At 35.7% G+C, this 72,089-nt stretch overlaps 2 protein-coding genes, 2 long non-coding RNA genes and 1 pseudogene across 4 annotated transcripts in view; 3 read left to right on the top strand and 2 right to left on the bottom strand.

The window, feature by feature from the left end:
• Positions 1-1,146, top strand: part of LOC103440678 (probable 2-oxoglutarate-dependent dioxygenase AOP1) — a 1,711-nt gene extending 565 nt beyond the window's left edge. The window contains exons 2-3 of the mRNA XM_008379368.4: positions 99-420; positions 700-1,146. Of these exons, the coding sequence (XP_008377590.2) occupies positions 99-420; positions 700-942 (565 nt within the window). The 3' untranslated portion in view covers positions 943-1,146. The remainder of the gene's footprint in view (positions 1-98; positions 421-699) is intronic.
• Positions 1,147-19,198: 18,052 nt separating this feature from the next.
• LOC103440836 (probable 2-oxoglutarate-dependent dioxygenase AOP1) lies at positions 19,199-26,691 on the top strand (annotated as a pseudogene).
• A 10,068-nt stretch (positions 26,692-36,759) lies between these two features.
• LOC139193848 (uncharacterized) lies at positions 36,760-37,886 on the bottom strand. The gene is made up of 2 exons (XR_011578359.1): positions 37,717-37,886; positions 36,760-37,636 (listed from the first exon to the last, which is right to left on the bottom strand). It is a non-coding gene; the product is annotated as an uncharacterized lncRNA (long non-coding RNA).
• Positions 37,887-40,107: 2,221 nt separating this feature from the next.
• Positions 40,108-41,848, bottom strand: LOC114822605 (uncharacterized). The gene is made up of 2 exons (XR_003770736.2): positions 41,539-41,848; positions 40,108-41,207 (listed from the first exon to the last, which is right to left on the bottom strand). It is a non-coding gene; the product is annotated as an uncharacterized lncRNA (long non-coding RNA).
• A 9,279-nt stretch (positions 41,849-51,127) lies between these two features.
• Positions 51,128-52,645, top strand: LOC103440677 (probable 2-oxoglutarate-dependent dioxygenase AOP1). The gene is made up of 3 exons (XM_008379366.4): positions 51,128-51,578; positions 51,855-52,179; positions 52,271-52,645. The coding sequence occupies exons 1-3, from the start codon at positions 51,205-51,207 to the stop codon at positions 52,538-52,540; spliced, it is 969 nt and encodes a 322-aa protein (XP_008377588.3). The 5' UTR covers positions 51,128-51,204; the 3' UTR covers positions 52,541-52,645.
• The last annotated feature ends 19,444 nt before the right edge of the window (positions 52,646-72,089 follow it).

The following is a 72,089-nucleotide window of genomic DNA, read 5'->3' as shown; positions in this document are numbered from 1 at the left end:
GTTGACTCGGATTGGGAGGAGAATAATCCTGCATACATATATTTTTCTATAATATATATTATGCCTAATATGGTTTAATTCTGTATTCTTTTGATTAGTGAAACTGCTCATTCCTTCTCAAAGCTGGTAGCAGAATTGAGTCAAATGGTGACAAGAATGGTTTTTGATATGTACGGTGTGCAGAGGCTTTATGACTCTCACATGGAATTAACTACATACCAGCTTAGATGGTATAAGTACAGAACACAACAAGCGAATGAAACCAATGTGGGAATGCTTCCTCACACAGACAAGTCCTTCATATCCATACTGAATCAAGATCAGGTGAATGGTTTGCAGATTGGAACAAAGGATAGTCAGTGGATTGATGTGAAGCCTTCACCTTCATCTTTTCTAATCTTGGCAGGTGATGCATTCATGGTAGGTCACTTTCTTAATTTCAAGCAGTTAAAGTGTGATTGATAAAGGTTTTACTTTTTGTTTGTTGGCTTGATTTATGAATTGGAAAATGATATATTAGTACATATATAAATTTTACAACGAGTCATACATAATTAGGTATTGAACTCGTCATCCAAGAAAGTAAAACATGAGACAAGTGGGAAGAAATAACATTAGAACGTAGTACAAATATATATCTTTTCAATCCCAAATATATGCCTCAATGCACTTTTCCATTCTCTGGTTTTCACTTGGCAGGCATGGAGCAATGATAGAGTACCCTCTTGTGAACATCAAGTCACCATGAGAGAGAACAAAACCAGATACTCCCTAGGTCTGTTCTCATTCAAAAGTGGGATTATACAAGTACCTGAAGAGCTAATTGATGAGAAACATCCCTTATTGTATAAGCCATTTGATCATTTCAGTTTCCTTGACTTCGGTCGAACACCAGAGGCAAGGAATTTGTTGCGTTCTATCAAAGCCTACTGTGGTGTGTGAGATCTCTTTTGATCTAGAGGGATTGCCATCTTACTTTGCATAATAACTCTCTGAAACGTTGGCTTTTATAATCTATTGTGTATCTAAGTGTGGGTTTGTTGCTGCTTTTCTTGTGAACGTAATATAACTTGTGAGGGTTGTTATTCTTAATTCCTTCTTGGATTCTACTAAATAAAAAAGTTATTATGGTGTGATTTTTAATAATCTTTTTCTTTTCTTTGATTAAAATATTGTCCGTTAGATTTAAACTCATGACGCTACTCAAGTATAAAGTGGACGAACATTGCCATTAGACCAAATTATTGGGTCATGTGTTTTTGATCCATATGAAGACGAAATTTTTTAACCATATAATACCAAAAAATTGTACCTAGACGTTCAGTCCCTCTTATCTGGCTCGGTTTTTTGGATGAACATATAACTAAAAATACTTTAGAACGAAATTACTATGGTTTTTCATATGTAAGCCCATGATAATATCATACTTCGGAAAAAGTACGTCAAACTCAATGCTTTAAAGAAAAACTCAATTTACTTTGTAACACCTTGCAGTGTTTGTTGTTATTAAAGATAGACTGCTTGTGATATGAATCAGACAGATCTTCTTACAACACATATTCACAAATGGCATCATGGAGAGCAAGTAGTTTATGAGTAATCAGAGTATGTAACAACTAATGTTTGTTATGTTAAGCGCCATGAGATCTTCAAGAACCACCTCAAGTTTCCCCTAAAACCCAACAGAATCTTGAGAATCTCGCCGCCCCATGCTAGTTTGGTCTCTCTTTAACCTTAATTCCAGTTATGCACGGCCAATTGATTTCTACAAAAAATCCAGCACAATAACCCCTAAAAATAAGATATTTTCAAAATCATTTTATTTACGAAAAAGAAAATTCAATACGCTCCGACCCGTCCAATAACAGCAATCACTTCACAACTACACTAATGAATTATTCATGGATTCTAACATAAATTTACTTGTGAGAGTGAAAACACTTATTTACGGCACCACCCTTTAAAACTCAATTTCAATATTCCCAATTTGCTCCATGAAACTTACACTTTAACAATTTGAAAATCAAATCTTGTCTCACTTGGCTCCCATAACTCCATCAGTTTCATTAAAATTGACTCCCATAACGTCATTTCATTAAAGTACTGATGTGGCATGAAATGGAACCCACTTATTGCTAAAATATTCCACGTGAATAAAAAAAAAATAAGTACGATTTTTTTTCCTCCTAATCCCTCTCTCCTTCCCGCCCTTCCTATTTAAACGGTTAAGATTAGTTAAGTCAATATCTTGTTTTGAATTTTTTATATAGAGAAAAAGACAAAAAAGAAAGAGTGAGAGGAAGGGAGGGAATGGAATAGTAACATGAGATGAGAGAATCCTACTAAAAAATTTAGAGATAAAATTTGCAAACTAAATGATGTGTTACCAATAGGAATGAGCACGTTTATCAGCGTTTTAAGTAATAAACCAATCATCAAAACTTCCTATTGAAGTATCCCACATCGACTGTATCTCTGAGAAAAAAAGAGTTTAAATATCATAATCCCACTCCAACTAATACCGCGGCCTTTTGTGATAAAATTTCACACCTGACGGATTGTGCAGGTGGTAACTACTAAGTTAGGGACAATATCGATGTTGTTGGAAGTTGGCCTTCGGCCCGTCTCTTTGATAATTTTACATGGTATCAGAGCTAGGGAGCGACCCCCGTACTTCCACGTGATGGGTGGGTCCCCTTGGCTCCGCGCGATGATGGTAGGTCCTTTGGGCCTGCATGTAAGGTAAGTCTCCTTGGCTCCACGTGGTTGTTGATATGTGGATCTCCCATGTGTTACCCATTAATTGGGTCTTACGTGAGGGGGCATGTTGAAATATCTCACATCGACCATATCTCTGAGAGAAAGAGAGTTTAAATATCATAATCCCACTCCAACTAATACAAAGGCATTTTGTGATAAAACCCACATCTGACAGATTGTGCATGTGGTAATTACCAAGTTGGAGACAATATCAATATTGTTGGAAGTGGGCCTTCGGCCTGTCTCTCTGATAATTCTACACTTCATTTAGTTTCCAAAATTTTGTCTACAAATCTTCCCAGCATTACCCAAAAAAAGGGTAATGCTAGGAAGACTAAACTTGAAAACAAAATTTGCAAACTAAATAATGTGTTACCGATAGAAATGAGAACGTTTATTAACGCTTATGTAATAAACCAATCATCAACTTTCATGTCTTTTTTTTTCTTTCCTTCTAGTTGATTCGCACCACCACCGGCCCGCTCCCCATATCTGCCCAGATTTCCCCTTCTAACTGCCCCACCAACCATATCAAGGTGTAATTAAAGCCATATATTGATCAAGAAGAAAATCCATCGATTGATTTAATTCTCTGGATTATAATAATTTGAAAAAGAAGGGGATTTAACAAGTAGGTGGGTTTACTTGGCAAATGATTGAAATATCTATTTTTTGTTTTTAGGGTTCAATTCTCTGTGGCCTTTCTTGACTGAGAATAACGTGGGTAATTGATACCTGTTGGAAGTTTGGAACTTATGGGATCTTTAGCCCCACGTTGGCCAGCAACTTAAGTGAAAGAACCATTATAAGTGAGTTTTTCTCACTTATTGTTATACAAGAATTGGGCTCAACCCATGGACCAAAGCACTTGTGTTCATATTAACCTGTTAAAGATTGACCTTCGGGTTCGGAAATTTAACAGTTGGTTTTACGTTTTTGTTGTTCGAGTCAGTTTTTTTCCATAAGAATTAAGATTGTTTTCGAAGGGATAAGACCGATTCAAATAGGTGTGACTGTTTAAAAGTCACAATTGCATCTAACAGTTGCAACTGTTGGGTTAAGCCATTATATATAATATAAACATAATCATCAATTGAAAACTTTCCTTTCCTGTTCTTTCACTGAAAAACACACTTCATTTCACTAAGAATCCAAGTTCGAGTGTAAGAATTTGGATTAGGTAGTTGTATCATGCAAGGTAGATGTCCACGGACTACTGCACTAGTGCAGAGGCGTACTTCTATCTTAGGAAATTGCTGCTACAAGTCTCTATCTTCGAAGAAACAAGTTAGTAATACATGTTATGATTCTATTTATAACTTCATTTAAATATACAGTTTGATTTAGTTATAATCAGTTCCATATCTATGTAAACTGTACAATGTGTATATATAGATATGGAACTGCATCGAACTTTAAGGGAATGGATTCCCATTTTTTATTATAAAAATGGGAATTAGTTGTGGGGTCCATACTACATTGAACTTTAATGATCCGAACCATCTATTTTTCAAGTTGCTCCTCATAGATCATCCTTGCAAAATATTTGCCAACTTGAAAATGTTGAAGATATCTAGTTGGGTTCAAAGAAATTAACGAATACTTTGTTATATAAGAAATAACGAAATTTTATCTTGATAATTAAATAGGCACATGGTTTTGGATTGAATTAAATTTTTGCAAGGATAATCTATGAATCAAGACTTACAAAATAGACATATCAGATCATTGAAGTTTGATGTGGAGTGAACTTCACACCAAATCCCTATTTTTTGAAAAATGGGGATCCTTTTGCATAAAGCTATATATAATACATAAGCCTGTCAATTACTAGCACAACCCTTTAACTTGACACGAAATGACATGAAATTAATAGGTTTTTGGGTCGACATGATAATGAATTGGATCGTTATTAGGTAATCTGATAAGCACCTGATTAAGATAACGAGTTGGTCTAGGTATACACATGCGTAAACCATTACACGAAAAGAAAAATATTAATTATTATACCACTAAAAAAAATACTATAATTAACAGCAGTATGATTAAATCTCACTTTTTGTGAGATTAATCTCACTTTTATATTTAACTATATATAGTACTATAAAAAGTGTTGATATTATATTTGAAATTGGCATGATGCATGATTCTTATTATATTTTTGTTATTATTTTTTATGATGTAGGATTTTGACAATAATTACAATGGTCCAAATTTGTTTGAAAAAAGTGAATTGTAGAAGTATTTGGAAGATAAAAGAATAGATAGAAATGTGGACATAGATGTTCTTTCTTGGTGACAAATGGAGCGTTTTCATTATCCGATACTTTCTCAGTTAGCCCGAGTTGTGTTAACAATTCTCATCTCAACTGTTGCGTCAAAATCTGCATTTAGTATTGGGAGTAGAGTACTAGATCAATATTGTAGTTCATTGTTGCCAGAAACAGTTTAAGCTTTGTTGTGCACACAAGATTGGCTCTTTGAAAACTGAGGTAACATATTTTTATATGGTATAGTACTATTGTTTTATTTATTTTCATAATTATTTTTGGTAAGCTTCTCATAATTTAAATGGTTTATAATGTTTGGTTTTTCTATACTTAGCTTATGCGGAAGAGAGTTCTGATGTGAAAAGCCTTAATGCGAAGTCTAGACGTATATGTTTGGCTTTCATTGGCAATATTGTAATTGTACCACATTTGCTCTAACTAGTTTTTAGAATTCACTTAAGTTGCTAGAGACAAGTGTTCTAGGTTGTGGCACATCATCTCAATTAAGGTTTGGTCATACATATGCATTTCACGTCTAAATATTCCTGTTTCATTCTGACTAGTATTGTTGTCTCGTCAAAATTGTTTGCTTCTTTCCAGCTAGCTAGGCACACTAACTAACACCTTTTTGCCGAATGTTTTTTTTTCTCACCCTTGATCTTTTCAAATCGTTTTGAAGTCCGACATGTGTCCCTTATTGGTTGAAAAACAAATGAAAGCTTTTGGGGTTAAGGTCCCTAGTTGGTTCTTTTTTTTCTTTTTTTTGGCTGTTTTCAAATTCATTTTTCTAGAGAGAGAGAAAGCATAAAAGCTTCAACTTCCTCCTTCCTCTTCATTTAAGAAACCCTAGTTGTAAAAATCATCTTCATGCATTTAAACACCCAATCATTGCATAATAGGGATACATCACCTTCATGGTTTTGCATTAAATTCGTGGTCAAGTTCTTCAAGTTTCAAATCTGTTTATTAACCTTTTTCTTTATCATCATCATAATATCATTTGCATTGATTGAGTTGGTTTTAGTGCCACAATCATTGCACCCCCGATGTATCCTTTCTGCAGAAGATGACTTGACAAACACTCATACTAAGTCTGAGGAGCCTGTTTCAGTCCGTACAAAGCCTTTTTTAGTCTATACACGTGGTCAGGGTGGAAAGGATCTTTGAAGCCTGTGGGTTGTTCAACATATACTTCCTCTCTAAGGAAGCCATTAAGAAATGCACTCTTGACATCCATTTGATACAACTTGAACTTAAGGTAACATGCCACAGCTAGCAGTAATCTCACTGATTCTAAACGCGTCACCAGAGCAAATGTTTCATCAAAATCAAGCCCTTCAACTTGAGTGTAGCCTTGTGCAATGAGCCTTGCTTTGTTTCTGACTACATTCATTTTCTCATATATCTTATTTCTAAAGTTCCATTTGGTACCAATTATATTGGTGTTTTTTGGACAAGGAACAAGGTACCAAACATCGTTACGAGTGAATTGATTAAGTTCCTCTTACATGGCATTTATCCAATCATTATCCACAACTACTTCCTTGACATTTTTGGGTTCAAGTAAAGACACATAGCACACAAAACTGATCTCTTCAGCCACTTGTCGCCTAGTCTTTAGCTTGTCATCCAAAGAACCAATGATGTCAGTGGACTTATGATCTCTTTGAACTTGTTTTGCACCAGTTTGGAGTGATTGAGATGAAGTGTGATGAACATCATTAAGAGTTGCATCAACTGATTCTCTTGTATGAGTTGAATCATAATTAGGCCTATCATCTTCATCAACCTGCAAACCATCATTCACCCTTGTGTCCTGCACACAAGAGTCATTAATCACAACATTTATGAATTCCATAACACCCTTTGTACATGAATTGTAAACTCTATATGCCTTACTTGTTAGAGAATAACCAAGGAAAATTCCAATATCACTTCGTGCATCAAATTTTGCCAAATTCTCCTTATCCTTATAGATGTAACAAGTGCTACCAAACACACGTAAGTGACTCACATTTGGTTTCTTACCTTTCCAAAGATCATATGGTGTACATTTAGTTCCAGGTCGAAGAAAAACTCTGTTGGCTGTATAGCATGCTGTGCTGATTGCCTTAGCCCAGAAATACTTAGCCATCTTTGATGCGTTAATCATAACTCATGCTATGTCTAATAACACTATTCTTCCTTTCAACCACCCCATTTTGTTGGGGGGTGATAAGGGCAGAGTATTCATGCTGAATTCCATGTTTTTCACAAAAATTAGAGAATGATGCATTGTCAACCTCAGTTCTGTGGTCTGTTCTAATTCTAATGACAACATCATTTCTTTCAGTTTGAATCTTAATGCACAAAATATGGAATGATTTGAATGCTTCAGACTTATCATGAAAAAATGCAACCCAAGTGTAATGAGAGAAATCATCGACTAAAACAAGTATGTACTTTTTACCTCCCAAACTCTCTGTTTGCACAGGACCTACCAAATCCATGTGCATCAATTGAAGTGGCTGTGAGGTCGAAATGAAATTCTTTGGGCTATGTGCACTTTTGGTTTGCTTACCAATCTGACATGCACCACACACACCTTCTTGTTTACCTTTTAGAGATGGTAGACCTCGTACATATTTCTTTTTGGATATTTTCAACAAATCCTTGTAATTCATGTCCTAGCCATTGATGCCACAAATCCAAGATATTGTTGCTTGCCCTGAAACACACATTAATTTGATTAGCATTAGCACAATAGCAATTGTTTTCAGATCTAGGTCCACACAACACTTTTTCACCGGTTTCTTTGCTACCAACACATTTAGCTGAATCAAAATTTACATTCCCAATGTCATCACATAGTTGACTAATGCTCATCAAGTTAGCAGTAAGCTTATCAACCAACAACACATTATGCAATTCAGGTAGTCCAATGGTTTTGACAGTACCCTTACCAATTATCGGTTCTTTCTTACCATCACCAAAGGTTACAGAACCACTTACCTTTTCTTCTGTAAGAGTATCAAACCATTTACGATTACCTATCATATGCCTTGAACATCCACTATCAAAATACCAAGTGTCAGAATCACATGAAGATAAAGCAATAAAGGCAACCAAACACTTGATGTTTGATTCGTCAGACTCAATGACTCGAGTAAGCAAACAACAATGATTTTCTTTTCTTCTCCAAATTTGGTTAGTTGAAGTTGATTTAGCTCTCCAAATACGTTTCATTTTAGGCATGTAAGTATTAGGAATTCTAACTAACTTAGAGAGTCTGCCAACTTCTTTTAAGAGATTTGCAAATTGAGAATGCAGGTTACGTGATGTCGACTTACCATAACTCATATTCCTTTTGTCACACAAAGGTCATATGTGACCTTTCTCACCACATGCATGAAAAGTTAGATAAGCTTTGGAACCTGCGATATTTGTGTTAGTACCCTTCACAAACTTTGTTACTGAAGAAGAAGAATCAGGATTAGATACATATCCTAAACTAGATTTATCACCACTTGGTTTACACATATTAAGCATTTTGTCTATTTTCATTGCACCAATGGTTAATATGTGAATTTTGCTTTGTGACTCATGAAGCTGATATTTAAGTGTGTCACGTTCGGTAGATAGTGAAGTGATTAACTTGTTCTGATCGCTTATTCTATCCCTTAGTTGTTGCAGTTTTTGAACCATACCATCAAGTTGTTTTTCCAATTCAGTTACATGAGACTGAAAGTCGCTTTCAGTCTTTGTCTTCTCAAATTCTAGAATTTTTGCCTTCTCTTTTAGCACATCATTTTGCTTCTTGATCTTCAGAGAGGCTTGATACAACTCTTGGTACTTTTCAATAACTGTTTCGTCATCCTAGTCCTTGGTTTCATCTAGTCCTGCATCAACATGAGCAACAAAAGCAATAATATTAGATTCTTCATCAGATTCACTTTCCGACTCACTCCAAGAAGCTAGCATTGCTTTGTTTTTTTCAGTCTTCATCCTCTTTAGAGTGTTTGCACACTTCGTAGCTTCATGACCATATCCTGAACATTCATAACATTTTCTCTTGTCAGTAGTATTTTCAATTTTATCAACCTTAGAATTTTTTCCAAATGAAAAGTTAGGCTTAACATTTTTCGATGTCGAACCAGATTTTCCTCTAAAATTTTTTGTCTTTAAAAACTTTTGAAATTGCTTAGTCAATAAGGCAAATTCTTCCTCACTAACCCCCTCACCCTGATCATAATCTTCCTTCACCGCATGTAAAGCAATGCTTTTTCTTTTCTTAGGTTAAGGTGGCAATTCCATTTCACAAGTCTTTAAAGCACCAACCAATTTAGAAAGCTTTAAGGTTTTTAGATTTCTTACCTCTGTGGTGGCAGTTTTCTTTCGTTGAAATCTATGAGGTAAGGATCTTAATACCTTTTTGACTATTTGAGACTCAGGAATTGTGTCACCAAGACTATAACAATTGTTGACAATTTCACACAGCTTTGCATAGAAATCAGGAAAGGTCTCATCTTCTTCCATCTTAATTCTCTCAAATTGTGAAGTGAACACTTCAAGCTTTGCCTCTTTCTCTGTTTCTGTTCCTTCATATGTATCCTGCAAAATGTCCCATGCTTCCTTGGAAGTTTCACAGTTACGTATGAAAATAAATTGATTAGGAGAAACAACAGTAAATAAAGCATTCAACCCTCTTTGATTATTAGTGGAATGTGTGACCTCAGTAGTAGTCCACTCTTCCCTAGGTGTAGGAACAACAACTTCACTAACATCATCTACTACATCTTTGCTATTAGAAGACTTCTTTTTGTTATTAATTTGAACAATTTTTGTCGGCAAAGTATACCCATGGACCACTGTACTCCAAACCCTATCATCTAAAGCCTATAAAAAAGACTTCATCTTTGCTTTCCAATCTCCATAATTCTCCCCATTGAAGTATGGAAGGTGAGAGACAGAACCAATAGCCCGGTCCATCCCACGTTCCCTGAGATCCACTATAAGTGTATCTAGAGATCTGCTCTGGTACCAATTGAAAGTGTAAAGTAAAACCAAGAATTCAAACTAAAAGATTGAATATCAATTTTAAACCCAGTCTATGCAAAGAACTTTTAAAGACAAAGCAAAATCACAAGAAAGTACCAAACACACAAGAATTAGCTTTACAAGGGGAAAATCCTCAGAGAGGAAAAACTCTTGGGCAAGATTGCTAACAAATAATCGACTAAGATGTTGATGAAGACTTTACAAGATTCATACGAGACCCAGGTACACAACCTATTGAGCCTTGTCCTCTCAATCTTGAACGTCTGATGCACACAGCATGATTGCACACAGCTGGATTTGAACACAGTGCAGAACAGCTTCCTTTGCTCACTCAAATGTAATATGAATAATTTGCATTGCGAAAGCGTGTCTTCCTTTGAGTGTGAAAGACCTATTAAATAGGTGACCTTACCCCCTTTTCTCGGACTAGCAATCCCTTTATTTTCTCCAGCAATCAGTTGATGTGATTGCCATTATCTTTGACCGGCCAATCTAATCCAAAAGGATTGGACTAATAAAACTACTTGACATAAGATCTTGTATGATAATTACAAGATCAATTACATACTTGATTAAATATAAATTACGATTTGTCTAGAAAATAAGCCAAATTAAATCACATTTACAACATAATTCTTTGTTCTTATTGCATGGTTCTTTTATTTCATGGAGAACAATTAGGACTGTAACCAGATGCAATATTTGGAAGAGTTGTGAAGTTTAGATAAGCATGGTAAAGTGAAATCCAACAGTCGTGAAGTTCATCAGTCGTTTGGTTACAACATTTTTTGTTTCAAAATCCTATTGGTGTCCAAAGAAAATTATTATTTTTCTTAAGAAATCACCAAGCCCTTACCCTACGTACTCTTGTATTCTCCTTGTTCTTGCTCTTACATTCATATAAAGTGGATAATAAAAAAGTAATTTATTGTACTAACTCTTCATTTTTGTTCAAATATTGTACTAACTCTTAAATATTGAATTTATACATGCCAGGCATCACCACTAGGTCTGGCAAACAGGTCATGTCTGTCGTTTTCGTGTAAAACCTGTTATCTTAACGGGTCATGTCGTGTCACACCCGTTATGACCCGTTAAGAAGTTTTTTTTTCTTAAAGTTGCACATACCACACATTGCCACATAAATATTACTTCAAAACATTAAAACACATTTGTCGTTTAAGTACTACATATACACTTGAAAATAAGAGCCTAATAAACAAACATCCATACACTACTAGTCTATTACAAAATATTAAATGTGCAAGGATATGCAAAATGAAAGAGTATATGTTTTCAAGATTGTGAAGTCTTTCTCAAAAGTTTAACCCTTGCCAATGGAACTCAAAGTTTGCATGTTATTCCTTTTACAAAATCCTCAATTCTCATCGATTATCATGACATAAGACTTTGTGGTATCCACTAATGTAAATATTTTAAATTGAAGATCAAATTCATTCATTGTATTCATATAGGGTCAAGGAGTGTAACTGTAAAAAATCATCAAAATTAGAGTTAAAATAACCGTTAAATCGTGATTTTTTGTTGATATCCGTCGAAAGTTTTGTCCAGTTACTTGATCTCTGAATGTTTATTTTTTGCGATTTTTAGCGTATGCGATCTTGAAACATATACAAACAAGTTTGACAGTTGGATCTTTGAAATTAGTTTTGTAGAATGCGTATCCCATCAGAACGATAGATTCACTTGCACTTAGAGTTTATTTATACTTTCATTAAGTATAACATAAGATTTTGTGGTAACCACTAGTGTAAATATTTTAAATTGAAGATCAAATTCATTCATTATATTCAGATAGGGTCAAGGAGTGTAACTGTAAAAAAATAATCAAAATTGGAGTTAAAATAACCGTTAAATCGTGATTTTTCGTTGATAACCGTCAAAAAGTTTTGTCCTGTTACTTGATCTTTGAATGTTTGTTTTTTGCAATTTTTAGCATATGTGATCTCGAAGTATATACAAACAAGTTTGGCGGTTAGATCGTTGAAACTAGTTTCGTAGAATGCGTATCCTATCAAAATGAGAGATTCACTAACACTTAAGAGTTTATTTATAATAGTGTAAATATTTTAAATTGTAGATCGATCATTCATTGTATTTGTATAGGGTCAAGGAGTATAGCTGTAAAAAATCATCAAAATCGGAGTTAAAATAACCGTTAAATCGTGATTTTTCGTTGATAACCATCGAAAAGTTTTGTTCCATTACTTGATCTTTGAATGTTTGTTTTTTGCAATTTTTGGCATATGCGATCTCGAAGTATATACAAACAAGTGTGGCGGTTGGATCGTTGAAACTATTTTCGTAAGATGCGTATCCTATCAAAACAATAGATTCACTAACACTTAAGAGTTTATTCATACTTTCATTAAGTATAACATAAGATTTTGTGGTATCTACTAGTGTAAATATTTTAAATTTAAGATCATGTTCATTCATTGTATTCATACAGGGGTCAAGGAGTGTAGCTGTAAAATATAATCAAAATCGGAGTTAAAATAACAGTTAAATCGTAATTTTTCGTTGATAACTGTCGAAATTTTTTATCCCATTACTTGATCTTTGAATGTTTGTATTTTGCGATTTTTTGCTGATGCGATCTTGAAGCATATACCAACAAATTTGATTGTTGGATCGTTGAAATTAGTTTCGTAGAATTCGTATCCCATCAAGTAGATTTAAATTTATTTATTGTGTACGTATAACACTTAAGAAATTGAATGGTATGTATATTTAAGCCGATCCAATGGTCACCAATTTTTTATATTTTATTTAAATATATATATATAATTATTATAGTTTTAGAGGTATAAAATTGTTAAATTAATATGTATAATTATTATAGTATTTTTTACGGTTATAAAATTATAAAATTATTATTTTGCTTATTGTGTATTGTGTTACCCATGTGTATACTCGAGCCAACTCGTTATCTTAATTGGTGCTTATCGAGTTACCCGATAATGACCCGATTTGTTATCGTGTTGACCCAAGCACCTGTTAATTTCATGTCGTATCGTATCAGGTTATCAGGTCATGTTAGAAATTGCCAGGCCTAATCACCACTTCTGATAATTCCCTTCATTAGCTACGTAATTTTATTTTAGACTTTTTTAAAGATTTTTTTATGCAATGACATATACTCTACTCTAACGAGAGGGTAGATTAAATTAGGTCACACAATGAGTTAGTTACTAATTAGGTATCAAATTCACCGCAAATTTAATTCTCGTTATCTCTAAGACTTTTTAATTATAAGTGAAAAGAAATAGTATTGCTTGTAGTACTAGTCGGTTGCTTTTGTAGTTATATACTAGTTGAAATTAACAAATTGCTGTCCAACCTCATGCGTCATGTATGGATCATCAATATTCTAGACATGGTCTTCGTCTGAGAAGATTGTATCTGAATTATCTTCTCGTTTTTAATTCCACTGTTGCCAATTGTATAAGAAAATGTTATATGATTAGTACGGCTTTAACATTTAACAATGCGTCCTTCATTCTCTTTTTGTGATTAATACTACTGAAACTGAAACTCTTGTATTCTGCACCCTAGAAAAGAACCTAACTTCTGTTTAATTGGGCAAAAAGATTAACAGTAATGTTAGGTAAATCAATTTTTTAAATCATATTTGCAAACCAAGTAATGCGGTTGACCAATCTTTTAGATTAAATTTGTAAACCATGTGATGTCTCACTAATAAAAAATAAGCACGTTAGTCAAAACTTAATTAATAATCAAATCTTCACAAAGAAATCATATGATTTACAAAATTCAGTCTAAACAGTTAGTATCTCTAGCATTACCCAATAAAAAATAAATACGTTAATTAACACTTAAATAATAACTTAATAATCAACAACCACCTCATATAGGTTATCAAATATAGTTTAAATAGATGATCTCCTAACATTATCCATTATTTAAATACACATAACAAATAGAAAATAATTGACAGCGAGGAGCACAAATTGAATTGTTCTCACAAACAAACAAACTGAATAAATGGATATTTTGTTATATATTTGTGTAGTTTATTTTGTCCTACAGTACTATTTGTGAAAAAAAAAATGCGTATTTTCTAGTTTAAGTGTGATTGTGTAGTTTATTTTGTTCTACAATATTATTTTGTCCTATATATGTGTGTGTGTGTGTGTTGTAAACTTTCTAGTTTAAGTGTGATTGTGTAAATCCTAAATTAGATTTGATTCTAGTTATTCTTTCTTATATGGACTTGTATTCTTTGGAGGAGAGGATTTCTTCTCTCTCTTATTACTATAAAAAAAGGCACTACGTAGTGGGAAATAACACACACATTCTTCTACACAATTCTACAAACACATCTCTCTATTCTCTCTCTTTGCAGCCAGCCCCCTTCCCCTGTCAATTAAATATAGGCCACAACATGTTATCAGCATGCTCATCCCACTGCACCTAGGAATCTGACGTGGAAGTTTTCTGCATCAAACCAGTTCATCCATATCACGCAATCAGATTCTTCCAAAACAATGGTTTTTATCTCGATATTTTTACCTCCTTGATAGCATGAACATTCATCATAATACATGACCCAACTTTATGTTTTTTTCGAACTTTAGATTCTACATAAATTGTGTCACATCCCAGACCGGCTCCGTCGTAGCACAATATTGTCTACTTTGGGCCCTGGCCATGCCCTCACGATTTTGTTTTTGGGAACTCACACGAGAACTTCCCAGTGGGTCACCCATTCTAGGATCGCTCTCATCCAAACTCACTTAACTTCAGAGTTCCGATGGAATTCGAAGCCAGTGAGTTCCCAAAGGCCCTCGTGCTATATGGAGGTGGGCATGTACATATAAGGCACATCACCCCATCTCCGTTGGTCGATGTGGGATGTTACAAATTGTGTATGCATTATATTGATAGGAGCATATTTATGCGCCTTAGTTAGCTAGTTCTTATGCATCTTTGTTATGTTTTCTTCGTTAAAGTAGTCTTTTAAGCTACTTTCTTGTGTTTTCAGGTTTAGCGGACGTATTACATGAAATGATGCAATTTGGAGCTTTTGGAGCAAAAAGTGAGCTTGAATTGAAAAGGACATGCTTGGAACGCAAGGTTGGGATGGAATTGAAGAGTTGAAGATTTGAGGTTTCCTACTTGAAGTAGGAAAGCTAAGCCTAAAAGTTTCCATTTTGGGTCGATCTTTCCTAAATCGGAATTGGCAACCAAAGTTTCTAAAAGTTGGAAGTTTCTATTCTTGGAGGTTTCCATTTTCGAGAGTTTCTATTCTTGGCGTTGGGCTTTTAGATGACCTAAACCCAAATTTCCTTGTGGACCTTCAACCCATGCCGAACCCTAGGGCCTAATCATCTAAAATATGCCATGTTAAACCCTAGTCCATTCCTCCTAAACCCAAGCCGCACCTTTCCACCTAGAAGCCCTATTTTACAAACCCTAAACCCTAGTCCACTTAAGTGCCGCACCTAACCCTAGCCCATTATTAAAAATCTGATTTCATTAGGGTTTCTAAGTGCCTATATATACCACCCTTACACCCTAGCCGCACACTCTCTCCCTCTCCATATTCAGAAATTCGTCAAAACCCTATTCCCCACTTTGCCGCAGCCTTCATCCATTCCAGCCACCATTCTCCACCTCTATACACCATCCTACACCTCCATACACCACCCACACACCTTGCCGCACCCCCATACCATCCTAATTCCCTTCCTACATCAAAAATCACATCCAAAAACCCCCAAAACCATCTCTGCCGCAGCAAGGAGAAGAAGAAAGAGGAGCTTTCTGTGCAGATTTCAAAGTGGACTTCTTTGGCATTTTAGGTGTAATCTTTCTTATGTCTTCGATGTTTCAATTCAATAAACTTTGTGTTGTGAGTATGAGGAACTAAACCCCCTTAGTTGGGGGGTGATTCGAAACCATGTACATGCTTGCAATTTGATTCGATTACATTCAGTTGTTATTTCATGAGTTATGGATTCAATTCGTTCATCTATTTGATTGATAACTTATTTGTGTATGTTGATTGAGAGTGCACGCTTAGTTTTCATGCATGAATATGATGCTAGATTATGAGGGAGTTTCACCTAATAGTTACAATCTTATAATCACAAGTAGTGAAGATCGCTTGAAAACGATCGCGTTGAATGAATTCTTAGCATAAGTTTCATGCAATTCATAGTAACAAATGCTTCGTCAATGCTTATGTTTTTCATAGAACGTAATGATTCTTGCTTGTATCTCTATTATGCAATTCATGTAGGGAACTTGTAGGGAATGTTTTGGGTTGTCGTATGCAATCATCCAACTTAATAACTTGTGGAAAAACTGAGGGTTAATTAGTGCAATTCACGGTTAACTTGGGGCGTTGAGTATTCATAGTTTATCGGAAGAACAACTGAAAATCGTTTTGTTTGCAAGTGTGACATGTGTGGAGAAGAACCTCCTAACTAGCCTTTTAACCATCTTTTTCACCAAAATCGTTTTTACAATCTGTGTTAATCAAAGTTTCTGTTTTGTTTTCAATTTCTGTCCAAAACAAATCCCCCTTTAATTTGAAGTCTTAGATTAGTTAGAAAGTGTTTTGATTTGTGTTTCTAAGTGTTTTGATTCAAGTTTTCAACCAATTTCGTCCAGATTAGTGTAAGTGCTCAAAACTGCCCAGAAAGTGGTTTTTAGGCAGTTTTGAGTCTTCTAGTTGCTGTTTTGGTTTTTAGGTTTGTTTAAGTGTTTTAACTTTTAGTTTTGCATTCTTTGAGTCTAGTTTAGTGTTTTTAACTTTGTTTTTTTAGTGTTTAAGTCAGTTTCCAAGCGTTTAGCAATCCCTCCTAATCCCCGGTCTAGAACGATCCCTACTTACATCTTTGCTACAATTTGACAAAAAGAGGGTTTAATTTGTGTGCTTAATATATTTCGCATCAAATTTTTGGCATTATATCCATAATTGTTGAATTATGTGAATTTGATATTTGCCATGAATTGCATCAAATATATGTTCATTCATTAAAATTATTTGTCAATATGCATTGAATTATAATATGAAAAAATAAAGAAAAAATCGAAAACTCTTAGGGTACTTCGAACCCATGACTTGTGATGCACACCTAAGCTCAAGCGAGCCACTCTAGGTCGCGATGCACTGGAGCTGAATCCATGCTCCATTTGAGACGAAGTAGTTTTTGGCATCAAACCCATGATCCAGTGCCGCCCATAGTCGACCATGGCCTCACTGCCGTTTTCCCTGGGAAATCACAACCTACAATCGTGCTTGGGACCAAACCATTTGCGACAACGATGAGTTTTTCTCCAAAAAAATCGATGAAAATTAGTGAATTTTTCAAAGGATTCTTCGAATCCTCAGAGGTTTCTTAGACCCCTAACGTTGAAACTTGATTTTCCATCCAAACCTAGGGTTCCCAATTGAACCCCCATGCATCGCCGTGCCGTGACCACCCGAGGAAAGTCGCCTAAAGCGATGCCAAAGTTTTTTCCAATTCGAATCCGACACTCAGCACCCTTGGGTTATCCTAGGTTTCTTGACCCGAGCTCTAGTAGGCATCGGACCTTCAGGCCTGCATTGCAAGTACCATTTTGGGCTTGTTGTTTGCTTTTGCTGCCACATCCCATTTCCAATAAGCCAATTGGGCTTCTATTGAAGTCCTAGCTCGCGTAACACCAGATCCTAGCCTATGCACTGGTGTATCCGTGTACACATCACACCGGATCAGAGCCCTTCATGGGCCTACGTTTTTGGGCTTGCGCCTGCAGTTCATTAATTTTGTGATGCTGGGCCAGTCTGTTTGTTAGGCCTGAGCCTATTCCAGCCCAATTTTTGGCCTGGGCTGCAAGGCTTAAATTTGCACAACCCACCGTGGGCTTTGGCCCATTATTTTGGGCCCTGAGTTTAAATGCCTATTTTTTTAGGCCTTATGGGTTTTATAATTTTTTTACCCACACTTTAAATTTGGCCCGAAGTCCAAATAATTAATTCAATTATAATTATAGACCTGAAGTTCTATTTGCATATTTTCTTGTTACATATTTCTGTATATATATTTGCGTTTGTCTGTAGGAACTTGTGAACCTAAAGTTCATAAATATTTTGAAACCTCAAGTTTCTAAAAACATGCCTTGTTTGAAATTGTTTGAAAACCTGAAGTTTTCCTTAAAAACATCATCCATGAAAACCCGAAGCTTTTTCATGCGAATTTAAACCAATACATGTCTCTTAGAACCTGAATGTTCTACTCATATGTGAATGGATTGATAATTCTTCTCCCTTACACTAACCACATCTTGTCCATCTATTTTATGATAGGAACATGTCGAATTTGAACAAACTCGAATTTACTGCATTGGAGGTCTTTGGATAGAACTACCTCAAGTGGGTCCAAGATGTGAAGCTTCACCTCACTGTAAAGAATTTGCGTCCCGCCATTAAAGATGAGATAGATAACTAGGTTGGCGAAGCTGAGAAAGCCACTGCCACGATCTTCATCAGAAGACATATTCATGACACATTGCAAATCAAGTACCTTGCTAAGGAGGATCCACGAGCACTATGGGTCGTTTTGGCTGATTGCTTTGATCACTAAAAGAACATCTTCTTGCCTGAAGCAAGACATGACTGGCACCATTTGCGCTTCCAACACTTTAAGCCTATGAATGAATATAATTCTGAAGTTTGTCGAATTTGATCACTTCTCAAGTTTTATAACGAGACTTTTACTGAAGAGGATTTCCTGGAGAAGACCTATTCAACCTTCTCTGCTACTAATATTGTCATACAAAAAAAATATAAAGCTCAAAAGTTCACTAAGTTTTTGGATTTGATCTCTATTTTACTTCTTGCTGAAAAGCAGAATCAGCTATTGATGAAGAATCATTAAGCTTGACCTATTGGGGCGACTGATGTGCCTGAAGCACACTATAGCACAAACAAGAGCCTAAAATGCTATAATAGGCATGGTAGGGGTGGCCAGAAGCCACCCCGTTAAGGTCAACAGAGTCAAGGCCCATCTAAGGGAGGAAACAAAGACTAGAAGCGTCATAACCTCGCTCCCAAGGCCCCAAATTTCAATAATAAGGGCAAACCACTTGAAACCATGGATGCAGATATATGTTATCATTGTGGTTCAAAGAACCATTGGTCTCGTGTTTGCCGAGCTCCCCAGAAGGTTGTAGGTGAATATCATTCTCCTCGTAAGAAGTTTGAATCAAACTTTGTGCAAGTGGATGAACTGGAGAGTACAAAGATGGAGGTTTTTTACTTTTAAGAGCCGTTACCCCTATGGAAGATTAGAATCATAGACATAAACTATTTTTCTAGTTAAAATTTAGACAAGGGACCGAATTCCACCTAATGGCCAAACCCCTCTTTGTGTTTTTGGTTTAATTTTGAACAATTTTCCTTTATGTTTGGATTATTTGTTGGTGATTTGTTTTTGGATATTAAGTTTTTTTTTAATTACCGTCCTTGAATACTTAAAGTTATTTTGAATGGATATTTGTTTTTAGAACTTTTATGCATGTGATCAATTCAAATTAATTTTCATTCTAGGTATGACTAGTGGGGAAGTTAGTTGTTTGACAGATAGTGCAACCGTGCACACTGTTTTGCTTGAACGCATCTATTTCACTAACTTCATACCTAAGAATACACCTTTGACAACCCTCTTAGGCCTATCCAACCTGATTAAAGGATACGATAAAGCACGTATAATGTTGTTCAATGGTACAATTTTGACCATTGATGAGGCACTTTATTCTCCTCGTTCTGAAAGAACATTGTTGAGTTTTAAGGATATTAGAGATAATAATTACCACGTTGAAACTTATGTAGAAAACGGAGTTGAATTTCTATGCATAACTTCCTACGAATATGGCCAGAAGCGTATTCTAGAGAAAATGGAGCGTATCCCGAGTGGCCTATATACTATGACCATACACCCCATAGAAAACTACTATATGGTCAGCCCTACCTCTGGGACCGCGCATAAAATTACATTTTGGCATGATTGTTTAGGACACCCTGGATGAACAGTGATGAGCCGTATCCTTAAATCAACTCATAGGCATCCACTAACCCGAAGTTTAGGTTTGATTCAAGGAATGACATGTCAAACCTTCTCCATGGGAAAACTTATTATTAAGCCTTCTTATGACAAGATTTGTTCGAATCCTCATATTTTTATACAAAGGACTCAGGGGGACATTTGTGGACCGATTCACTTTCCATGCGGACAATTTAGATATTTTATGGTTTTGGTTGACGCTTCCGCACGTTCGTCACATGTGTGCTTGTTATCCACAAGGAACGTTGCATTCTCCAAGTTGTTGGCTCAGGTTATCAAGCTCAGGGCTCACCACCCTGATTATCTGATCAAATCTATTCGATTGGATAATGCTGGAGAATTCACATCTAAAACTTTTGATAATTATTACATGTCAATTAAGGTTAAAGTTGAACATCTTGTACCCCATGTTCACACCCAGAACGGCCTGACATAGGCATTCATTAAGAGCTTACAAATGATTGCTCGACCGTTGGTCATACGTACCAAGCTCCCAATCGCTGCTTGGGGCCATGCAATATTGCACGCAACCATGTTGGTTCACCTAAGGCTTGTTACGACCCTACTATATAGCAGACTTCATTTGCTTACCGAATATGAATGCGACATATTGCATCTGCACTTTTTTTGTTTTGCGGTCTATGTGCCGATTTCACCACCTTTACGTACAAAAATGGGGCCTCAGCGAAGGATGAGAATCTATGTCAGATATGATTCTCCTTTGATTATTCGTTACTTAGAACCTTTGACAGGTGATCTATTTACCACTCATTTTGCAGATTGTCACTTCTATGATATAATCTTCTCGTTGTTAGGGAGAGATAAGAACGTCAATGTTCTTGAAGAAAGACGTGAATTATCGTGGATGACTCCCACTTTGTCTCATTTAGATTCCCATACTGCCCAGTCTGAAATTGAAGTGCAATGCATATTAGATCTTCAGAGATCCCGACACTGCCCAATATGAAATTGAAGTGCAATGCATATTAGATCTTCAAAGTATAAATCAGAGCATGCCAGATGCTTTCATCGTTCTAGCGTGAGTGACAAGATCACATATTCCAGCTACGAATGTGCCAGCAAAGATGGATGTACCAAATGTACGATGGACTTCCCTCTTGGAGGCTTAAGACGCCAACCTTGGTGATCCACATACATTAGCAACTAGCCAATCATTTACCCCTTCACATAAGCATGGAAGACCTCTTGGTTCAAATGATTCACAACCCAGAAGAGGAAACCCATGGCATAGACACCTGAAGAGCCTACCATGAATCCGACTGTCACTTACTCATTCTATCCAACGCATAAGGAAATTCTAGATTACAAAAACGTCCTTGAAAAGATGAATCCACCTCCCGAGAATCGTGAGATTTCAATCTAGTATGCTAGCTTAGATGATATTTGGTATAGAAATGAGATGATCATTGACGATGCATTAGCATATGTAGTAGCTACTAAGATCATGTTGAACGATAACATTGAACCTCGTGCGGTTGATGATTGTCAACGTAGAACCAATTGGTTAAACTGGAAACAAGCAATCCAAGTCAAACTTGATTTGCTTATGAAACGTAAGGTGCTTCGACCTGTACCTCCTACTCATCCACATGTGAAGCCCATTGGCTACAAGTGAGTTTTCGTTCGGAAGCATAATGAGAAGAACGAAATTATGCACTACAAAGCTCGTCTTATTGCGCAAGGCTTCTCATAACACCCCATGATTGACTATGATGAAACTTATTCACCCGTTATGAATGTGATGACTTTTCGCTACCTTATCAATTTGGTGGTTTCTGAAAAACTGAGTATGCAACTGATGGACGTAGTAACTACATATTTCTATGGGGATCTTGATACGAAAATTTATAAGAAAGTTCCCAAAGGACTTACATTAACTGGATCAAATATTTCCTAACCTCGGAACACGCACACAATTCAGCTGAGGCGTTCACTCTACGGTTTGAAGCAATCCGTAAGAATGTGGTATAACCGTCTGAGTGAGTATTTGACTAGTCAGGGATGTATGAACAACAAACGTGTTTGACTACAGATTTAGGCTTATTTTATCCATATGGATCTTCGAGTGATGTTGCACCCCCTTATCTCAAGTTGATTCTTGCCTTGCTGGTTATGCCGACACATGATACTTATCTAATCCGCACAAGGCGCGCTCTCAAACGAGTTATGTCTTTACCGTTGAAGGCACCACAATCTCTTGGAGGTCAACTAAACAGACCTTAGTTGCCACTTCCTCTAACCATGTTAAAATTCTCGTCTTACATGAAGCAACTTGAGAATACATTTGGTTGAGAGTAGTTGTGGGCCATATTTCGAAGCTCCTACGATATTTACCTTGTCGTTGATGTCCTGACAATGATCTATGAAGACAACGCAGCATGCATCAAATAGCTCAAGAAGGGTTACATCAAAGGAGCATCAGAAGACACATAAATTCGTTCACAAGACAATCTGGCTAACCTTTTCACCAAATCACTACCGAATGTGACGTTTCAGAAGCTTGTTCAAGGAATTGGTATGCGTAAACTTTCTGAGTTGTAACATTGCTAGTTCTCATTGGAATTGTGTCAAACTCAGGGAGAGTATCCTGAAGTATACTTGCTTGATCTCGATGTACTCTTTTTTCCTACGATTAGGAGCATTTTTCCAATTGGGTTTTTGCTACCTAGCTAGGTTTTAATGAGGCACCCACCTTGGGGTTGATCATATCCCTAATGACGTCCCGTACATGTTTCATTTGACTTTGCATTACTCATGCATTTTTCCTTAGACAATGAATTTTGTCCCTACTCGAGTTTTTGCCATAACCATAGGGTTTTTTTTTGTGAGACTTACTTCCTTATGCAAGTTCCTACCTTATTGAGAATAGCTTGTTCCCATAATCAGTGCCGACAAGTCGACTTCCTCAACCTCTACATGATGCCGAATCTACTTGAGTATTTACACATTCAAGGGGAGTGTTGTAAACTTTCTAGTTTAAGTGTGATTGTGTAAATCCTAGATTAGATTTGATTCTAGTTATTCTTTCCTATATGGACTTGTATTCCTTGGAGGAGAAGGATTTCTTCTCTCTCTTATTACTATAAATAAAGATACTATGTAGGGGGAAATAACACACACATTCCTCTACACAATTCTACAAACACATTTCTCTCTATTCTCTCTTTTTTCCGCCGGCCCCCTTCCCCTGTTAGTTAAATATAGGCCATAACAATATATATATATATATATATATATAGGTATATATAGGTATATTATAAAATATTTTCTTCTCGGAAAAATATGATATGTCAATTATAGTGAAAATAATTGAGAGGACCACACACACTTTACCTAATCATGAACTATTGATTTTCCCGCAACATAGCATATGAACTTAATTGATTATATAATGTAAATGTTATTTGTACTACATTAATTGATAAATGTAAAACTTAAATACGTTAAAGAGGTGGTCAACAATGTAACAGTAAATGTAATTCAAATAACAACACACTAATTTTATGTGGATGTGGTCCTAGAGAAAAACTTAACAACTATCACAAATGTTACACTTATTCTCTGTGAAATATAGAGAATGAACTTATGCACCTATTATGAAATTTTAATCAAAGTTTTTCTTTCCCTGAAATTGTTGAAAGATCTGTAGTACCTGTAAAATGGGGTTAAGGTTTTCGAAAGGAGGGAAGCAATATTTTGTCTGAAATTTAAGAGATACTTAGGCAATATCGACAGTTCTGGTCAATCGGCAATGGTTGGACCAGAATAACTAAACGCATGCACATGTAATTTCTTTAATGATATGTTGACTTAGGGAGAGAGCTTTTCACATTTGAAGTTTTTGTTGGATGTAAGATTATATGGTTTAAAATATGATGGTGCTATGGTGTTTCAAATAGTTTCATAACTTCATAATTTAGTCTCTAACTCCCATCAGATATTCCCTTATTATATTATACATCTTCTTTTGTCAGCGTCACTATTCTCACATTTCCCCCCTTTCACTCCATCATCTAAATTGTATAAATAGGCCCAGTCGAGATTTCAATCTTCATCTAAAACTCAACGAAGCTGCCTGTTTCCTCCTCTCCAACAACCAAATAAAACAGCATATACATACATAGTAGCATCAGAAACCCCACTCGGACTTCCCATCATAGACCTCTTCAAACCAGACCTCAACCAAGGAACCAAAGAGTGGGACTTAGTGAGAGCTCAAGTCCGTAATGGGCTCGAAGAGTATGGTTGCTTTGAGGCTTTGTTCGACAAAGTGCCTTCAGATATTTGAAAGTCGATAGTTGAAGCAATCGAAGATCTTTTCGACCTTCACAAACCAAATTGCAGAATGTTTCTAAAAAGCCCTACCATGGGTATGTTGGGCGTACCCCACGGTGCCACTATCTGAGAGCATGGGGTTTGACGATGCAAATGTGTATGAACAAGTTGAAAGCTTGACAAACACCTTGTGGCCTCAAGGAAACCCTAGATTTTGGTTCATAACATTAATCTTTTCTTCTAATTTTGAATATTTTCGCACTCAAATATGCACATAATTTCATAGTTTATATGTTATTATCTTATTAGACAATCCAACATATTATGTTGCCAAAATGTCAATCTGATCAAACAGATTTACATAAATTTGTATTTTACATTAACAATCTAGTAACATAATGACAAATCAGATATCTGGCAAGAGACGTTGTTGTCCTTTATTTCAGAATCAAATATGCGGAGTTCACAATTTTTGTTTTTTGAGGTAGCACAACCATACTGTCCTTCTCAAAGGAAGTTTAGGAGTTGGATCTGTTTGGACCCAAATTGGACATTGGGCTTGAAGCACAACCCAATCGCACGTGAAGCCCTTGGAAAGCTCCAGACCATCAAAGCAAAGAAGGCTAAAGATGGAAGCTCGGTCCAGATTTCAAGATATTGGCTGACGTGGTAAGATGGGCGGCAAATCTATGCAACGGGGCAAACATAGGGGTCATTAACGAAGAGCTTGGCAGAGGGCAAAAGCACATTTTTAGGGGTAAAACCGCATAATTTGGAGAGGTTAAGTGTGAAATCACCACTAGCCTGTCACATCAAGCCAAGGAGGTTTAACTTAGAAGGATGAAGGTCCTATAAAAGCTACAAGAGAACACAAAGAAAAGGACACTCAACTCAACTCTTAGAAAAACACTTAAAATGTCGCTTCCTATACATTCTCTGTGCACCCCGAGTCATTTATTTTTTAGTTATAGCTCTAATGCAACCTTCTCACATTATCAATTTAATTTGTAGCCATTATTGCGATCCTTTTTGTTTCCAAAAGTTGGCCCATATTTTGTAATGCAGAAGAAGTGCCTAAGAGAGGGGACCCGAGCCCAACGAGGTTTATAACGTGCCCGAACTCACTTGTTTACCTTTTAATGAATTACATACTGTCTTTATTACTTCGTATTTACTCTCGAGTTCATTTGTTACATTCTAACATGGACAGTTCTGCTCATTTATTACTTAAAAACTTCACTGTCGCTCTACATTTGGTTGTTTCCTGCCAGTTTTGATGCAACCATGGACTAAACCTGGAAATCTTGACCTAATTAAAACTTGGTAAATAACATCAACACAAGTCCTTGATCTCAAGGTAGTAAAAAGGACCTTTTATGGACTTAACCCCTCCCTTGATTGAAGAAGTCATTTTACTTGTGGTGCAATCAATCAATCTAGTCATGCCTGAATGACTAGTATGTTGGTCTTGGCTAACAGTGGCATGCTCATGATTCATCTATTGTTGATAGATAACATGGGAGCCTTTAGGCCCCGCAGAGGCATCTCTCAAAGCTAATCATCACTTTCACCATACACACAGGGGCAGTTGTGCGAAGCACATCCAAAGCCAAACAGGATCAAATAATCAGAAGGATGATTCTGGCGAGCTTGGGACTTGAAAACTACTTGGAGGAGCAAGTAGAATCAGCCAACTACCTTCTTCGAGTGATGAAATATAAAGGACCTCAAACCAAGGAAACTAAGTTGGGGATAAACGCTCACACAGACAAGAACATTGTCCCATTAATTTTGTATCAAAACCAAGTTGACGGGCTACAAGTGGAAACAAAAGCTGGCAAATGGATCAATGACAAGCCTTCATCACCGCACTCTTTCATCGCCATGATTGGCGATTCTCTTTACGTGAGTTACTTCCTACACTTTCGATTTACATACTAACGGTCGTGAAAGAATCAAAGAAATTGATATTAATTAATAATGAGCTGATGATTTTGCAGGCATGGACAAACGGTCGACTACGTTCTCCATATTATAGAGTGATGATGAGTGGAAATGAGGCTAGGTACTCAACTGGATTGTTCTCTATCCCAAAGGAAGGTTACATTACGAAAGCCCCGGAGGAGGTTGTGGATGAAGAGCACCCTTTGCTTTTTAAGCCCCTTGATCACGTTGAATTTCTAGGGTTCTACTACACGGAGGCTGGCCAGTTGGCTTTGTCTACATAGCAAGTTACGATTTCGTTAAATAAATCTATTCCTTTGTGTAAGAAGTGTGGCATAAGTAATGATATGTGTCTACTATATTCTGTATCTACATGAACTACCAGTGTAGCTAAATTAATCTATTCCTTTGTGTAAGTAGTGTGGCATTAAGGATTCCACATAAACATGTGTCAAAAAAGTGTGTCCCCTAACTCTAACTCATATATATGGGGTCGGATCCATGCCACCACCTTTTTACACAACTTTTGACACACGTTTTTGTAGGGCCAACTCTATAAGGTATTTTAATGATTCGAACCGTCTACCTTTTAGAGCATCATTCATAGATCATCCTTGTAAAAAATAAGACAAATCTAAAACCATTAAGAAATTCATTTGTAGTAAAGATAATAGACAAATACGGTCTTACAAAGAAACCATAAAACTCTTAATCAACTGGTCATATGGTTTCTGGATGATTTTTTTTTTTATATACATAACATTTGAGGGAAGACCTAAAAGATAGACAGTTCGAATCATCTTTGTGACATTGAGTATCATGCCCAACAGTAAATAAGTGATAAATAGAAACTACATAGAGGAAAGGAATGTAATCATTCATAATGAATCAAGATTACAACGTTCATTAAGGTAAAATCAAGGCCAATGGCCGATCATGTCTGGAAATGTAAAGAAAGTAGTAAGCAACCATAGATTCAAGCCATGAAGAGCATGATAATGCTAGCGAAGTCCATTGAAATCGTTATCTTCAAAATGGACTGGTTAAAAAACATTTGCCTCATAAAGGTTCTCGAGGGCGGCTGGAATTCTACATCAACAAAAAATCATACCATGTGTTGGTAGTGTTTGGGTGGGTATTTAATATTGGGCTTAGTGAGGATGAAGGCCCAAGAACACAAAAAGCAAGGAAGAGATTGGGCTCAGACAATGCCAACATCCCAAGAAGAATTAAAAACCATTTCTGCTAAGGAATAGGCAGTAAGCCTAAAGTATAAGTTATGGGCGATAGAGGGCAGCTCATCCTCAGCAAAAAGTACTTTTCAATGGCATGGATGGGTAAATAAGTGGTGACTCACCACGTTCAGGAAGACATCCCCACAAGGCAAAGCTTGGACAGTTGGGCTAGAAGGTCTATAAAAGCAGCAAGGCACGCCAAAGACAAGGACACTCAGCCAATCAATCAAAAGACATCCCACTTTGCTCTTAGACAAGCAAGAAACCAGAAGGCTTTAGTTTGTCCAGACTCTATTCTTTTAGTCGTAGATTCACCATAGAAAAGCCATCATTTGTCAAGTTTTAGAAGCTCTGCTACTTTTCCCAGTATTGTAGTATCGAATCCTTTTAGTAAACCTATTTTACTTTTCATTCTCCAAAGATTACAGCCTTTGTAAAACACAAAGAGAAGTGGCTGCAAACCTTGCCCGACAAAGTTATAATCTTCCCCAAGTCTTTTTTGTTCATGCTTACATAAATAGATCTGTTGTTTAATGCATTTTCTATTGTGTTTCAAACCATTTTCAACTACCTTTCATTCAAAGTTATGATTAACTTGGCTAAATTAATTAACCTTGCCTTTTTAGTGTTAACTATATAATCAAAGAAATGGTTAAAAGAGCCCTGAACTCCTTTTATTTGGACATACAATATCATGAGTAAAAGTCCTTCTTTACAAGGCAAGAAAAAAACTTTATACATACTTAACCCATCTGTAACAATCCATTGATAATCAATAAGTTTAAGTAACTCGTGGAGCAAGTAATCAACCCAGTTCATAACTAGAAAACAACAGTCTGTTATACAAAGATAACAGTGGCACACTCAGATTCCACGTGAGCTTTGATTGTGAGACTCAAGGCCTAACAAAGGTCCCACAAAGGTACCATTCAAACTAACAATAAACTCATATTGTAGCACCCCAAGAAGCGACCTTGCAAGACATGTAAGAACCCCGGATAGCTGTGCGAGGGACAAGGGACGGATCCAGCTCGACCATAGTTTTGGCACACCCGGTAAGACCCTTTTTGTGATATTGCATGCCAAGGAAAAAGAAGGATTGAATGTTCTAGTGGAAGGTGGAATTTGGGCAACCTCTCTGTCCAACATAAGCAAGCACAACAGATCACCCATAGAACTTTCCTTCACTACGCAGCCCCGCAATCTTAGAGAGCCCGACCTGTTCTGAGAAGTTGGGTAGAAAAGTAATTAATGAAGATTTACAAGCCACCATGGTGCAAGTATTAAAAAGTATGGAGAAAATCTCTCTGGAGACCAAAGGAGAAGTTAGCAGACTTTCCTGAATAGGAACTTTACAAAGAAAATTGGAGTTAGAGTACTCCACAATGAAAGATGGCTATACCAAGAAAAACTATCATCCAAGCAAGCACAGAAAAGGAACCAATAATTCCTTTATTCCCCTTACTTAAGGAAAAGAAGGACAAAGGGAAAAAGAAAGAAAAGGCTAAATCCAGTCGGCAAGAAGATGAAGAGTTTCAAGAAATAGGCTTACTCGATCCTCTGCCACCACCTCCAGGTGTTAGAAGGCAGGTCAGGTAAGAAGGGATGAAGGTTGGTGCATCTAACTCGATGGGAGAAGCAAGTAGAAAAGGCTTACCTACAGCTGAGGGCAAGCTTTTTCCATATAGGCCACCACCATTAGCTAATAAAGGAGAAAAAGCTAGATGGTGACAGCCAGATTTGTAGAAGAAAACTCATTCGAGCATCGATCATAGCCCGAAGTAAGGGAATGCTTATTCCCCACATAATAATATGGTTAACCAACAACTCAGGAATGAATTGACAGAATTGAGAATGATGGTAGTACAAAATACTCAGCCACAAACCTGCCCAATGTTTAGGATAACATATCAGAAACATTTCAAGATGCCTGTGTTTCTAAATTCCAATGAGGAAGACTGTAATGTGTCTTCCAGGGATCACATTTTCAAGTCTTCAAATCATTGTGTGGCATTTGAGGACAACCCCAACTACAATTTGAGACAATTTGTAAACTCCTTAAGAGGCTTGGCCGATGGTACTCTATGTTACCTCCTAATTCCATTGCCAACTGGGGACAAATAAAGATGACCTTTCATGAGTAGTTCTATAGGGTGGAACCAGAAATGACGATTAATGATTTGGTAGAAATGAAGCAATATGAACATGAATTTATAGGGGATTTTATGATGATGTTTAGGAAAACTAGGATGAGATGACAGTTCCTAGTCAACCATGCTCAACTCAAAACTATTGCTCAGAAGGCTCTGAGGCTACCCCTGAGGAAGAAGTTCTATGATGTTCAATTTAAAGAGCTTCATGACTGGTGATTGCGGCCACCAATTATGAAAAGTTGTTGGCAGAAGAACAGCAAGTGAAGCATACATCTAAAGTACCCCATTTTTATAGAAGCAAGGCGCCAATACATTAGCTAGAGTTTAAAGGCCTAGAGGTGGGGGAGAATGATGACAACCTGGGAGAAGAGATAGAATTATGTGCTGCAGAGATGATCGCTCATTTCAAACCTTTAATGGTGAAGGGATTTGTTCAGCCTATCAAAGACCAAAAGATCGTAATGAATGATGGAGGCTTTGTGCCCATGAAGCCTCCAAAGTATTAGTCATATTCCTTTGATTTAACTAAGGCTGCAGACATCTATGAAGAACTGGTGAGGGCTCGAGTTATCTTGCCTGATAGTACTAAGAAGATGCCTAAATCTGACGAACTTAGAGGGAAGAAGTATTGCAAGCTCCACTACACCTTCAACCATTCTACTGCTAATTATGTGCAATTCAGAGATTGGATCGAATACTTGATAGTCAAAAGGAAATTGTTGCTGGAGAAACCCCAAACCAACATGATGGTTGACACAGATCCATTCCCTGAAGCCCTAATCAACATGATAAATCTTAATTGGGTTAAAAGGGGGAAAAGAAAAGTTACCTTGGAAGAAAGAAAAGAAAGAATGCAAGAAGGCAGGCTTACAGAAGGGGTCAGAAGGTTGCCTAACAGGCCCCAAGTAGCTGTTGTCAAATGAGTAGTTATGTGTAGCAAATGTCGGTGTAAGTGTGAACTTGAGGTACCAGCATCAGGTGCCATCATTGACTAAAAGTTGGTCAGAATGAAAGAGATGGATGAACAAGACACTCGTAAGAGTGTTTGTCGGCTGTTGAGATAAACAAAGAGACCACTAAAAATGTGTTACAGAGATTGGGATAAGATTTAGAGCTTAAAGGTCTGTCTGAAGTGTTTAGAAAATTTGAAGCTTCTAAAGAAATAGAAGATAAAGAGGCGAGGTTGCCACGCTAGGTGGATGTTATGGCTCTCAAACTAACCAATTATAGCAGCATGAGACAAGAAAGGCGAGAAAGAACCATAAACCCGATACCACCAGTAACAAAGGTGAATTCAGCCCAACTAGGCTGAAAGTGGTATGTAGTGGTCAAAGATGGAAGACTTGTCAAAGATATGGGGGCATTCATGATAAGAAGGGTTCAGAGGAAACACAAAGCTTATATGAACTCACTATAACTACCTATTATTTCAAAGGTTTTGTGAAAATGTTAAGTTTGAGAGGTTTACCTAAGGGAGAGAAACACAACTCAGTTGGACAAGTAAAAAAGAACTAGAGAGGGCTAATAGCAAGGTTGAAGGCGTAAGGGACCATGTTCCTCAAAACCCTCATCCAGAGAAGCATAGAATATTAAGACGAGCCCAAGAAAACATGGTGATTGTGCCCACACCTAGATGGAATCTAGAGCCTATTTACTTTGGAACCATTTATTCTAAAATGGGGATACCTCCTCCACCAAAGGTGAATATTCTCTTTGGAACTCCAAGGCAGCTGTCTGATTTCAAAACAATAGAAGAAGAAGAAATGCCCGAATTGATGTTAACCAAAGATACCTAATCATGGATGGACTAATTTTTGTGCCAGATTGGAAAGAAGAAGGAAAGAACATCTGGACCTAGCAACTTTCATGTCAACATGACCTATGTCTTATCATCTATGTTTTAGGCAGAACTAAACCAACCAGCAATAATGGAAGATGATTACTTAGCACAATAGCCAATGATGGCATTGGTAAACATTGAAGAAGCGAGTAAGGTGGAGTCAAGCCTGGTAGACTTGCTTGATCCTATATGAAAGGAGTCCGAGAGAGTTTATTCTAACAAGATGGTGTTCAAAAGGCCAAGTCTAGCCTTAGCAAACCATCTGAAGCCTATGTATGTGACAGCTCATTTTGAAGAAGTTCTTTTCAAAAAGGTGCTGATAGATGAGGGGCAGCAGCTAATGTGCTCCCACTCAAATAGATAAAGAAACTTTGCAGAAGTGAAGAAAACCTTATTCCTACTGATCTCACAGTATCTAGCTTTTCATGAGCCATCACCAAAACTCATGGGATATTGTCTTTAGAAGTAGACTTAGGATTCAGGAAGATTATGTTGGCATTCTTTATAGTGGACAACAACTCTACTTATGGGGCGTTATTGGGAAGGGATTGGATCTATCAAAGTTTGTCTGTGCCATTTACCTTACATCAACAAGTTGCTGTCTATCATAAGACCACCATGGATGAACAAGGATTTTGGAAAATAGTTGAGGCCGAGTCATGGCCATTTCTCCCCACAGCTAATGTTGCAGAAGCCAATTTTTACAATCCTAATGTTAGGATCTTGCAATAACTAGGTGTTGATCAAAATGGATGCCCTACCAAAGTGATGACCTAAAATCTTTTAGAATAAGAACTTTCTCTTACTTAGGAGGAATGAGACAGGCCTCACAGTGTCCCTGCCAGCCAACATGAATGGTGACAGACCAGAAGAGAAATGACCAAATAATAGTAGTCAGGTCCTTAATTAAGAGACTGCTAGATTATGGGAAAGAACGAAAAGAGATTAAAAAGAGCTCATCCAAAGAAATAGTAGAGTGGGGAGAAGGAACTTCAGGCACCAAAGATGACCAAGGAAAGGAGATTTTGGAAGAAGAAGTAAAAACAACCATCCACATGGCAAAATGTATATATGACTTGGATTGCCTAGAAGGTAAGTTCGAGGCTCTAAAGCCAATAGAACTTTTATGTACAGAGCCTAATAAGTCAGCACCCAAGGTACAAGACCCCTTAGAAACCATTAATTTTGGAATTGAGAAGGATCCAAGGCTAATATAACTTAGTGGCCTGTTGGAAGTTGAAGATTGGGCAAAGATAGTTGATCTTTTGCATGAGTTCAAGGACTGTTTTGCATGGCACTACATAGAAATGCCTGGATTACACTCTAACTTAGTAGAGCATAGGATGCCTATTAAAGAGGGGTACAAACCTGTAAAGCAAGCGCCGAGGAGAATGTCAAAAGAAATAGAAGAAAAAGTCAAAGAAGAAATATAGTGGCTGGTAAAGACATGCTTTATTAGACCTATAAAGTATGTAGAGTGGTTGGCCAACATTATACCTGTATTAAAAGTTGTAACTAATGTCATTTGATATTGTGTTGACTATAGAAACATTCACGGAGCAACTCTGAATGATGAATACCTTATCCTTATGGTTGACCTATCTATTGATGTAGTTGCAAAACATAAAGTTTTATCTTTTATGGATGGGAATGTTAGATATAATCAGATAAAAATGGCTAAAGAAGACATAAATAAGACAACATTTAGATGCCCATGACACATATGAGCTTATGAATATGTTGTCATGCCCTTTGGGCTGAAAATTTTTGGTGCCACTTATCAAAGGGAAATGAATGCTATTTGTCATGATTTGATCGGACATAGCATGGAGGTATACATTGATGACATCATGGTGAACTCTAGATCTGAAGATCAACACTTGGAAGATCTTAGGCAAGCTTTGCTGAGAATGAGAGCCTACAAGTTGAAGATGAATTCTAGAATAAGGCTAGGGCAATACTAGAGTCACTTTCCCCCACCAACAAAGTCCACTTGTAGAGGTTGCTAAGGAAGATCAGCGTTTTGAGAAGATTTATTACTAATTTGGAGGGCAAGATCCAACCATTGACTCCTTTGTTGAGGTTAAAGAATCAAGATAAGTTTGAGTAGGGCCCTCAACCTCAAGAAGCCTTTGACAAAGTAAAGACATGTTTAGCCTATCCATCAATGCTTATGCCTTCCTAGAGGGGAAAACATTTTAAACTCTACATTTCTGCATCCGAGAAATCAATAGGGAGTTTATTGGCTTAGAATAATGAAGGGGGAAAGGAGCAAGCAATATATTACCTCAGTAGAACTCTCATTGGGGTAGAAACAAGATATACCCCAGTTGAGAAGCGATGCTTAGCTTTGTACTTCACTACCTGTAGGCTAAGGCATTACATGTTGCCTTGCCATATTTATATAATTTCCAAAACCGATGTGATCAAGTACATGTTGTCCAAGCCAATGCTGACTAGAAGAATTGGTAAATGGATCCTAGCACTATCAAAGTTCAGTTTTCAGTATGTGCCTTAGAAGGCAATAAAAGGATAAGTAATTGCAGACTTCCTGGCCGAGCACTAAGAATCCAAGGATGAACTTATCAACATCCCTAGAACTCTAGAAGTAGTTAGCCTTAGGATCCCACCTAGCAATGCTCATTCGGGCAAGGAGGAATGAATCCAACAAGAAGTAAAAAGGGTAACTAGCATATAGATCACCCTTTAGTGGTTATATTTTGATTATAAGATCCCACATAGACCAACAGAGAGGGATGATGTGCCTTATATGCACATGCTCCCCTTCTTATAGCACGAGGCCTTTTGGGAACTCACTAGCTTTGGATTCCATTGAAACTCTGAAGTTAAGTGAGTTCGGGCGAAAACAATCCTAGGATGGGTAACCTATTGGGAAGTTCTCATCTAAGTTCCTAGAAACAAAACCATGAGGGAATGGTAAGCCCAAAGCGGATAATATTGTGTTATAGTGGAGTCGAGACTGGGATGCGATATAATGGTATCAGAGCCACTCTGCCGTTTGGTGCGAGTGTGCCGACGATGACATCGAGCCCCTATGGGGGTGGATTGTAAGATCCCACATAGACCAATGGAGAGGGGGTGATGTGCTTTATATGTACATGCTCCCGTCCTTATAGCACGGGCCTTTTGGGAACTTACTAGCTTTGGATTCCATCAGAACTCCGAAATTAAGCGAGTTCGGGCGAGAGCAACCGAGGATGGGTGACCCATTGAGAAGTTCTCATCTGAGTTCCTAGAAACAAAACCGTGAGGGAATGCTAAGCCCAAAGCGGACAATATCGTGCTATGGCGGAATTGAGACTGGGATGTGACATCAGTAGATCTTACACATAGCATTATGCAGGAGTTGGAATTGTCATCATTGATCCAAAGGGAATCCAGCATTGTTATTCATTTCTCCAGGATTACAAAGATACTAGTGTTGCACCCTTAGATACTACTAACAATAAGCAGAGTATGAAGCATTGATTATAGGTTTAGAGATTTTAATAGAGTTGAGGGCAACTGATGTAGAAGTATATGGTGATTCAGAGCTGGTGGTTAATCAATTAAATGGATAGTACAAGTGCAGAAATATCACCATGGCAGGGTATTACTTGGCAGCTACTCAGTTATTAGAGTATTAGGGTAATGAAGTAACAATCAACCATATCCCCAGAGAAGCAAATTTGATTACCAATGAAATGTCACAGAAGGCTTCTGGAGCACAGGTTCAAGAAAGAGGGCTTGAGAAATCTTCCTTCTATATTTGAGAGAGGATTTGGTATGGATATAATGACTAAACAACCCAAGGTAAAGGACTGAAGATCATCTATCATTCAGTACTTAAGAGGCCTTTCTTTTCCTACCAACAAGAAGATTAGACGACAGATAACTAAGTTTGTTATATAGGATAAAACTTTGCTGAGGAAGACTCCAGTTGGACTTTTGTTAAAATGATTGGGTTTGGAAGAGCCAATAAGGGTGATGGCTAAGGTACATTAAGGCATTTGTGGAGCACACCAAATAGGGACAAATATGAGATGGTTGCTAAAAAGATGTGGCTACTTTTGGCCCGACATAGAGAAAGATTGTAAAGCTTATGCTAGAGGATGTGAAGAATGCCAAAGACATGTACCTTTCCAGCACACACCATCAGTGCCCTTAAATCCAATAGTAAAGTCATGGCCTTTCAAAAGGTGTGCAATGGACTTTATCAGGCAAATAAACCCAGCTTCCGGCAAATCACACATTTTCATAATTGTTGCAACTAATTACTTTACTAAGTAGGTTGAGGCTTCAGCTGTGAGGACTAATAATTCAACTACTGTGAAGAAGTTTATTGAAACCAAAATCCTACATAGATATGGGGTGCCTGAAACAATTGTTACAGACAGAGGGCCATCATTTATCTCAAAAGAAGTGGAGGAGTTTGCAGCTAAATTCAAGATAAAGATGATCTAGTCTAGCCCTTATTATCCCAATCTAATGGTCAAGTAGAAGCTAATAACAAGATATTAGTGAATATCATAAAAAAAAAAAAAATTGTGGCAGATAGCCCAAAAATATGGCATAAGATGTTGGGAGATACTTTTTAGGCTAATAGAGCCTTAAAAAGAGCAAGGACTAGGACCATTCCTTATGCATTGACATTCGGGCAAGATGCAGTGCTCCCTATGAAAATCAATGTGAGTTCTGTGTGGCTTCAGAACCAATTTGGCCTACATAGTGATGAGTTCAGTCATGCCATATGTCAAGGCATTGAGGATATAGATGTTACCCGAATTGAAGCTCTAAACAAAATCCAAAAAGGGAAAGAAGAAAAATTGGTATGGAAAACAGTTTTGCCCTTGGGAGCTCAAGTTAGAGGTTTTGAGAAATGGAGTGCCATTTGAGAACGCGTTTTTCCAATTACTATAGTATTAGACAGAGGAGGGTATTACTTGGCAGATTTAGAGAGAGACTTACAGAAACATCCAATCAATGCTAAGTTCCTAAAGAAGTACCACCCAACTCTGTGGGATGTTCAAGACTGTTATATTAGTGAAGTCTAAGTAAAGGCCCTTGTTGTGTGTTTAAGGCAGTTATTGCTATTAGAAAATTGTAAATAAGCAAGTAAAGTAGTAAAGCAAAAAGCGGTCTTTTCAATTCAAATAATTAGAGAAGTACAAAGACCCTAGCCTACCAGGTTTACATCTTTGGCCAAGGTAGCTATCCTAGAATGATAAGTTTGCACAATGGTAAAAATACAACCTGGCTTTTCTAAGGTTGTGTTACTATTGGCTAGCTGAGCCTCAGACTCCTCCACTTCATGGTTAACTTTCTTCACTTCTTTAATTTTCTGGTATAGCTTGCTTGAAAGAGTCATCTGATCAGCCTTCAAAGTAGAAAATTATTCCTTTAGCTTTTAGATCTTAACAGCCATCACCATTATTCGGTCCTTCGTGGCCGAGCCCTTTTCCACTAGCTGCTGTAGAGAAATGAAGGTCCTAATGTGCTTCTCCTTGTAGCACTTTAACTTGTTTGTTTGCCTTTATGCCCTGAGATGTTGATATTGCAACTTCGTTATCCATTGGGCCTAGTATATGTCGGTGAAAGCCCTCTTAGTATCTTGCAAAGCTTAGAGGTTGAAGGAGGTAGTGAAGTCCCTCTGCATCCATTCTCTAAAGATCTGGCACTGATCTTGAAGATGTTGAGGCTCGAATGGGCATCTTGGAGATCTCAATTTTATCCTAATTTGCCTGAACTCTTTGACTAGTTCGGGCAAGGAGGACGTGGCAGGAAGAGAGGCTAAAGGGGGAGGCATCACCCTAGCACCACCAGATGCAGCAGCAGTAGTAGCAGCTTTAACAAAGATAGAAGGGGATGACTCAGTAGTAGTAGCAGCCTTTCTAGGCTAAAGGATGAGGATCCTTATGACTCCAAAAGCCCTTGGAGGTTAAGGAAAGGCTATCCTACTCCTTGTAGGCTAAGGAGGCATGCCCAAACCCTCACCAAAAGCCTATTAAAACCAAAGAAAGCAAGTTAGTAAGGCAACCTGGACCTAAATAAGAAGGGATAAGATTGAAAGCATGTTTATACCTAAGAAAGGCCTTGTACTTTGATAGGATGATCTATTATTGCAGTTGTTTTTAAGGAAGTTGGTTGGCTTGCCCGAGAAGGTACTTGAGAAACCTTGGGACTAGTCATAACTGAGACAACTAGTATCTCAGGGATTATAGGCTCCTTAGCGGCTGAAAGTGGTGGAGTAGTAGTCTCAGGCAAGGGGGAAGACTGGCAAAGACAACAGGCAGAGCATAAGTTCAAAATGAAGGAATATGAAGAAAAGCTAGAAAAGGGTAGAAGAAGGAAGACCTACGGAGGCACTGTCATCCTCTACAAAGTGGAGCATTTATCTAGTTATTGGATTAAACTAGGAAGTGGGTGTCACCACCATTGCTAGAGGAATAGAAGAGGAAGAAAGATTTGATTCTTGCTCGACTTGAGGTGCGGAGGTGCCTCATCTTACTTGGAAAATAGCAGAATTAAAATAAGCATTTAAAGCTTAGAAATACAAAATTAACAAGTGGTGAGAGAGAGAGTTTTACCCTTGAGAAAGATGCACAGGTCGGGCTGGAGATGAATAAGGCTTGGTTTAAGAAGTCCCTTCTGCATTGGTAGCCTGTTTTGGAAAACAACAAGAATTAGCTAAGTATAGGAAAGAGGCAGCAACATAGGTTACCTATGAGTAGAAGTTGATTTTCTGATGTCATCTTTCTAGCTTTCAAACTCTTTTTCCTTAGGAAGGGATTTGAAAAAGACCAGCCCGAAGAGCTTATCATGGGCTTCTCTAAGGTCTTTATGATACTTTTTTTACCACTTGACCTCCCACCAAATGGTAAACAGAGATGTACACTCGAAGTTGAAGGCCAAAGGCTTGTGGGCTATCTTGCTTATCATTTCTGAGCTACGCCTGCTTGCGCGGAATGTAACTTCTAAGGGAGAACAAAGGCGATAGGAGGTCCCACAATGAACAGAATCAAAGAAATGGACTGGCATTGCCTACCTAAATCCCAGTTGTCTACCACTTAGCAGATTGCTACTACAATTCTCTGTCTTCAAATAAACAAGTTAGTAATATATGTTGTGATTCTGTTTATAAACTTCATTTAAACATACATATTGTGATTTAGTTATAGTTCAGTTCAATATCTATATAAACTGTATAATTGTATATATCAAGGTTCTAAAAGACATTAGGCACTAGTTGGCGGCAAATTGGGGCCCAGCCTAGGCAGACTAGGTGGATTTAAGTAAATTTATAACATATCATGTAATTAAGTGTCCATTTATACTTAATATATATATATATATGTATATATATAATTGTATTGGGATACATAAATTGCAAAATAAAAGGATTATAGGTCATAAAATATTAGAATATATTGAAACCATAGGAACAAATAAATAATGAGTGTTCATCCAAGTATTCAATAAGTCTCTTACGTTTTATTGAAAAAAATAAAATGTAAAATGAAAGTTATCGATATTTTGTCTAAATGAGATTCGCGACCTAGACAGGTCTAGGCGGTCTAGGAGGGCTCATACATATATATATATATATATATATATATATATATATATATATATATATATATATATTATCACCAGTATTTGATTGACTTTAATAATAATTATGGACGGTCTGTGTAGTTTGAGAATGGATTCGTACCGAGTGAGGTTTTATTTTGCTTTGTGCCCTTTCTTGAGGTCGAAGCCGTAAGACACTAGGATATAAAAATGGAATTTATCGGAGAAGAAAGGGAGCAAGGGAAGGAGAACTAATGCAATTATTGCCTTAGTGAATAGTAATTGATTGAATGCATTTCCGTTCGTGAATGAATTGCCACGCAGTTGGTATTAAATATTATTTTAAAAAATAATAAAACGATAATTTTATGTTTAATTTCGGATGTGATTTTTAATCAATCACGTTACGCACATGTCATTATTTGAAATTGCAATTTTTGTAGATAAATTTTCGATAAGATTTTTAACTAATCATGTGGCTCCATGTGTAATGATTTTGTAAGAATTGCGTGGACAAATTTTTGATAAGATTGTTAACCAATCTTGTTGCACCACATGTCACTATCTGTTCAGAATCCTTGTGAACAGATTTTCGATAAAATTTTCAATCAATCACCGCGCGTCACGTGGTATTATCTGCAACCTCATCCAACCTAAAACTCACACACCAAATTCAAAGTCTTTCTTTGAATCCTTCTTCATAGTGTAAAAATCTTGAGTTCTTACAATGTCTTATTCAAGGAGATTGTTAGAAATCAAAAGGAAAGAATGAATTGTTCTAAGAGCAAGAAAATGAGTTATTCGAAATAGAAGAGCGAGAGAATCAAGAGCATAGAATGACATATGATGAAGCAAGAAGGGAGAAAGCTGCACATACCCGTGTCGTGCAAGCTGTGGTGGTAATCTCCAAACCCAGTTGTTCATTGAACCTCAATAAAATAAATAAATAAATAAAAGTATCAATGAGGTAAGGATCTCTTGGAACATAGTCTATATTGATGTGCATTTTAGACGCCGTTCTAGAATGCAACCACATTTGTTCAACAAAATCATGATTGGTAGTTGCAACCATGATCCATACTATGTGCAAAATAAGGATGCTTTTAATGTTAGGGATCTCCTTCTTGAGCAAAAAATTATCAATGCCTTGCAGATGATTGTAGGATCTGCATACCAAGTGGATGAGATAGTGAGGATGGGAAATCAACCTTCCTAGAGTCCCTGATGACGTTTTTGCTCCACAATCCTACTTAGCTACACCAATGAGTACCTTCGGCAACCCACGACAACTGACTCACAAAGGCTTCTGAAGAAAAGTGAGATGCGAGGTTTTCCTGACATGATTGAAAGTATAGACTGGGGTGTAGGAAGGATTTGGAGCGGTATTTTGGTATCTTCCAAGCTCGTTGGGCAATTCTTAGGGGGACTACAAAATTGTTTGATGAATAGGCGCTTCGATCCATCATGATGACGTGCATCATTCTTCACAACATGATTATGGAAGACGAGTATGATTATGATGCCGCTAATGAATTTGAACTACACACAATAAACAATTCCAAACACAAATTTATTGTGCTTCACAAGTGGTGGATTGCTCATGCACATAGACGCATTGCTGTTCTCTCATAGCATGTTTACTAACCAGTAATCGGAATGGGAATAAGGAATCCGATTCTGATTACGGATTATTCCTCTGTTTACCAACTTAAGCTGAATGAACAGTTCTGCGGGCCCCACGTAAAATCAAGAATTCATCTCCTGATATTGTTGGAATTGGATTACCTAGAAGAAGGTAGTATTTGGATTCCGGGGAGAAGGCTCCATCCGGAATCAAATTTTCCTTCCCAAAATGCCCTGCACCTTCAGTACTCATTTCCATCTTCTCTTTGTCCTCTCCCATCCTCTCCATCTTCTCGTTGTCCTCCGCCATCCTCTCCGGCAACTCTTTGTTCCTCCGTCGCCTTCTCTCGCTCCACCTCAAAATCCTCCACGTTCTTCTTCATAGGATTCGGCACAGCAAAATCAACCCAAAAATGGCAAGCATACCCAAAGCAAAAATCAAATCTTCAGAAAATCTGAACCCAGTTGCCACCATTGATAATAATAGAAAATTTTCTCATAAACCAAACAAACCCATTTCAGGAAACTTTGCATGCACAATTCCAGTCATCCTAATATAGGAAAATACAGGATTCCCCACAACAGAAAAGCAAGTACTAAAATCGAATCAACAAAAAAAAAATCATTCGCATCAACAATCCCTAAAATCACAAATTTTGCACCAATTCAAACAAAACAAAAAACACCTTAAAAAGCTCGAAACTTTACCAGCACAAGTCTTTTCCTTCATGAGCTTGTAGATAAGAACGGAGATTCCAATCGAGTGCACAGCCTCAGCTGCAACAAAGAGGTTGTCGTGATCGTGGACGATGAATCAGAGCAGAACCAGCGCCGCCATGCCCGAAACGACGGCCAGAAAGGCCTGAACTTTGGACGGCTGGCGTCGCGCCCATGTCCATACGGTGTGGATCGGCCTCTTCGGAGCCCTCATGAGGTTTGGTTTTGTTGTGATTTTCTCGGCCCCTTGGTTTTCCCGGAAAGTTCGATGTGGTGGAGCGGAAGTGAGGTAAAACTAATTATTGTGAGCCGTGGGTTCTAGATAATAAAAGTTTTACTAAAAAATAAAATGGTTCTCTCTTCTTAAAAAAAAAAAGAAAGAATAAAATATTTACTAAAAATAATTAGCATATAAAATAGATAAATTAAACTAGGGGTATTTTAGTAATCACAATAGTTTTCATTCCGATTCATGTGAATTAGTAAACAGTTCAATGTCATTGATACTCCGATTCCAAACAGTTTTAGTAAACAACTTCAAAAGGAATCTGATTCTGATTCCACCTCATTTCAATTCCTCCTCAATTCAATTCCTTTCAATTTGATTACGGATTAGTAAACGTGCCATCAAAGTGCAGGGCGCTGATGGCCTCATGAAACAACACGCGACAAAGCTGTAGGTGGTGGAACCCATCGCTGACGACTTTGTCGACCACCAAGTCAAAGCCTAACAATTATTTTCCAGCCGAACAGCCCACGTGATTGGTCTAGAATTTAAAAACAAAATAAAAAAATCTAGTTTATAAATATATTAAATCCATCAATCGAGATCGAATATGATAAAATCTAATAGTAAAAAAATTATCTAACCGCCCTAAACTAAAATCAACGCCTAAAACAAAAAAAAAATTTATACATCAAAATTCATCTAAAAAATTATTTAAACCAATAGGGCTAAAGCAATTGTTGTAAGATTGGAGCATATTATTACAAGGAAAAACCACACTCCATCGGAAATCATGCACGTGCTCCTCCTCGGTGCAATATATGCTCAACCAAATCCGTTTAGAGTGTGTCATGGCCTGATGGAGGTTGAACCCTATTAAGAGGTCTCATGTACTCGGGTATTATATGTGGTAGCATCTAGACATTCGCATGTGGTAACATCTGCATTGCCATGTTTTGCCTTATTCTATCACCTATCGATGAAGGATGATTGATTTTGAGGGGGCAAAAAAATAATATGAAAGGTGGATGATTGAAGAATATGGTGTGTGTAGGTTTGATTTTCAAGCACTTCTTACATAGAGGAAGATGGTGGTGGTGGGTGGATGTGTTTCAAGTGTTTCCTATTGTTAGAAAGGTTATTCATACGTGTTCCATGACTTTCATGTTTCATGTATTTCACATGCGCATGAAGGGTTTTCCATGTTTATGATCTTTCATTCTTATCGGAATTTAAATATATACAAGTTAAATTGTTTTACAATAATTTAAAAAAAAAGTTACTGAAAAGAAAAAGAATAGGCTAAAATAATTCTTTAATAATCTTGGCCTAAAATTTTAAGCTAAACTCACTGGAGGAGAAACGTTGTTTCTGGGTTAGACCTAAACTGTCTAGACTAAAAATTTAGGTTTTGACCTACACTGTTGCACATGGTCTAATGGGTTATGGTCGTGACTCATGAACTATATTTCTATAATTCCTAAACCACAGTTATATATGTTAAATTTGTGATTTATTTTGTTGAGCCTTGTATTATTACTTATTAAATCATTTTTAGTTGATAATTTGTTTAATTGTTTACGTTAATTTTCTGGCTAATGCTAGGTAGACTAAATTTGCAAACTAAATGATCTGTCACCAATAAAAAATAAGCACGTTAATCAATACTTAAGTAATAATTGAAACATTAATCAAATCATTCACTTTCATGTCATTTAGTTTACAAAATTTTTACACATTTAGTCTCCCTAGTACTATTGTAATTTTCTGAATCTGCCATTGCTCCCTCCGTTTTCTCCAAACAAAAGAGACTAATAATACAATTTTAGTCACATCACTTATTCTGCATAATGTCTTTAGTTACCAGAAAATTTCTCCCACGATACATGACTAATTGCATAAAGTTGATCTTGTTATAAATAGGAAAAAGTGAGAGAGAAATAACCTTTACTAGAAATCAAAGTAGAAGGGTTGCAAAGTATCACCTCTTTATGACCTTTTCATCTAAAATTTTCAATGGTTGTCTCCAAATCAATTTTGCTTTGCTTCCCTTAGATGTTCAAATATCAACATCAATTGCCTCATTAGATGGTCCCAGATCATATGTGTGTCATTTACACAATATTTCACAACACTCCCCTTAGATGCTCACATACCAACATCAATTTCATTAAAACCTCGCTAGGAAAAACCTAGTGGAAAAAAATCGTAGCAAAGGAAAAAGAGTACAATTTTTCTTGGATTATTGATGTAGTGTTTAGTATGCTTATGTTGCCTCGTTATAACCTTGATAGGAAAAACCTAGTGAAAAAAATCCTAGTCAAAGGAAAAAGAGTACAACATGTATGAATCATAGATGCTTCCCCTGATGTGTATCTCCCATTGATTCCGCATTCTTTAATCTAACTAATTAATAAGGCAACGTAATCTGATACCATGCACTAGCTTCTAAAATGTACACTTTGATAGAGATTTGGTGAATAGATCTACCAAATTGTAGTTGGAACAGTTTTGTATGACTTCAATAACTTTAGCATTATGAAGCTCATGTGTATTGAAAAACTTTGGAAATATGTGTTTAGTCTTATCGCCTCTGATGAATCCTTCCTTTATTTGAGCAATACATGTTGCATTATCTTCATGAATGATAGTTGAAATGTCCGTCTTTGAAGGTAGGCCACATGAATTCCGGATGTAATGGATCATTGATCTTAACCAAAAGCATTCACAACTGGCTTCATGGAAAGCAAGTATTTTCAAGTGATTGGAAGATGCAACAGCTAATGTTTACTTCGTTAAGCGCCATAAGATTTTTGTATTTAAGTGAACATATATCTAGTATGTGAGCGGGCTTTATGCGGATGGAGAGAAAACCAGCATCTGCATATCCAACAAGATTATGGCATTTATAGGTTTCTCGGTGTAGAGGTGGCTCATGTTTGTTGTCTCATAGAGGTATCATAAAACATCTTTGATTCCCTTCCAATGTCATATTGTTGGAGTAAAACTATATCTCGCTAACAAGTTGACTTAAAAAGCTATATCTGGTCTAGTACATTGTGCTAAATACAATAAAACACCTATTGCACTCAGATATGGTACTTCTGGACCAAGAACTTTTCCATCATTTTCTTTTGGGAGAAATGGATCTTTCTTAATGTCAAGATATCGAACGACCATTGACGTGCTGTGTGGATAAGCTTTATCCATACCAAATGACTTTAGGACATTTTCAATGTAAGCTGATTGATGGACCAAAATTTGATTAGCACAATGCTCGATCTGCATATCGAGACCATATTTTATTTTCCCAAGGTCTTTCATTTCAAATTTTATTTTCAAATATACAGTAGTTTTGTTGAGCACTTCAAGAGTTCCAACTAAATTCATGTTATCGACATAAACTGCCATTATAGCAAATCTAGAGTTTGATTTCTTAATAAACACACAAGGACGAATGAGATTGTTGGTATATCTTTCCTTGATTAAATACTCACAGAGACAATTATACTACATTCGTCCAAATTGTTTTAGCTCATATAATGATCAACTTAATTTGATTGAGAGGATACCTCTTCGTTTGTTACTCATTTCAGGCAACTTAAGTCCTTTTGGCACTTTCATATAGATGTCAGTATCCAATTATCTATACAGATATTTGTGATGACATCTATAAGTCTCATATCAAGTTTTTTCTAAAATACTAACATTATTAAGTAATGGAACGGGATTGCATCTGTTACAGGAAAGTATGTCTTGTCATGATCAATTCCAGGCTTTGTGAAAAACCTTACGCGACAAGTCGTGCTTTATATCTTACGATCTCATTTCTCTCATTGCAATTTCTTGTGAACACCCATTTGTAACCTACTGAGTTCACGTGAGGCGGGATTTGGAATACTGGTTTAAAAACACTTTGTTTTTCTAAGGAATTTAATTCTGCCTGAATTGCATCTTTCCACTTTGGCCAATTTGTCTCTGTTTGCAGTCATCAACAGAGCGGGGCTCAGTATCATCACTTAATATGATCTTAATGGCTATTGTGAATGAGAATATATCGTCGATGATCATTTCATTTTTATCCCACAATTCACTAGTACATGCTTAATTTATGGATATTTCTTTGCTTTCGTGTACTTTTGTCTCTTTAGGGACATGTTCTCATCAAGGACAATTTCTTTTCTAGAAGTATAGAATCATGAATTGTCGACTCGTCATTCATTTCCTTTTCATGAATGATTTCATTTAGATTCAGATGTGCCTTTATCTTTCTCTTTCGAGGAGTTGAATCTTTTGAACCTGGGGTTTACCACACTTCAGGCATGCAACAAATGAATCATTTGCTTCCACTTTATTATGTCAAACATGGACATCCATTCTGGCAGGCGCATTTGCAGCTGGTACATGTAATTTTGTCACTTTTGTTGCATCATTAAACACATCTAACATTTGATTGGCAGTACTTTGAAGTTGAACGATTCTTCTCATTTCATTTTCACATTGAGTGCTTCGTGGATCAAAATGAGATAAGATGGATATATCACAAATCAATTCTCTCCATTCTTCTAGAATGGTGTTTGCTCCCCTAATGGCAGGAGAACTGTCTTATCAAAGTGACAATCCGCTAATGAGTGGTAAAAATATCACCCGTCAAGGGTTCCAAATATCTAATGCTAGATGGTGAATCAAAACCCACATAAATGCCAAGTCTGCGCTAAGGTCCCATTTTAGTACATTGTGGTGATGCAATAGGCACATAAATAGCATAACTAAAAACTTGTAAAAATGTGAGATGTTTGGTTGATGCCCAAACACAAGTTGTACTGAGGAGTATTGATTGTTGACAAGTCTCAGTCGAACCAATGATCCAGTATGTAAGATGGCAATGTCTACAGATACTTGAAATTTTTGTTTTCATAAATTGAGCGGGAGTTATTAGTTGAAGTTGTTTGATAATGCTTCTGCTAAGCCATTGTAAGTATGCACATGATGAACAAGGTGTTCAACATCAATGCCTAATGTCATGCAATAATCATCAAAAGTTAGAGACATAAATTCACCAGCATTATCAAGTCAAATTGTCTTAATAAGATGATCTGGGAACTGTGCTCATAATTTAATTATCTGAGCAAGAAGTCTCACAAAAGTTATATTTTGAATAGACAAGAGGCAGACATGTGACCATCGCGTATATGCATCAACCAAAACCATAAAATATCGAAATACAAGGTGGTTGAATAGGCCCCACAAATATCTCTTTGAATTATTTGCAAAAGTGATGGGGATCAGGATCAATCTTTGATTGTAATGGTCTATTACCAATTTTCCTTGAGAACAAGCCTTGCAAGGATTATCATTTGATATAGCAATATGGTATCCTACGTATCATGGTGGATCCTAGATGACTCGGATGGTCATGCCAAAGCATGTAAATTTTTGAATCAATAAACTTCTGGTCCATGATATTATGTGCTTCAATTGTCCTTATGTATGTATAATGCAATCCACTCAATAAACCATGCAACTTTTCCAATTTACACTTAAGGGTATCACTGGAGATAATTCGTATATATTCCACATTATCAGCATTTTCGTTTCAATGTAGTATCCATTCAAGCGTATATCTTTAAAACTCAACAAATTTCTTGTAGACCGAGTAGCGTATAATGCATTTTGTATGGACAATATTGTTCAATTTGGTAACACGACCAGGGCTTTTCAGAGACTTCAATTACATCTGATTGACTAGATAATGTTGTTACTTTTTCTTTTGCATGAATTATGCTTGTGAAATATTTTTGATTCGAAGTATTGTATGCGTGGTTGCGCAATTTGCGAGACAAATATCTTCACCATCTTTCTTGTTTTAAGGACAACCATAATTTTTATCCATGCTTTATGAGTAATTTTTGCGAGACAATTTATTCATAATAAAAGGAAATTGCAATGTTACTTTTATTGAATTCAAATACAAGCTTTAAAAGACAAGTTCAGAACAAGAGTACATTAAACATAAAAAGTGATTTACTCGAATTGATATACTTCTCCTCTTTCTGCAACAAAGTTTGAAACATCTAAATGGGCTGTGTTTATTTGACTTGATAAATCAAACACTGGATCATATAGATCCATTGGATCAGCCTGGTTGATGAAATTAGTCTCGACATTCTTTCCTTTGAGGGAAGCTTGATAGAGATTGATGAGATATTTGGGGGTACGACTAGGGCTGGAAAAAATTCCTGAAAATCCCGAACCGAATCGAAAAAATCCTGATCCCAAACCGAAAATTCCCGAACCGATTCTGAAAATCCGGAATCAATCTCGAATCATTTGGTATGAGATTCGGGATTGCTCATTCTAAGTTTGGGAATCCCGAAAATCCTGAAAATATATATTATTATCTATATATATTTAATTATATTTAGAATAATTGCAAGTTTGCAACCATTGGAATGAAGTTCATTAGTCGCTTGGTTACTACGTTATTTGTTTCAAAAACCTATTGGTGTCCAAAAAAGAATAATTGTTTTTATTAAGAAATCACCAAGCCCTTTGTGGTAGTTTTATATATGAGTTAACAGTTTTTTCTTTTAATTAAATTGATGGGCGTCCATAGACGAAACTTAAATGTATAAATAACCACTTGAAAAAAATATCGGTGCTAGTTCATGTTCAATAGTACCAGCTGGCTACGTTGTGTTATTTGATGAAGGAGCGAGGTTTGTTGTGGATTAATTGAATGTGGGAGTTGGTGAGAATTAGGATATTTGAAATGAGTTTTTGTGACGAATGGACAGACAAACACCCACCTACTGTTGTATTCTCCTCCTTGTTCTTGCTCATACATTCATATAAAGTGGATAATAAAAAAATAATTTATTGTACTAACTCCTTTTTTTTTTTTTTCAAATATTGTACCGACTCTTTAATTATTGAATTTATATATGCTAGGCAAAATCACTTTTGATAATTCCCTCCATCATCTGTGATTATTTTACTTTAGCCTTTTTTTAAAGATTTTTTTATACAATCATATTCTACTCTAAGGAGAGGAGAGGTTAGATGAGGCCACATAATGAGTCAGTTACTAATTAGGTATCGAACTCACCACAAATATAATACGTTCTTGTTATTCATATAAGTTGAAACTGAGACTTCTTACTTAGAAGTGAAGAGAAATAACATTAACTGTAGTACTAGTCGGTTGCTTTTGTAGTTATATAGTAGTTGAAATTAACAAATTTCGCGTCGTCTATGGACCATCAATATTCTAGACATGGTGAGAAGATTGTGTCTGAATTTTCTTCTCGTTTTTAATTCCACTGTTACCAATTGTATAAGAAAATGTTAAATGATTAGTACGGCTTTAACATTTAACAACGCGTCCTTCATTCTCTTGTTTGTGATTAATACTACTTGAAACTGAAACTCTTGTATTATGCACCCTAGAAAAGAATCTAACTTTTGTTTAATTGGACAAAAAAATTAACAGTAATGTTAGGTAGATCAACTTTTTAAATCACATTTGCAAACCGAGTAAAATGGTTGACCAAAATTTTTAGACTAAATTTTAAACCATGTGATGTGTTACCAATAGAAAATAAGTATGTTAGTCAACATTTAAGTAATAATCCAATTTTCAATAATCAAATCATATGATTTACATAATTTGGTCTAAACAGTAGGTATTCCCAGCATTACCCAATAAAAATAAATACATTAATAGATACTTAATAATAATTCAACTATCAATAACCACCTTATATAAATTATTAAATATAGCTTAAAATAGATGATCTTCTAACATTACTCATTGATTAAACACACAAACAAATATAACATAATTTGGAAGTGAGGACCACAAATTGAATTGTTCTGAAAAGATTGACAAACAAACAAACTGAATAAATGGATATTTTGTTAAATATTTGTATAGTTTATTTTGTCCTACAGTACTATTTGTGAAAGAAAAATGCGTACTTTTATTTATCAATACTAGGCACACACAAAGTGTGTGAGAAATGTTTTTATTTTTGTTTTTGAAATAGGAGAGAGAAATAGAGTGATAGAAAATGTGGGAGTGAGAAGTTTTATTTTTTATTTTTTTTAATTAGAGATATGTTAGGATTACATGTAGGTGAGACTTTGAAAAAAACAGTAAAATTTGGTTGTGTGAAATTACATTTTTGCCCCATATTTCTTATTCATGTTTTGTTTTAATTAGAGAGTTAAACTAGTAATTTCATAGGGTTTTGGTTAACAATGAGTGTTTTATTAATTAGTAGAGATTTTTGTTTTTGAAATAGAAGGAGAGAGCAAGAGAGTGATAGAGAATGCGGGAGTGGGAAATTTTTTTTTTTATTTATTTATTTATTTATTTTAATTAGAGATATGTTTGGATTGTATGTATGTGAGACTTTGAAAAAAAACAGCAAAATTTGGTTGTGTGAAATTACATTTATGCCCCATTTTTCTTATTCATGTTCTGTTTTAATTAAATGGTCAAACTGGTAATTTCATAAGGTTTTGATTAACAATGAATGTTTTATTAATTAGTAAAGATATATATATTATAAAATATTTTCTTCTCGGAAAATATGATACATCAATTATAGTGAACATAATTGAGAGGACCACACACACTTTACCTAATCATGAACTATTGATTTGCACGCAACATCGCATACGAACTTAATTGATTATATAATGTGAATATTATTTGTACATAAATGTAGAACTCACATATGTTAAAAGGTGGTCAACAATGTAACAGTAAACGTAGTTCAAATAACAACACTGTGGATGTGGTCCTAGAGAAAAACTTAACAACTATCACAAATGTTACACTTATTCTACGAATGAAAGAATCAACGGATGAACCTATTATATGAAATTTTAATCAAAGTCTTTCTTTCCCTGAAATTGTTGAAAGATCTGTTGAAATTAATACCTGTAAAATGGGGTTAAGGTTTTCGAAAGGAGGGAAGCCAAAATTTTCCAGGATTTGTCTGAAATTTAAGAGATACTTAGGCAATATCAACAGCTTTGGCTAATCGGCAATGGTTGGACCAGAATATCTAAACGCAAGTGCATGCAATTTCTTTAAAGATATGTTCCTTAGGGAGAGAACTTTTAACATTTTAAGTTTTTGTTGGATGTGAGATTATACGGTTTAAGATATGATGGTTCTATGGTGTTTCAAATAGTTTCATAACTTCATAATTTAGTCTGTAACTTCCTTCAGATATTCCCTTATTATATTATGCATCTTCTTTTGTCAGCGTCACTATTCTCACATTTCCCTCCTTTCACTCCATCATCTAAATTGTATAAATAGGCCCAGTCGAGATTTCGATCTTCATCTAAAACTCAACGAAGCTGCCTGTTTCCTCCTCTCCATCAACCAAATTAAAACAGCATATATATACACAATGGCATCAGAAACCCCACTCGGACTTCCCATCATAGACTTCTCCAAACCAGACCTCAACCAAGGAACCAAAGAGTGGGACTTAGTGAGAGCTCAAGTCCATAATGCGCTCGAAGAGTATGGCTGCTTCGAGGCCTTGTTCAACAAAGTGCCTTCTGACATTCGAAAGTCAACAATTGAATCAATGGAAGAACTTTTCGACCTTCCTTTACAAACCAAATTACAGAATGTTTCTAAAAAGCCCTACCATGGGTATGTTGGGCAGTACCCCATGGTGCCACTATACGAGAGCATGGGGTTTGACGATGCAAATGTCTATGAACAAGTTGAAAGCTTGACAAATACCTTGTGGCCTCAAGGAAACCCGAGATTTTGGTTCATAGCATTAATCCTTTCTCCTAATTTTTTAATATTTTCGTACTCATATATGCACATTAATAATTCATAGTTTATGTGTTATTATCTTATCAAACAATCTAACATGTTATTTTGCCAAAATGTCAATCTGATCGGACAGATTTACATAAATATGTTTTTCAGATTAACATTCTATTAACCTAATGACATATCTCAGACAACCAGCAACAGACTGTTACCCTTTATTTCATAATCAAATATTCGGAGTTCGTAATTTTTGTTTTTGGGTGGCAGCACAAGCATACAATCATTCTCAGAGCAAGTTTCGGAGTTGGATCAAATAATCAGAAGGATGATTCTGGAGAGCTTGGGACTAGAAAAATACTTTGAGGAGCATGTAGAATCAACCAACTACCTTCTTCGAGTGATGAAATATAAAGGACCTGAAACCAAGGAAAGTAAGTTGGGGATAAACGCTCACACAGACAAGAACATTGTCACCATTTTGTATCAAAACCAAGTTGATGGTTTAGAAGTGCAAACAAAAGCTTGCAAATGGATCAAAGTCAAGCCTTCATCACCGCACTCTTTCATCGCCATGATTGGCGACTCTCTTCATGTGAGTTGATTCCTGCTCATTCGATTTACGTACTAACGGTCGTGAAAGAATCAAAGAAATCAAAATTAACATTGTGCTGATGATTTTGTAGGCATGGACAAACGGTCGACTACATTCTCCATATCATAGAGTGATGATGAGTGGAAATGAGGCTAGGTACTCAACTGGATTGTTCTCCATCCCAAAGGCAGGTTATATTATAAAAGCCCCGGAGGAAGTTGTGGATGAAGAGCACCCTTTGCTTTTTAAGCCCTTTGATCACGTTGAATTTCTAGGGTTCTACTACACGGAGGCTGGCCAGAGAGCTCAGTCTGCTTTGAAAACTTACTGTGGAGTCCAAGACTTGGTTTTGTCTGCTTAGCAAATTACGATTTTGTAAAATAAATCTATTCCTTTGTGTAAAATAAATCTATATGAACTACGTACCAGTGTAGTTAAATAAATCTAGCGGATCCAAAATTTTAAACTCGAGAGGTCCCAATAATAAAGTTAAAAAAATTTATAGATAAAAATAACATTTAAAAGTTAAATTATAATACATTTCATTCATGAATCATACGCAAACAACATTACAAGCTATAAAATTCTAATTCAAGCGTCTATGACGATGTTTCATAATCTAAAAATGTTCCATTGCAAATATGCTCTTTAGCTTGAAAAACCTTTCCATATTTCTTATCTCTACACTACACATCAACAAAAAAAACAAAAAAAACATATACCAATTAATCAGTAAACAAAATTCCAATAATTAAATGAGTAGACAAACATAAAACATATTTATAATCATATCAATAATAGATTATAAATCTCCATCAATAAATAATATAATTTAGTTGAGATTAGATTAGATTATATTGGAATACAAAAAAATCTTATTTGAATCTTGAACCAAATGGTGGTGGCGTGGATATTTCAAACAAAATGAGATTTGATATTCGAGTAAAATTAAAATATGAGTTTGAGTGGGATTTTAGGATTCTGAGAATTGGGAAATTGAGGATTGGATATGTGAAAATGGGGGGTTTAGGTTTTGGATGGGGGAAGGGATGAGTAAGGTATGGGGATTCGGGAAGAGTGACGGGGGTCTTGGGTAGGCCTGGCAAACGGGTCGTGTCAGTCGTGTTCGTGTCGTTTTCGTGTAATACCTGTTATCTTAACGGGTCGTGTCGTGTCACACTCGTTATCTTAACGGGTCCTTAACAGGTTGTGTCACTTTACCCAACGGGTAAAGTGACCCGACCCGTTATGACCCGTTATGACCCGTTAAGAAAAAATATATTTTTTTTCTTAAATTTGCACATACCACACATTGCCACATAAATATTACTTCAAAACATTAAAACACATTTGTCGTTTAAGTACTACATCTACACTTGAAAATAAGAGCCTAATAAAAAAATAATACATACACTACTAATCTATTACAAATTTTAAATGTGCAAGGATATGCAAAATGAAACAGTTTTTGTTTTCAAGGTTATGAAATCATTCTCAAAAGTTTAAACCTCAATTTACAAAATCCTCGATTTACATCGATCATCATGAAATTGCATTGGAACTTTGGCTTGATCTATTGCCTTCAAGAGTTATGTTGATGATGTTTTCAGTAAGGTTTTCCACGTCATAACTATCTTCTGCATAAACTAAGCATAGAAAAACCAAACATTAAAAATCATTCAAATTATGAGAAGTTTACCAAAATAATTATGAAAAAAAATAAAACAATAGTACTATACCATACTTTTATTAAGTATAAACATAAGATTTTGTGGTATCCACTAGTGTAAATATTTTAAATTGAAGATCGAATTCAATCATTGTATTCATATAAGGTCAAGGAGTGTAGTTGTAAAAAATCATCAAAATCGGAGTTAAATTAACTGTTAAATCGTGATTTTTCGTTTATAACCGTCGAAACGTTTTGTCCCGTTACGTGCTCTCTGAATGTTTGTTTTTTGCAATTTTTGGCGTATGCGATCTCGAAATATATACAAACATGTTTAACGATTGGATCATTGAAACTAGTTTCGTAGAATGAGTATCCCATCAAAACAATAGATTCACTAATACTTAAGAGTTTATTCATACTTTTATTAAGTATAACATAAGATTTTGTGGTTTCCACTAGAGTAAATATTTTAAATTGAAGATCGAATTCAATCATTGTATTCATATAGGGTCAAGGAGTGTAGTTGTAAAAAAATCATCAAAATCAGAGTTAAAATGACCGTTAAATCGTGATTTTTCGTTTATAACCGTCGAAAAGTTTTGTCCCGTTACTTAATCTCTGAATGTTTGTTTTTTGCAATTTTTGGCGTATGCAATCTCGAAGTATATACAAACATGTTTGACGGTTGGATCATTGAAACTAGTTTTGTAGAATGAGTATCCCATCAAAACAATAAATTCACTAATACTTAAGAGTTTATTCATACTTTTATTAAGTATAATATAAGATTTTGTGGTATCCACTAGTGTAAATATTTTAAATTGAAGATCGAATTCAATCATTGTATTCATATAGGATCAAGGAGTGTGGTTGTAAAAAAACATCAAAATCGGAGTTAAAATGACCGTTAAATCGTGATTTTTCGTTTATAACCGTCGAAAAGTTTTGTCCCGTTACTTGATCTCTGAATGTTTGTTTTTTGTAATTTTTTATGTATGCGATCTTGAAGTATATACAAACATGTTTGACGGTTGGATCTTTGAAACTAGTTTCGTAGAATGAGTATCCCATCAAAACAATAGATTCACTAATACGTAATAGTTTATTCATACTTTTATTAAGTATAATATAAGATTTTGTGGTTTCCACTAGTGTAAATATTTTAAATTGAAGATCGAATTCAATCATTGTATTCATATAAGGTGAAGGAGTGTAGCTGCAAAAAATCATCAAAATCAGAGTTAAAATGACCGTTAAATCGTGATTTTTCTTTTTATAACCGTCAAAAAGTTTTGTCTCGTTAATTGATCTCTGAATGTTTGTTTTTTGTAATTTTTGACGTATGCGATCTCGAAGTATATACAAACATGTTTGACGGTTGGATCTTTGAAACTAGTTTCGTAGAATGAGTATCCCATCAAAACAATAGATTCACTAATACTTAATAGTTTATTCATACTTTTATTAAGTATAACATAAGATTTTGTGGTATCCACTAGTGTAAATATTTTAAATTGAAGATCGAATTCAATCATTGTATTCATATAAGGTCAAGGAGTGTAGTTGTAAAAAATCATCAAAATCGGAGTTAAATTAACCGTTAAATCGTGATTTTTCGTTTATAACCGTCGAAAAGTTTTGTCCTGTTACTTGATCTCTGAATGTTTGGTTTTTGCAATTTTTGGTGTATGTGATCTCGAAATATATAAAAATATGTTTGACGGTTGGATCATTGAAACTAGTTTCATAGAATGAGTATCACATCAAAACAATAGATTCACTAATACTTAAGAGTTTATTCATACTTTTATTAAGTATAACATAAGATTTTGTGGTATCCACTAGTGTAAATATTTTAAATTGAAGATCGAATTTAATCATTGTATTCATATAGGGTCAAGGAGTGTAGTTGTAAAAAATCATCAAAATTGGAGTTAAAATGACCGTTAAATCGTGATTTTTCGTTTATAACCGTCGAAAAGTTTTGTCCCGTAACTTGATCTCTAAATGTTTTTTTTTGCAATTTTTGGTGTATGCGATCTCGAAGTATATATAAACATGTTTGACGGTTGGATCATTGAAACTAGTTTCGTAGAATGAGTATCCCATCAAAACAATAGATTCACTAGTACTTAATAGTTTATTCATACTTTAATTAAGTATAATATAAGATTTTGTGGTATCCACTAGTGTAAATATTTTAAATTGAAGATCGAATTCAATCATTGTATTCATATAAGGTCAAGGAGTGTAGCTGCAAAAAATCATCAAAATCAGAGTTAAAATGACCGTTAAATCGTGATTTTTCTTTTTATAACCGTCGAAAAGTTTTGTCCCGTTAATTGATCTCTGAATGTTTGTTTTTTGTAATTTTTGACACATGCGATCTCGAAGTATATACAAACATGTTTGACGGTTGGATCTTTGAAACTAGTTTCGTAGAATGAGTATCCCATCAAAACAATAGATTCACTAATACTTAATAGTTTATTCATACTTTTATTAAGTATAACATAAGATTTTGTGGTATCCACTAGTGTAAATATTTTAAATTGAAGATCAAATTCATTACTTGTATTCATATAGGGTCAAGGAGTGTAGTTGTAAAAAATCATCAAAATCGGAGTTAAAATAACCGTTAAATCGTGATTTTTTGTTTATAACCGTCGAAAACTTTTGTCCCATTACTTGATCTCTGAATGTTTGTTTTTTGCAATTTTTGGCGTATACGATCTCGAAGTATATACAAACATGTTTGACGGTTGGATCATTGAAACTAGTTTTGTAGAATGAGTATCCCATCAAAACAATAAATTCACTAATACTTAAGAGTTTATTCATACTTTTATTAAGTATAATATAAGATTTTGTGGTATCCACTTGTGTAAATATTTTAAATTGAAGATCGAATTCAATCATTGTATTCATATAGGGTCAAGGAGTGTGGTTGTAAAAAATCATCAAAATCGGAGTTAAAATGACCGTTAAATCGTGATTTTTCGTTTATAACCGTCGAAAAGTTTTGTCCTGTTACTTGCTCTCTGAATGTTTGTTTTTTGTAATTTTTGGCGTATGCGATCTCGAAGTTTATACAAACATGTTTGACGGTTGGATCGTTGAAATTAGTTTCGTATAATTCGTATCCCATGAAGTTCAATGGTGTGTGTGTGTATATATATTTATTTATTAAGTAGATTTAAATCTATTTATTTTGTATGTATAATTATTATAGTTTTTAGGGGTATAAAATTTAATATATATATATATATATATAATTATTATAGTTAATATTTTGGGTATAATTATTATAATAATTATAGTTAATTTAATATATATATATATATATATATAATTATTATAGTTTTTAGGGGTATAAAATTGTTAAATTAATATATATATAATTATTATAGTATTTTTTTAGGGTTATAAATTATTAAATTAATATTCTGCTTATCGTGTATTGTGTTACCCACGTGTATACCCGAACAAACCCGTTATCTTAACAGGTGCTTATCGGGTTACCCGATAACGACCCGTTTCGTTATCGTGTCGACCCGAACACCTGTTAATTTCGTGTCGTGTCGTGTCGGGTTATCGGGTCGTGTCAGGAATTGCCAGGCCTAGTCTTGGGGACTTAAAACAAAAAGGAAGCAATGGCAGCATTTTGCCATTGTCTAATTATTTTATTTTATTTTTTTTAAAAAAGGTTTTAATCAGTTGGCTAAAACATGCGTTTTGGGCCAAGGCTAAAAAGGGAAAAAATTTCTTTCTTTCTCCGTGCGTTCGTCTTCCCCTTGAGGACGCCATTGCTGCAGCTACACAACCTTCATTCAAGTATGAAGGGTCCCTGAAAAAATTCAAGCAACGATTCAGGTGTTTTCAAGGGGTTTTGGGACCTCCCAAGTCCCTCTATGGATCCGCTGCTGTGTGTAAGAATTGTGGCAATAAGTAATGATATGCATCTACTACATTATGTATCTACATGAACTACCAGTATAACTCCTTTTTATGGCCAATATAAAACTACGTATTCTCCAATTATATTATGGATCGTCCACTGATAGGCATAAATACTAACAACCATACTACAGCGACCTTGTTGACAATTAAATTATAGGATCCTCTTCGTAAACATGAAAATCCTGTGACAAATGACACAGGAAGACGTGTACAAAATAAATGATTTGTATTAATTTGAATGTATGGTTACAATCTCTTTTTACAAAGTTTCTTCTGATTCAATCTCCGAAGATGTGTAGATGTGTGTTGGTGATCCGAGGGTCACGATGACTTGATCTTGAATGAATGAATGCCTTAAGGTTTTGACTTCCGATGATGGAAAAATTGGCACGTGTAGTGGTGCTTGATGATTCTTCTCAAGAATGATGAAGAACACAGAGAGTTTTTTTAGTCTTTTGAGTGTCTAAGAGTTTGAGAATTTGGGAGTTTGAAGAGGTTTTAGAGCTTCATTGCCTGGGTGTGAGAATGATCTCTAGCCCCCTTTTCTTTGTCTTGGAGCCTCCTATTTATAAACTCTCCAAGCTTTGCCTACAAAAGAACCGAGACTTGATTTCTGTCTTGGTTTGTGATTTGGCTCTATCAATTAATTTAAATCAATTGATTTGTTTGATTTAAATTAAAACTAATTAAAGAATTAATAAAGATAATACTTAAATTATTTTTCGCTAGACATCGCCACGTGTTCTCTTGATGACTCATCTGGTTTTAATGAGTCACATGCCATGTGTACAATTTGTGAGGCACAAGGTACATGCCACGTAAGCCCTTGCGTGTCGAAATTAATTCGTTGGTGAACATTTATTTTCACCGAAATTTGCATGTCTACAAAAGGCCCCACTTCAAGGCACGGCATTTACATGTGCTTATCACATGTAGAAGGTGTGTTTTGAAGTCCCTCACATAGTGAATGTATTTGATCACTGTGCTTTGAAGTCCTTCAACATAGATGTCGATGATTCAAGGGTCATCGAGGCTTGATCCTGAATTGGATTGGAAGTTTCTTCAAGGGTCATCGGGGCTTGGTCTTGAATTGGGTTGGAGGTTTCTTCAAAGGGATGTCGAGGTTTGGTTTTGAAAGAAACGGGACCACGAGGAGTTTCACGTGGCTGGTGATCTTCTGCTTTGGTAGTGGATGAGTCAACACGTGTTTGTTGTGCTTTTGCTTTTGCTTTTGCTTTTTTTTTCTACAGTTGCTTGTTCAGCTGCAAGAGGGAAAGGAAGCACCACTCCTTGCCAATGCGGCTACTTGGTTTTCTTCCTTCTTTCCAATATTTTTATTGAATTGTAATAAAGCTTAAAATATTTTGATATCAAGAAATCTCTTCAATGACTCCTTCATCAAATCAATTGCAATTAATTTAAACACCATTCAAGGACCAAAACGGGGGATTTGGATCCTTTCCTGAGCAGGGGGTCCGAATCCTCCTGACTAGATAACATGGACCGTTGGATTTTGATTCAACGGTTACAATTATTATAACTTTTAAAGGGACACTCTGTTTGTAGCTGTTGAATCAAAATCCAACGGCTCTTGTTATTTGGTCAGGAGGATTCGAACCCTCTGCTCATGAGAGGATCCAAATCCCAAAACGGGTAACCTTTAAGCTGAGGAATAAATTGGATTTAATATCCACCATTCTTTAGTTTTCTTCTTGAAATCCGCACATTGCCAATAAGAGGTGATTACAGTCGGTGCTTGGGAAAATATACCGCCGCATAATCATAGTGATTAATGTATTATTTCTTTACGAATATTTCTAGGGCCTCAAAAATCTTCTATATAGTAATGTATCTAGGCATGTACATGTTGAAGGAATGAAGTGTGTCCCGATGGGTTTAGGGTTAGCTTCTAGGGTCAGCTACCATGAGTCTATCTCTAGGGTAAGCTTAAGGCCATATTGTTGTAAATCAACTTTTCCTTAATTTAAGGGAAGTGACTGATTAGTGTAAAGTAGATAAAGCTTTTCCTTGATCTAAGGAAGATGACTGATTGGGTTAAGTAGGTCAACTCTAGTTGGATGTGATAGACAAATTTCTTTTATTCCTTCTAGTTAGTTGCTTGCAACAACTAACTACCTGGACATCTCATCTCTCTCATCTCCCATATATACCTTGTCACTTATACATTTGAATACATGAAAAATACATTGAAACTCAAAACTAGAAAATCTACATGGTATAAGAGCAGGTTCTTCTGTAACCTGTCTCTGCCATTCTTGTTGATGTGTTATCTCTTTCAAACTTTGAGCCATGACGGAAGAAAACTCAGTAAACTGCGATGAGGAAACTCAACATAGCCTTTCCTCAAATTTCTCAGACATTGAGGTAAACACCAATCAACGTCTGTGTTCAGTTCTCTTGAATGAGTTCAATTATTTTCCTTGGTCCCAAACCGTTTCTCTTGCTTTTGGAGGCAGAAAGAAATTAGGGTTTGTTAATGGAAGCGTGGAAGCTCCAGACAGCTCATCGTCTATATACGATGCATGGCTTTGCAAGGATCAGCTTGTCATATCCTTACTTTTCAACACCATGGAGAAACATGTTGTTGAGATTTTCAGCTATTACAATTCATCACTTGACCTTTGGAAAGCCTTGCAAGATATGTATGGAAATCAAAACAATTATGCACGAGTGTTTCAACTTAAGAAGGACATTCTCAATGCCTAACAAGACGGGAAAACATTTGTTCAGCACCTTGAGAGCCTTAAGGCCATGTGGAATGAGCTACATGTATATCTTCCTCATACCACAGACCATACCATTCTTCTGAAATGAGCTGAGGAAGACATAATCTATCAGTTGTTTTGAACTCAGAATACGAGGACCTAAGGAGTCACATCTTGATGAGTCAATAATTGCCCACCTTCAACAATGTTTGTTCAACTATTAGCGAGAAGAAGCAAGGAAGAAAGTGATGAATGCTGAGCACAACTCGAGGTAAACTGAGACTTGTGCATATGCCTCAAGTTACAAGAACTCAAAAGCAAAAGTGTACAAGGGTAGAAATACACACCTAAAATGCGAATACTGCAATGGTGTTGGTAATGTGGAAGACAAATGTTGGGAACTTCATCCTGAACTCAAGCCTAAATTAAGCAAAGATGGAACCAAAATCTGACTTGAACCTATTACAGAATCTTGCTAGAATATTCTCACGAACATTCAGTTAACTTTTAACAGAATATTCTGTCCGAGGACAAAAATATTCCCTTAAAGTCAATTGTTGACTGTTAGTTGACTAGCGTTGACTTTTTTCTAATTCTCTCAGGCTCCCCAGGGGATTTCGACGCGCTATTTCAATTTTCGAGCTTCATTTTTCTAAATTCAAACGTTTTAATTGAGTTTTATGTATGGGTCTCCATATTATGCTTATGTGCGATTATTATCAGAGACTCCTTCTTTCCTAGTTCGAATGGCTATGACCCCAAAATGCAGTGTGAGTGGGTCTTGCTTTTAAATAGTATATATTTATTTAGTTTATATATATATATATATATATATATATATATATATATATTTAATATTGAATTTTGTATGTGATGCCATAAATAAATTAACGTTTATAAGGAATGTCATAATGATGGGGTTATGAAATCATCATAAGTCCTACGAGATGCTCAGATATGCGTAATATTATGGGATGCCTTAATTATATTTATGACTATGAAAAGATTATATTAACTAGAATTATCGAATTACCCTTGCATGATCATACTTATGTTACTGTTTATCATACATGTTTACATCGGTGTTTGTAATTGTACGGGGCCAGGGCCAGTCCTCATGTGTATGTTCACATCGTATCGATACACTCACCTTCAATCCATTGTAGGTGCCAGTGTGTCGTAGATTGCTATAGGCGATTAGGACTCATATGTTATGTGCATAGCACCAGTCTTCATGTGATTGTAGTACTAGAGCGTAAATTATTTTATACTTAGTCATGTTCATGTCAGAGTATCTCTGCATGAGCTCGTGTATCAGGATATATTGATGAGCACTAGATGTTATATGTTTTGTATGCGAAATATTGCGAATTATTACATTCTCAAGAACCTATTGTTTACGGTAAGTGTTTTCATACTATACCTAGTATGTTATATTTGGAAAATATACTTATTTTACGGTGAGGATTTATATGTTTTCAAAAAGGTTTTACAAAGCTTTATTTTAGGGCACACCCACCATTGTTTTTCGCCCCTCCAAGATTTAGTGGCTAAGTTCTATAACGATGAGAATTTCTAGCAAACGTGATATAGGAGATACTTTCAATAGTATAATTCTTATTTTACTTTTATTGTACTTTACTTATGCTCTAACATCACGTGTGAAATGGGTTCAGTCCCGCTCATATGCGCACTCTTGTATTTAGTTACTTTTGTGTTTAAATTTATTCACAGTTTTCCACATCACTAAACATTATGGCTTCGTCACATTCTGGGTGTCGGCCAGCCAACTTGATTCCTAGTCCAAGTAGGCATTTTGAGTCGGTGTGTCACATAGAGCCTATAAATTGCCGACTGCAAATACAGCAAACAGATCGAGGCTCCTAGATCGATGAAGTTAATGGGCCTCGGTCGCCAACTCAATTGCGGCCCTGGGTACCGCTAGTCCCCAGCAGTCGAATATCTGCCCCCTCTAGCAAGAGGTAAAGTGGCGGCTATTGGTAATCAACCACAATGACAACTGTAGAAAAAATCACAATAAAAAAATACTAATTCACAAAAATTTACTTAATTTTAATAAATCGTAGTAATTTCTAAATATTTTATTGAATGACATTATTTCAAAAAATACATACAAAATTACACAACATTTCAAATATTTCTACAAATTTCTAATATTGCCTACAAAATACAGGTATCCTACAAATTTTTAGTATTTCCTTCATATTTCAAATATTTCCTACAAATTACAAATATTTCCTATAAATTTATAATATTTCCCACAAAATTACAAAGTTTTAATATTTCCTACAAAATTCACAATATTCTCAAATATTTCTACAAATTTCTAATATTGCCTACAAAATACAGGTATCCTATAAATTTCTAGTATTTCCTTCATATTTCAAATATTTCCTACAAATTACAAATATTTCCTATAAATTTATAATATTTTCCACAAAATTACAAATTTTTAATATTTCCTACAAAATTCACAATATTCTCAAATATTTCTACAAATTTCTAATATTGCCTACAAAATACAGGTATCCTACAAATTTCTAGTATTTCCTTCATATTTCAAATATTTCCTACAAATTACAAATATTTCCTATAAATTTATAATATTTCCCACAAAATTACAAATTTTTAATATTTCCTACAAAATTCACAATATTCACAAATTTCATAATCTTCACTATTTGACAAATTTCCCAATTTTCCTACCAATACATAAAACCCCAAGACTTTACACATACAACTACTATAAATCAAAGTGATAAGCAAACATATCTTTGGGGCAAAGAGAGAGAGCAAAGAGAGCACACAGAGAGAGCACATAGAGGACAAAGAGAGAGAACATAGATATATTAGGGAAGACGTAAGGAAAAATAAAGAAGGCTCTTAGCCTGATATAAAATATCATCAAAGTTGCAAAAGTTCTAAAATTGTCACACGTGTATTTTGACATAAATTTATTTGTTGAGCAAAAGTTGCATAGAAATGTCCGCATCGTTTAATGTTGGGCGAAAATAAATGGTGCGAAAATAGCTTTGCCTGATGAATTTAATGATGATTCGTCGGACAAATACTTTAACATAGGGGAAAATATGATACTTCGAGAAGAATGGGGGAAATTTGAAAGTTTGCTCGACGAATTTAGTACTATTGGCCGATGAACTTCGTAAATTTCATTGGGCAAACATCAAAAATTCAAAAAATTTCTTATTTTTTATTTATTTTAAACAGTTAAAGATCATCCAATTTGATGATCATGTCAATTTTGTGTGTGGTTTTACCCTCAATTAGCATCCTTGTAAAAAATCATCTCAATCAGAGCTAAAATAATTGTTAAATCGTGATGATACATTTCTAACCATAAAAGGATTTAGTCCCATTACCTAATCCCGAAATTTTAATTTAGATCATTTTTGGCTATGCAATCTGGTACTATATTAAAGAAAGTGTGGCGGTGTCTACGTATCCCGTCTAAATAATAGATTCAACAAACACTTAAAGTTTATTCTATAATTCTATTAAGTAGAACGTAAGATTTGTGGTAACCATTAGTGGAAATATTTTAAATTGATGTCAGTTCATTCATCGTAATTTTCTTGGGTCGATGAGTGTAGTTGCAAAAAGATCATCAAAATTGGAGCAAAAATAACCATTAAACCTTGATGACACATTACTAACCGTCGAAGAATTTTGCCCCATTATCTAATCCATGAAAGTTTGTTTTGGGTGATTTTTGGTATATGCGATCTCGTACTATATTAAAAAAGTGTGATGGTTGGATCGTTAAAATTAGTTTCGTATAATGCGTATCCCGTCAAAACAATAGATTTAACAAACACTTAAGAGTTTATTTTATACTTCTATTAAGTAGAACCTAAGATTTGGTGGTAACTACTAGTGTAAATACTTTAAATTGATGATCAGTTCATTCATTATATTCTTCAATGGTTGAGGAGTGTAGTTGCAAAAAATTATTAAAAAAACGAAGCTAAAATAACTGTTAAATCATGATGATACATTTTCTAACTGCCAAATGATTTAGGCCCATTACCTAATCCTGGAAACTTGCATTTGGCGTTTTTTTTTTTTTAACATATGCCATCTTGGAGTATATACCAACTACATTGACAATTGGATAGTTGAAATTAATTTCAAAGTGTAAAAATTATTGGAGGAATAAAAATTATTGGAGGAATTGAATATGCAAAAATATTCCTCATTTTTGCCTGACGACATATTTCAGTTTGGCCGATGATTTGTAAATCCTAAACCTAAAATAGACCTTTGCCCAACGAAACTTGAAAGGTTCATAGTGCAAAAGGTGGCATGATACTCGCCAATTTTTTCTCCAGTGCGAAAACTTTGCCATTCAAAATGTTTCGTCGCCTAAAGTATCTGGAAAAGAAAACCAAAACATTGACTACTTTTGCACGACAAAATGTTTTATTCCGTCTGCCAAAGTAAATTTGGCAGACTAAATACTATTCGTTGGGCAAACTTTCATCTGTAATTCGTAAATTCTGGTAGTGATTGCATCTTGTTAGCTCCTTACATTATTGAAATATCATATGTCCAAAATGATTTTAAAATGATTATACAGAAAAACAATTGAAATAATTAGGATTAGCATATAATTGAGTGCTACTCATAACAAAATTGAAGAACACTCAAAGATATACAGATGATGAACTCAAAGGAAAGCAAAGAAGAAAATGAAGCTTTAGAGAGAAAATAATTGATAGTTGCACTTACTGAAATGAATTAACAATACAATATTACACGGCCAAATCAGCTTATATAGCTTGAGAATACTAACCAACCATCCTAACGACTCTAGCAACCTAAAACTTGATTGTTCTGCTATATCAGTACTTTGTGTAACAAAGAAAAACCACCAGTGAATGGCTCATGTTCACTTAATTGTACTGGAAATGTAGCCACTAAAGCTGCATAATGTTTCTTTTCAATTGTCTCACTTTTCAACCTTGTTATCATAGGATGTTGTGGGATTGAACGTGTCACAGAAGATGAAACTGCACAATTATTGTTATCATATGGTGAAATAGGAAGATTGGCAACTGTGATGGACATGCTGCAAGGGTGATATTGATGATGCTGGAATAAAGTGATGATGATGAGGAATTTCATTTTCTGCAGAATCTTGCATTCCTGAAGAACCTGAAGTGTATGAATTTGACTGTAGCTCATTATCTGGTATTGACACTGCCTGAGTTTCTTGAGAAGTCACATACTCTACTATATGTATATACATTGTTTACACTTGGAATTGGTAGATGAACCATTATTGTAGTTTTTCTAGCACTTTGTGGGACTGATACATCCTTCACTGCTTGAATAGATAACTTTTTACATGGAAACACGGTTTCATCATGCATAACATGTCTGGACAAAATTAGCTTTTCATTCTACAAATTATAGCCCACTGCTTCTTTATATCCAACCGCATACCCAAGAAATATGCATTGAGTTGATCTGAACTGCAGTTTATTTGCATTAAAGGGTATGAGAAATGGATACATAGCTGTTCCAAATATTTTGAAATGACTAACTCTTGGAACTGTCCCAAAAACACACTAATGAGGTGACTTCATTTCCAAAACTTTATGAGGCATTATGTTAATCAATAATATTGCATGAGCACAAGCATGATACCAGAACTTAGGTGCTAGATTTGCTTCTACCATAAGTGTAATTGCAGTTTCCACTACAACTTTGTGTTTCCTCTCAATAAGACCATTTTACTGATGGGTATGAAGGCATGAAACCATGTGTTTGATTCCCTTATTTGCCAAAAATCACTAAGTATCTTGCTCATAAACTCTTCTCCACCATCATACTGAAGACACTTTATTGATGTATTAAACTGATTTGATACAAAGGACTTAACAAAAATAGGAAAAGCTTCTAATTTATTAACCATGGGAAAAATCCACATGAATCTTGAATAGTAATCTACAAAACTCATATAATATCTCTATCCTTCTATAGATTTTGTTGGAGTTGGACCCCATACATCAGAGTGAATCTTATCAAACATATTCCAAGCCCTATCTTGTTTTACAGGAAACGACTGTCTACTCATTTTTCCTTGAATACATGTTGAACACATAGAAAGACAAGAACTAGAATCTGTACTAACTGGTATATCAGAAGCTTTCATCATTGTAGTCAATACTTCCTCAGATGGATGTCCAACCTTTGATGCCAACTGAAGCCCGAACCTTCTTTCCAAGAAATGCAACACAATTACTTAACTTCATAGCAAAAAAAATTTGTAAATGTATTGACTGGTATCTTGAACAGTTCCCCATTGCCACTTTTTCCTTGGTATAAAATCACCATCGTGGCCTTGTCATGTATAAAGAATGTAACATCATCACTTATAAACCAGCAAGTATTACCCTTACATAGTTTCTTAACTGACAATAGATTCACAGTGAAACGCACATGTAAAACATTATGTAACATGAAGGAATAATGCAATGATGTAGGAATGCCTGAAGAGCCTATATGCTTGACTGTCAAACCTTCACCATTCCTAATTATGATCTTCTTATCTCCATTGTATGCAGTGGCTTGATTTAGATTATTAACATTGGCTACCATATGATTTGTGTCTCATGTGTCTATAATCCAAGTGTCAGATGAAGAGAATCCATGACCATTTTTAATGCAGGTGCATGTTGTTGTCCAATATTTCCATGTGCAGTCATTGCAGACAATAAGGGAGATGGTGGAGTCTGTTGATAAGTGAAACTGCTCCTGTGACATCATTCAAGGGCAATCTGTCCTCTTTTCCCACATATTTGACACACTGTAGACCCTGGAGATGGACCATTGTCAGTTTTGTAGTAGCAATTAGGTGTTGTGTCACCCCTTCTTGAACATGTTTTGCATTATGGAGAAATTGCAGATTTGTAGTTTGTAATCCCAATCCAGTTATTTCCTTTTGTAGCACCACTTCCAAAGAAAGAATTATTATTTCCAGAACTGTTATTTCTAGAATAAAAGTTATCATTTTAAAGATTATTTTCCATTACCAGAAAAATAACCATTGTTATTTCCATCTGTATTCCCATTTTTGTTTCCAAAATTGCCATTGTCAGAATGCTTTCTTGAATTGTTGTTCCCATTATTAAACAATCTGTTATTTCGAGAGAAGTTGCCTTTTTGTTGAAAAGGCCTATTTCCATTGCTGACATATCCATTTCCTCCTTGAAAACCAGATAGATTTCCATGAAACTAATCTTCATTATAATCATGTTGATTTCTCTGAGAGTTAGAACTCTCTCCATGTTCATATCCCCCTTGAAACCTTTGCGAGTTAGACACTTCTCTTGTACAACCATTGCAGACATAGATGCACTCAGTGAATGCATTCTTGATTCAATGTTAACCTTCAGCCCCAAGTAATTGTGCCCTGAAATCTTTCAAAGACATAGATGTTTCTCTAGCAAGAATCACTATTTTAATCATTTCAAAATCAACAGGTAATCTTGACAACATTGCAATCGTATAGTCATTATCAGATTCCTTTTCACCAGCAGAAATCAATTGATCCTTTATACCCTTCAATTTTAAAATGAACTTCTCAATAGGCTCTCCACCCTTCTGTGAAGTATAGAACTTAGTTTTTAACTCGTTGATTCTAACCACAAGAATTGAAGCAAATCTTTCTTGTAAGCTTGTCCATGCTTCTTGTGAGGTTTTGCTACCGATGACATATTCCATGACATCATCTGATAAAGTTGCAATTAGCAAGCTAAGCAATGCCAAATTTTCTTCATCCAATCTTTTTATGCTGTTGTAACACTAGTGTCTGTATTGATAACAAACTTAGGTGGACATGGAGACTCCCCTATAAAATAATCAAAGGGATCATATCCCCTTAACACCGACTGAAACTGATAACTCCACTTGACAAAGTTGTCATCGTGGAGTGTCACAGTAAGCATACCCAGCAATCCTTCAACTTTCATAGATCATGACATGTAGAAAGGAAAAACCCAGAAATGAACTTCGAACAATTTTGTGAAAAAACACTACACTTCGGCTTTGGCCTTATGAAATGTAGAAAAACTCAAAAAACCCAGAAATCAACTTTGAACACTCTTGTAACAATTGCGACACTTCGGCTTCGACCTTTTGAAGTGCAGAAAATCCAGAAGAATGGCTTTGGCCTTGTTTCTTTCAATCTTTAAACTTTCAATCTTCATTACTCAAAAATGCATCAAAATATATGGCATCGGCCTTGGATTCATCAAAACATATGATAGAACATAGAAATCTTCTCACTGAGACGTTTCATTGAACATCTGGTATACTAAAGAACCAAAATTAGGGACTGATAAACCTGAAATCATTTGCAACCTTGAGCTTCGAAGAATACCGAAATCTTGAACAACCCAGAAATTGCTCCAGAAATTACAGCGGAAGAAGTCCTATGTCACACCTCGGAGAGTGATACCATCATAATAGAATTGAGAACATTCAAAGATATACAGATGAAGTATTCAAATGAAAGCCAAGAAGAAAATGAAGAGATTTGATATTGCATTTACTGAAATGAATTCATAATACAATATTACACATCCATCTCAGCTTACATAGCTTGAGAATACTAACCAACAATCCTAACAACTCTAACAACCTGACTTTTCAGTTACAACCATACTAACTGACAAGCTGCCATGTCATTAGTGAGCAGTCAAAGCTCACTAGACGTAATGGGGTCAAAAACTCAGCCTAAGCTTCCTGTTATAGATTTATCTGATGAAAACTTGAAGCTCGGTACAGATGCATGGCTCTTGGCATGCAAACAAATCAAGGATGCACTAGAAGAGTATGGCTGCTTCGAAGCTATTTACCATAAAGTTCCTCTGCGATGGAAGATCTATTTGGTCTCCCATTAGAAACTAAAAAGCAAAAGACCATTGATAGGCCTTACCACAGCTATTTTGGACAATATTCATTCCTTCCTCTGGGGTCGATAATCCAACAACTGTTGAAGGAGCTCAAGGTTTCACATGCATAATGTGGCCTCAAGGAAATGACCATTTTTGCTATATTTTGATGAATCAATACTCACTCTAAATTCCATTTTTGTTCTGTATAGAACTGTGTGTTTGTGTGTGTATATATATATACATACATATATACATATATATTCTAAACAAATGTTTACGTAGTCAGACTGAAGCAAAAACTAACCTAATCGAATTTCCAGCATAAGCATTTACGTTGACTGAGATTGGGAGGAAATAATCCCATATACATATATTTATATATAATACATACTAAAAATATGAGTACACCCCTTGGAATTCAATTTTCTTTAACTAAAACGCATCATGGTAAATTTCTCTAACAAAAACCCAATGACTAGGCTCCAACTAAGCAATATCCATAATTAAGTTTGATCGACTTGGCAAAATTTGTATTTTTGGATGTGACAACCCATCCCAAATTTTATGATTTTATAAATTTTTAAAGTTCGTTATTCATTATCCTATTCATTTATTATGGTTATTGTTATTTTTACTAAGGGAGGAGTTGGAAAAAAAAATTGGGGGAAAAATAAAAAGAAGAAAGGAAGAAGAGGAAAGCTACCTGATGGCAGCAGAATGGAGAAGGAGAGAAAGGGATGGGCACTGCCCAATCAGGAAATGAGGAGAGTGAGGGTGACAAATGGGAGAGAAGAACCAGGAGGGAAAGGAGGGAGGCGAGGAGCACCCAACCAGTCGACCCATGTGCCCAAAACAACCCGATTTCGACCCGGTCCCAATTCCGGCTAAACCCACCATTTTTCCGACGAAAGTCACTCATCCTTCACCTGGAAATTATCCCTAGACCTCCCCTCTTCCATATCCATCCAAAATTTGAAGGAATTTGGTTGAAGTTTGGTGGAAAAACCCATCCAAAATTTGAAGGAATTTGGTTGAAGTTTGGTGGAAAAACCACCATGGGTGCCGCGGGAAGGATTGCTCGAAATCCACTAAACCTGAAACAATTTCATTCAATTACTACTACCAAAACACTTCCCTAGAACCCAGGAACAAAGCCCAAGCAGTGGTGGAGGCGTTGAAACAAGTTTGGAGGTCGAATCGAAGCACACCAAATTCTAGGGTCCGCACGGATTTTGGTGAAATTGAGATGTTTCCAAGCCAAATTGGTTTTGGTCACAAGCGCCAATTGTTTGTGACGCCTCGATGGTTGTGCTGGGAAGTTGTAGCATGGACTCCAGGTGAGTGGATCTTTCCTTGCTCATCTTATGTTTCATGATTGATAATTCTATAAATGCTTTTAAATAAAACTGAGAACTTATGCCATGACATATATATATTTATATGTTATAAAATACTATGAGATGGTTGAGTTAGATTTCATTGTGATCTATCCATATGCGTATTACTATAAATGATTATTGTGAACTATGAATGGCTTGATCCCTGTTTAGGGTACGTAGGCATTCTAACGAGATGTTAGATGCAGCCATATAAGAAATGATATTAAATAACCGAGACCATAGCTTTGTTTAAGGAACTGAGCAATATGTGTGGGCTTTTGGTTTTAAGTATATATGTATACACTTGATATTTTCCCAGAAATATGTTTAAATGAGATTATGCCTTGAATGTCATGCATATAAGTTTATAATTCGTATATGAATTAGTATATGATGCATTATATATAATTGTGTTGCTATGAACACTCTGAAGTGCAAAGGTACGCAGGACACACAGGTAAGTTTAGGTAAGTTTAGGTAAATTCAAGTAAGTATACGATATTAGTTAATTGATGAGATATGTGATGAGATATCAATATGTCGTATAGGTCACTAGAGGTGACTTGGACTATTATATGCTAGCCATAACTAATGAGATATGAATATGTCGTATAGGTCACTAAAGGTGACTCCGATTATTATATGCTAGCCATAACTGATGAGATATGAATATGTCGTATAGGTCACTAGAGGTGACTCCAACTATTATATGCTAGCCATAACTAATGAGATATGAATATGTCGTATAGGTCACTAGAGGTGACTCCGACTATTATATGCTAGCCATAATTGATGAGATATGTGATAAGATATCAATATATCGTATAGGTTACTAGAGGTGACTCCGACTATTATATGCTAGCCATAACTGATGAGATATGTGATGAGATATCAATATGTTGTATAGGTCACTAGAGGTGACTCCGACTATTATATGCTAGCCATAACTGATGAGATATCAATATGTCATATAGGTCACTAGAGGTGACTCCGACTATTATATGCTAGCCATGATTGATGAGATATGTGATGAGATATCAATATGTCGTATAGGTCATTAGAGGTGACTCCGACTTATATGCTAGCCATGATTGATGAGATATGTGATAAAATATGAATATGTCGTATAGGTCACTAGAGATGACTCCGACTTACATGCTAGCCAGGATTGATGAAATATGTGATGAGATATGAATATATCGTGTAGGTCACTAGAGATGGCTCCAAC

Source organism: Malus domestica, chromosome 17 (assembly GCF_042453785.1).
Source record: "Malus domestica chromosome 17, GDT2T_hap1".
NCBI classification, from domain to species: Eukaryota; Viridiplantae; Streptophyta; class Magnoliopsida; order Rosales; family Rosaceae; genus Malus; species Malus domestica.
The sequence above is the reverse complement of the archived record's forward strand: the minus strand, read 5'-3'. Positions and strand labels throughout refer to the sequence as shown.

Coding starts and splice junctions, on each gene's coding strand:
- LOC103440677 (XM_008379366.4), top strand. CDS start 51,205: ATGGCATCAGAAACCCCACTCGGACTTCCCATCATAGACTTCTCCAAA. Junction 51,579..51,854: donor CAAGGAAACCCGAGATTTTG/GTTCATAGCATT, acceptor TTTGGGTGGCAG/CACAAGCATACAATCATTCT. Junction 52,180..52,270: donor TGATTGGCGACTCTCTTCAT/GTGAGTTGATTC, acceptor ATGATTTTGTAG/GCATGGACAAACGGTCGACT.